Raw genomic sequence first — 71,720 nt, forward strand, 5'->3', positions numbered from 1 at the left:
TGACCCAAGAGACCTTGAGATCGCCGAGAATAAGAGCATGTCGGGGAGAAAGGGTGAACATGACGCAGGTCTGCGCTGCACATGAGCCAGACACCTGGATAACACAGTACAAGCGGTGCCTGTTGGATGGCCTTCTCCCGCTGGATCCGATAGAGGCCAGAAAGATAAAGAAGAACTCTAGCAAGTTCACAATGATTGATGGCGAGCTGTACAGGTTTGGGTTCACTCACCCACTCCTGGAATGTGTGCATGGCGAGAAATGTACGAGAATTATGGCAGAGCTCCATGAAAGGATATGCGGAAGTCATGTCGGGGGTCGAGCTCTGGCCGCAAGGACTCTCCGTGCAGGTTACTACTGGCCAACAATGAGAGAAGATTGCAAGAGGTATGCGCAGTGCTGCAAGCAATGCCAGCAGCACGCCGATTGGCACAAGGCGCCTCCCGAGGAGTTGAAGTCGATTTACAGCCCTTGGCCGTTTCATACATGGGGAATCGACATCCTGGGACCGTTTCCCCTAGCGATCAGGCAGATGAAGTACTTGGTGGTGGCGATTGAATATTTCACCAAGTGGATCGAAGCAGAACCAGTGGCCCAGATCACCGCACACAAGATCGAGGGTTTCGTGCGGAAGAACATTGTGTGCCGGTTTGGTGTGCCCAAGCGCCTGGTGTCGGACAATGGGACTCAGTTTGCAAGTCACCTGTTGAAGAAGCTGTGCGAAGGGGTGGGAATTCAACAAGTATTTGCATCCGCCGAGCACCCTCAGACGAATGGCCAAGTAGAGTCAGCCAATCGGGTGTTGCTAAGAGGTTTGAAGAGAAGGCTAGAGAAAGCCAAAGGAGGTTGGACTGAGGAGGTACCCCGTATAGTCTGGGCGTACCACACCACCGAGCAGTCAGGAACCCATGAGACCCCGTTCATCTTGGTCTATGGGTGCGATGCAATGATTCCAGTGGAGATCCAGGAGAGCTCGCCGAGATTCCAGAACTTCGTGGAGGAAGACTCGAATGAGGAGAGAAGGTTGAACCTGGACCTACTGGATGAGGTCAGGGAAGAGGCGAGATTGAAAGCTGAGGCGGTGAAGAGAAGGATTGAACGAAGATATAACTCGAAGGTGATGCCAAGACAGTTCAGAGAGGGCGACCTGGTGATGAGGAAAGCCCATCAGTACGAGATGGAGAATAAGCTGTCGCCTAAGTGGACGGGACCGTTCAGAATAACCGAGGCGCTCGGGAACGGCGCCTACCGCTTAGAAACATTGGAAGGAGGGGCGATTCCTCGCACTTGGAACGCCACGCACCTCAAGTTATATTACAGTTAAAAACTTTGTAAGTAAAGACAAACACGAGGTTATATTACAATGTTTCTGTTAAAACAGTTTGAAGGGGCACTCTTTTTTCCCTAAGGAGGGTTTTTAATGAGGCCACCCAATAAAGAAGAGTTTTCGAAGTTTAAAGTTGTTTTAGATTGCATGCTTGTTGTTTTCCGAAAGTTTTGAAGAAAGACCTTGTCACTTATATGTGATTTAAGGCAAGTTAAAGATATATTGCATGCTTTCTAAAAAGTTTCTAAGTCCCCATCGTCTTTCGGCGATTGGCGGCATCAGTTAAAGTTAAAGTCCTCATCGTCTTTCGGCGATCGGAGGCACCAGTTAAAGACCTCAACGCCCTCGCGCGTCCTGAGGCGAGATAAAGACCTCCTCGCCGTCGAGCGAGTGCAGGCGAGGAAGAGTAAAAAGTCCTCAGTGTTTCTGGGGGAGAAAAGATGTAACCCCTTGGGCAATGTAGAGACACCAGCAAAAAGTCCTCAGTGTTTCTGGGGGAGAGGAGATGTAACCCCTGGGGCAATGTAGAGGCACCAGCAAAAAGTCCTCAGTGTTTCTGGGGGAGAGAAGATGTAACCCCTGAGGTAATGTAGAGGCACGAGTTAAAGACCTTCTCGCCGATGAGCGAGTTCAGGCGAGTTAAAGACCTTCTCGCCGATGAGCAAGTTCAGGCAAGAGAAAAAAATCCTTCTCGTCTTGAACGAGTTCAGGTATGGTGTGAAGGGCGGAAGAAGTTTGGAGGGTGGATAAGGTAGGTTCGAAGAGAACGCCTAGCCACCCGATCTCTTGTTCTGAAGCTCAGGAAGGTAGAGAAGGATCCGAAAGGCGCCTCTACCCCCAGATAAAGGAACAATGGCCAAGTTGTGAAGCCAGGAGGAAGCTGATATCGCCAAGAGTCTTTGGCGACCAGGAGAAATTCAAGCAATGGCGAGAAAGTCAAAGACTCGTTTTGATGAAGCAGATCGGGTGAGCTGTGTCTTAAACCATTAGTTGAGTTGAAGTTCGTTATTTGAAGAGCGATTTTACGCTAAGGTTCGTTACCTTGAGGTTATAAGTTGTTAGAGTGTTATTGTTCGAAAGTCGGCGGTTCGAAGCAGTTAAGTATACATTTGCGCTTACGAAATTACTAAGTTAATTTCTGTGAAGTAAAATTATACCAGGGGAGATAAAGCAGACAGAGAAGTTATAAGAAGAAGTACAAAGGCTTTGTAATAAGGTGCGATCAGTTCAAGGTACATATACAGAAAAAGGGAAAGTCTATTACAATTATGTGTAAGGAGAAAGCATAAGAGTCGTGGATGGAGGGAAGCAATCAATCTTCAGAAGGAACAACCTTCCCGTCCACCACCTCATTGTTGAGAGACACCATGGTAAGATCCAAGTCGGGGTACAGGCAGGCGAACTGTTCCCGGGCGGCCTCGAATCCAGCAGCAAGAATCTGGGCAGAGCTCAGCTCAAGTTCTTCGATCTGTTTCTTTAGCCCCTCGTTCTGCTGCTTCAGCTCTTCAGCTTGTTTCTTGAGTTCTTCAATTGTTTCCCAAGCTTGAAGAAGGTCTTCAGTAACCTTCTTGGATTCCGCCTGCACCTGGGCCAGTTCTGCGGCGATCTTCCCGTTTCCTTCGTTGGCTTCGGCAAGCTTGGCCATGGTGTCGTCTCTCTCCTTTTCCACCTTCCCCAAGAAGACCTCCCGATCGGCTGACCTTTTTTCGAGCTTCTTTACCTTGGTGGTGTCTGCTTTGATCAACGCCTCCAGGTCAGCCACTTTGACGCGATAGGGTACCAGCTTGCTCTCCAGCTCAATCTTCTCTTGAACCAAGAGCTGCACCTTATGGCGTAGATCGGTGGCCTCCTTGCGTGCCACCCGGAGCTCTGTGCTCATAGCATCTTCCACTCGGGAGTGTTCGATCTCGGCGAGCGTTAGATTGCAAGATAACCTCTCCGCCTCAATCCTTATGGAGCGATTCTCAGCTCGGAGTGTGAAGATGTCATCCTGGAGCTTCTTGGTGGAACTCTCCACAACTTTAGATATGATGGAGGGGAAGTCCTTCGCCACCATCTTCAGTTTTGCTGAGAAGGGCTCCCACACCCTTTTGACCTCAAGAGAGAGGTTTGCTTGTGGAGGCACCGGAGGGGCTTGTTGTTGGTTCTCGCCGCCACCTTCTTGAGTTGGTTGTGGAATGAGCGCTTCTTGGCGTGGTGGCGACGTCGGGGATTCAGTGATGATGATAGGTGAATTGTGAGCACCTTCATCCCCGACTGGTGCAACATTTGCGGTTGAGGCGTTTGAAGGAGGACCCCCTCCAGCTGATACATAGGGCATGGAGGCGCTCGGGGGGTTCTCCATGAAGTTGGGCTCGGCGGCCTCAACCACAGGAAGTGCGGAAGCCAAAGGAACCGCTTGGACTGGCGAGGTGGGAGCTGGTGGAGGAAGCAATGTTGGAGGTGGAGCTGGTGTGGAAGGTGGTGTGGATGTTGGAGGAGGAGGTGGAGCAGATGGTGAAGAAGGCGCCACTCTCTTCCTCTTGGTGATGAGGCCATCTTCAGTCGCCTCATCGTCTTCTTCTTCTTCTTCCTCATGAACCACTTGAGGGGTTTTCCTCTTTGGTTTCCTGAGGATAAGCTTTTTGCGCTGATTGGCGGGCTGGGCCTCGGAAGGAGTTGGGCCTTTGGGTGGCGATCTGCCCTGTACAGCGGCGATCTCCACCACTGAGTTTGGCACAGTTTGGGATCCCGACGCCAACCCGTGGGCTCGGGCGAGCGCCCTCAGTTCAGCTAGTTTTCCCTGGCCCAACATACGATCTGCATAATGCAAAGATACATGGGTTAGCTCAGAGAGAAAGATAAATGCATAACTCAGTATGCAGCAAAAGCAGATAAGTGGTGTAGAAAATAAAACCAAAGTCTTGTGCACAACAGACAAGACGCCCAGAAACAGGTTGCAGAGGTAATGTCAAGGTAATGACTTAGACGTCGAGGTGAGTTCTAACCTATGCGGACTTCGAGTTGATCTTCGAAGAACTCGAAGGAGATGAGCGTAGTGGTGAGAAAAGTAATATTGGCGTCTGCCACGCTTTTCCAAAAGAAGCACAGATCCTTGTCCAAAGCACCCATGCTGTCAGGACTTCTTGGCCTCCTGAAGCTTCCCTTGGACTCTTTATTCCCCTTGTTTACACATTACAAGGGGAAGCCGTCGAGCAGTGAGGCGTCCTTGTCGTTTAGGCGCACCTGGACAAACTTGCCTTTCCAATCCTTGTAGGATTGCTGGAAGATAGAGAGGATTGACCTCCTAGCAATCCCGTTAAGACTCACCCACAGGCGATCTCCTGGGTGCTTAGCTTCAAAGAGGAAGAGAAAGACGTCCACTGACGCTGGCAGCCCCTGATGGTCGCACATGATCTGGAACGCCCGCACGAATGCCCAGCTGTTGGGATGGAGCTGGGCGGCGGCGATGTCGAGCTCGGTAAGTAGCTCCCTTTCAAAACGAGTGAAGAGAAACCTAAGTTTCACCTTCTTGAACAAAGTGGTGTATACGAAGCAGAACAACCCGTCGTTGTTCCCTTTGTCGTCGGCGCACACTGGCATGTCGGGAGGGCAAGGTAGCACCATCATCTTGTCGTCATGCTCCTTGTGGAACGACAGATGAGGCTCGTCCCCTTTCTTCAATCGAAGAACTGCCCCAGCAGAGTTTACTGAGGAGGTTTCCTTCAGCAAGGTCGGAGTGGCCCATGGGTATAATTTTTTGAAGTCTGGGGAAGGAACGGAGGCTCCTCCGGCGACAGATGGAGTAGCCTGAGCCAGGTTAGGGCGGGAGGTTGCAGGCCTCTCAGCCTGAGAAGAAGAAGCACCAAGTTCTCGCGGTGGGTTGTGTGCTTGAGATGAAGGGTTTCGTGACGAGGGAGGAGGATTTGGGGTGATCTTTGAGCGAGCCATTGCGGAAACTGCAGAGGAAAAAGAAAAGGTGATCAGGGTTTGCAGAGGCTGACTCGATCGTGAAAGAAGGGTGAAAAACGAACGAACGAAGGTTCGTTGTAACGAAGACGAAGCCCTAAGTTACGAGAAAGGAGAAACAGAAGAAACAGCCCACAACGTATGCACCAGACAGTTAATGGATGATGCGAATCGGTTAAAATGCAGGAAAAATCAGCAGAAGAAGTAAAGGGAGTACCTTTTTATGATCGGAAGAGCAATGAAGGAAGTTGAGGATTCAGGAGGGTGAAGAGTGTCGTGAGCTTTTGCAGAAGAAGCTTGAAGCGTTTGAGAAAGCAAGAAAGTGATGGAACAGTGGAGCGGAATGGGTTTAAGGGTTTTTCGAATGGGTTTGGGAAGCGCAAACGACAATTAAAGGTAACCGTTGATGAAGCCACGTGTTGAGCGATGGGAGGAGTGTTTGGTGGAGCGTCAGGAAAGCAGAAAGTACAACCGCTTGGAATTTTGCGCCAGCGCCACGTAGATCGGTATTGACGTGACTCCTTTAGTCTTTTCGCTGGACAAGTCTTCGCTTAAGACTGGGGGGCTTGTGTACCGCCCTGGTAGTCGGAAGTGATGACGTGACATCAAGCTATTGTATAGGCGTGTTGATGGGACGCCTGGCTAGCAGAAGAGAAGGAAGTCGGGGGGCTCGTGTAGTCGCCAGTTATTAAGTTGGCGTGCTCCGATCTCCAGCACACCAGAACCAGCGGTCACCGGGTTAAAGATGAAGTCGCCAGATGTAAACCCAGGCGACCAAGTGATTAGAGATCGCCGAAACAAGGACATCGCCGGAGATGAAGGCAGATAGACATTTCCCAGCTGGCCAGAGGACGAGGTCGGGGGACAGCTTGCTTGAGCATACACGGTGAAACAGGTGTTGCAGATCATGAAGGCGGCCGGCGAGACCACAGGGAAGGTGTGTACGAAGGCACCCCTAACTCGCCATCCAGAAGAGATCGCGCTCCAAGACAACTATGCACTGAGTAGTATCATGCATAGGTAACTTAGCCAAAGGAGAGTCAGAAGTAGCGCCCAAGTCAAGGAGGCTCCAGATGATGGCACGTGTACAGCTGGATGCGAGCCACGTGTCCAGATGTGTAACTGCCAGGAGAGAGAAAGTGTCCAGGTATATAAGAGTTTCTCAACGAACTTCTGAGGTACGCACGTTCAGATTGTCTTCTTTACGCTTGCGAGTTCTTGAGTACACTGTGAGAGAGAACATTGCACGGTTCCTTGAGAGTTCTTGAGTGTTACTCTTAGTAATTGGTGGTTCAGTCACTGACTTGGGCGTTGGAGTGCGATCGGCCGCAGCGGCGCCGTTTCGTCTTTTGCAGGTTCTTGAGGTGGATCGCGGCGAAGGACGGAGGCAAACACGGCGCATACGTCGATCCAAGTTTGACGAGGCAAAGCTCCAGCGTTTTGGTCAACAGGCAGGATCAGATACTTATAAGTGAAGTGTTTAATTCAAAAAAATATTTGTTGAATTTTTAAAAATTTTAGCACGGTTTTAACACAATTTTAAAAGGTATAAATACAATAATTTTCTAAAAACTCAAATTTATAGTATAAATTTTTATTATGATTATAAAAATAAGAACAAATTCTTTTGAACCAGTTATGAAAAATATCTTCCTACGCTCCCAAAAAATCTGGAACATACTTTTGCACATAAATATTTATTTTCAATTTATATAATTCAAAATTATATAATATATAGATCGGTGTCCCCCGTATCCTACATTTTAGAGATTATACGCATCTCCGTATCGATATCCGTGTCGTGTCGTGTCAGTGTCCGTATCCATATCTGTGCTACATAGGTACACACGACTTCGAATGAGATATACAAAATATTTATCATTTAAATTGAAGTATACTTAACACGACTTTCCCAATTATATAATTATTTTAAATTTAAAAAAAAACAGACCGCTTATATAAAACAAGTTCGCATCATCTCAAGAATGTTGAATGTTCCAGAATTTTATAGACGCATTTGCTCTTTGACATACAATTCCACAAACTTCACAAATATCAACTAATAATTTGAATAACGAGTATCTGTTTTTCTATTTTTATGCAACAAACCATCTCTCATATATTCCTATATGTCACAAATAAAATTGAAAAGAAAAATTCACATACACACAACTCACCCAATATTTTTGAATGAATTAAATTGAAATGAAATTCTGTATCTGGAAGTGGATATGTTTGGACGTAAAATTATTAAAAGAGAGAACTTTACTGTTAATATTTTTGTATTATTAATAAAGGAGCTCTAAAAAATTCCATCAAACTTTTACTAAAATAAGTTTAGTCTTTAACTGAACATGGTTAACTTCATAAAAGAGAAAAATGTCAGCAGGTACTAAAACCACTAAACAAAAAATTAATAATTTTTATTGACAAATATATATTTCAATTTAAATTTGTGTAAGAAAAGGCCATAAAACAAATATTGGTATTGTTTTGGGGAAAGAAGAGTGTGGGACCCGGATAAATAAGGGACAAAGTGGGAAAAGTCAACAACAGTTCATCTTCAAAACCGCTTCTTTCTTCAATTTCTCAGTTCGTCAATGGTGACTGCTCTCTTTATCAGCCAATCACAAAATTTAGAATTTTCAGTGTATTTTTAACTTTTATTGCCACTAATAGTATATAAATACTGTTGTACTATGTCTTCATTTATATATACACACAGAGAGACAGAAAAATAGAAAGAGAGAGAGAGAGAGTCTAACTAGAAAATTTTTCTTTTCTTTGAAAACCTAGTGAGACTCTGTGTCAGACTTTGTGAAGTGAACCCCATCAGAGTCCCAGAATCATGAAGAAAGGAAACTTGGGGCTTGGTCTCAAACTCTCAGTTCCTGTTTCTGATCAATCTAATTTTGCCAAGTTCCTGTGAGTCTCCCTTTCTATCCCTCTCTGCGTTGTGCGTGATTGTGAATGTGATTGGTTAATTATGGTTGGGTTTTGACCAAATGGAATTGTTGGTATGTGGGGGTGTTGTAGGACTGAAAGTGGGACTTTTAAGGATGGGGATCTGCTTGTCAACAGGGATGGAGTTCGAATTGTTTCTCAGAGTGATGTCGAAGCTGTAACATATTTCTCTCACCTTTTTCTTTTCCTAAAGAATATATCTTTTTGTGCATTCTTGCGTCTGCAGATTGTTTATTTCTTTGTCTCAGTAAATGGCCAATCCGATTGATGAATTGATTATTTTCTTAAAGAATATATCTTTTTGTGCATTCTTGCCTTTGCAGATTGTATATTTGTTTGTTTCAGTAAATGTCCATCCTATTGGTCAGTTGTTTCTTTTTGTAAAGAACATATCTTTTTTGTGTATTCTTGCCTTTGCAGATTGTTTATTTGTTTGTTTCAATATATATCCACTCCGATTGCTCAATTGTTTCTTTTCTTGAATTTGATCTTTTGGATCTGATGAAATGCATTGTAATAAGGGATTCCTGATTTTTCTGTACATTCATTGTTATCAGGTTTCAAACCCAAGTGGAGTATTGTATGTTTTGAAATGAATAAAAAAATTGCGAGGTGGATTATTTGCTGTTTTCCCTGGCCCTTATTTTCTTGTATATGTTGGTGGGTTGGTGGCGGTTGTAGTGGCGGTTGTAGTGGCGGTGATGGGGCTATCCTTTGCTACTGTTTTTCAAAGTGAAGCAAATTTGTTAACGATGTTCTACATTTTATATCTTATTGGTGTAGTGTCTTTAATCAAATGGAGAACAAGTTGCACGTTTATCAAGTGAAACTGAGCTCAGCACAAGTCATCCAATTCACGAGCCACTAAACAAATCGAGTCTTTAAATTCATTTCCCTGTAAAACAAAGTTTGTTGCACAAAATTGTTTGCATTGTCCTCTTCTTCCTTTATAATCAACACTTTCAGCAATTTCTGACGTATTAACTGTTAATCATGATAAAAAAACATCAATCTGACTAATTATAATGGAAAACTTCGTACCCTTACTCTTATATGGTCAATACATTGTAGAAAACAAAATGAGTTAGTAGTAGATACCCATGTTTTTATCAGTGACCAAGTTTAAATTTATTCCTGCTAAACTTCACATATCTATAGCTGTGCATTCCAACAGTGATTTATGGTATAAAAAGAGCAGCACTTGGGAGGCTTGAATGTTGGACTTTCTGCATTTTTTACCCCGTCAAAATATGCAATACATGTGCTGGTTGAATTTCTGACAATTTATTGTATATGGTTTTAAAATTCGTGATATGTTTTCAGGCACCTCCAATCAAGCCTACAGACGACCAGTTAACTTTGGCAGATGTAGATGTCATCAAAGTTGTTGGAAAGGGAAATGGAGGGGTTGTCCAATTGGTACAACACAAATGGACTAGTCAGTTTTTTGCATTGAAGGTACACTTGCTGCATGTTGCATACGGTGCTTTGAATTTGCATAGTCTGTTCTCTTATTTCTAGTTCATTTATCCTTGTATTGGCATTCCCTACCCTTTTACATACTTTCTGATGATGCCATTCCCCTCACCATTACATCCATTTCTTTGAGCTTTGAATTAGTGCTTAATGATTTAATTTCATTTGCAGTAGTTTATTTCATTCAAATAGAAATTTAGTTCACTGCAAATTTGTTGCTGGTGCTTTCCTTGTTATGTCAGAACACGATACAAACCAATAATAGGAATGGGAAAGAAAAGAAATGTTTTATTTAATAGGTGAAGAGAACCAGGGATAGGAGTTACATCTCTCCTCCAAGGGTCTTTCCTCCAAGGTTTTCCCGTTCACAAAGAGCCAGTGTTCTATTTACAAGTGACAACTTATTCCTGAATCCAGCTATCGTACCTCCTTCCCTATTTGTATCTAATTAGTCTCTCTGACTAACTAACCGATTAATATTCTAGATCCGAACTTTGCACCTCAGGACTGTGTTTAACATCTAAACTCCCCTTCTCCTTTCCTCTGATTTAAGGGGGTTCTCATCCCTAGGAACTTGTATATATTAATCAATCATCTTAAGGAGATGCTGAATCAGTTATAACGAAATAGGTAACTGTGGGAGGGAGCTGGTCCTTCTCTAGAGTTGGCTTTTCTTTAATGTCTCAGTCTTTTCTTTTGCAATCGGATAGTTATACAACATTTTTACTCTGTTTTTCTATTTTATTTTGATACCAACAAACTAATAAATTTCTTTTTGTTTATATAAAAACCTTAATATTTGTCACTTATATCTGCATTCTTCACAATTCAGGTCATTCAAATGAATATTGAAGAGTCTATGCGAAAGCAGATTGCACAAGAGCTGAAAATTAATCAACAGGCACAGTGTCCTTATGTTGTTGTCTGCTATCAATCATTTTATGAAAACGGTGTCATATCAATCATCTTAGAGTACATGGATGGGGGTTCCTTAGCTGATCTACTGAGGAAAGTTAAAACAATTCCAGAGCCTTTTCTTGCTGCCATCTGTAAGCAGGTAAGAAGAAAGGAATTTACGTTCAGTCTTGTACCCGCAATACTTTTCACTGAATCCCAAACAAGATCTGATCTCTTTCTCTTTTAATGATGTAGGTGCTGAAGGGTTTAGTTTACCTTCACCATGAAAAGCATATTATCCACAGAGACTTAAAACCCTCTAATTTGTTAATAAATCATATAGGAGAAGTAAAGATTACTGACTTTGGTGTGAGTGCAATTATGGAAAGTACATCTGGTCAAGCAAATACCTTCATTGGAACTTACAACTATATGTCTGTGAGTAATAGGTGCAACTATATTTATCAATTTACCTCCAGAATATACCAGTGTTGCCTAGAATATAACATTCACTGCCAATTTTACAGCCAGAGAGAATCAATGGAAACCTGCGAGGCTACAACTACAAAAGTGATATATGGAGTTTGGGGCTGATATTGCTTGAGTGTGCTTTGGGGCGATTTCCATATACACCAGAAGATCAAAGTGAAAGTTGGGAAAGCATTTTCGAGCTTATTGAAACCATTGTTGATAAACCTCCTCCTATTCCTCCATCTGAACAATTTTCTACAGAATTTTGCTCATTTATCTCAGCATGGTAAGTGTTAGGTATGATACTAGTTGTGTGCAGACAAGAATCTTTATCCATTAAAAGAAAATGAAACACAACCACACACATAAAGAACACTAACGTAACTTTAGCAGTTTCTTCAAGATCATCCTGACATTAGTGTGAATGTTTGAGGAGTTTTATTTTGCAGAAATGTAATGCACTTGCCATACCTACGAACCATTATTTTATTTAGAATTATATTTTTAAGGTGTCTTTCTTAATTTCTTTGAACAAACATGTGTTTGAGCATATAGACGTTAGCATTTCCGTTATTCTGATGGCTTTTATGCCAGAAACTCCGTTTTACTATGTGTCTGCTGATCTTCCTTATTCAATCTTCGTGTTGTTTAGTCTACAGAAAGACCCAAAGAATCGACTGTCAGCTCAGGAATTAATGGTATATGTAAATCTTGCTTATGTACACATACCACGGAGAATATTGTCTTTCTCATGCTAAATATCTGATTGAAATTTCAGGAACATCCTTTTGTCAACTTGTATGATGACTCGGAGGTGAATCTTTCATCTTACTTCTCCAATGCTGGATCTCCTCTTGCTACCTTGTAAAGGTTTGTATTCCAATCTTGGACTCTACTATAATTTATAAATTGAAGTAGAATGTTATTCTTTTGTTGTTTATTTAAGAATCTATCAGGTTTTCTTAAATGGAGATCCCTATATGAGTATAATGTAGATCATAGGCAAAAGTAGTTTTTCTTCTGTATTGAGGAATTTGTTTGTTTTGGAGCTCATTTTTTTTTAAGTTGACGAGATCCTTTGTTATGAAAGCTTGTCCTATTTGGTTATGATTCTTGAAATTCAGATATTGTTTCCTAAATCACAATGGTAGGATGTACTTTAATGCAACCATCCAGTTTCAGACACTAGTATTTCTGGATATTTAGTATTTCTAAACAGTGGATGTTGTTTGTAACCAGTTTTTCTTTTTCTGTTGTAGAACACTGCTTGCAAATATGAGGAGCGTTTGCAGATGGGTTGAAGAACCAGCTCCTAGAGTTACGTCAAAGATTATTCTGTACTTAGTTGTTGAGTGATTGAGTTCAAGGATTTGTTGAGAAACTTAGAGTTGCAAGGGTCAAGAAATTACAGCAAAATGTTTAAAGTTTTATGATTGCAACAGAATGTATCAATGGGATTTGCCTGAGTTGCTGATAATATGATCTGATGTACAAACCTTTATGAGATAAAGGTTTTGTCGGGCAGTCCCAAATGAACGTTAAATTTGAGTCACGCTAGCTGACAGTTTCTCAAGCTATATTTGAGACTTTGTATTTGGTTAAGTCTTGTCAAATTGCCTGATTGATGTTGGAGTTTTTATTGCGTGAAAATTACTAACAGTCAAATTTACGAGTGGCTCCAAGGTGCGTATGTAATAAACTATTTTCTGAACAATTGATTAACTAACACAATGTTGGCTCATAAATTTTTCAAAATAAAAAAAAAAATGTTATGCTTGGAAAGCTCCCACAGAGACTCGGTGAAATCTCATCCAAGCTGAATGTACCCTTGTACAGTGCGAATCTTAGCATATATAACTTAACCCTGGTGAAAAACTGAGGGGCTAAAATGTGCCAATGGCTCTAAAATACAATAAATAAATAGCTTAAAATGAAGATGTTCCAGAAGTGAAACACATCACTTTAAGGCTTTCTCTTAATTTTTCTTTGAGCCTTTAAGTCTATCACAATTACAGAGATGTTATCTTGGCTTCCCCTGTGAATGGCAAGCTTTGTTAGATACTCTGCAGCAGACTGTGCTGCCGGATCAGCTCCTTCGCCAAGTCCTGTTGCTCCGTTTTCACCAAACTTTTTGTGCCAAACAAGGATTCTCTTCCTAGCAACCTCGCAGGCTTCTTCATTTGTCATTACATCCCATAAACCATCACTTGCTAGAATGAGACACTGATCATTTTTCTCTCTACGCACAATATTGACTTCAGGTTCTGGAATTATCCATGGCTTGAGGTATCTATCACCTGTAGTTGAATAAGAAGAAAATTTAGTCTAAAGAGATTATATTTATGTAGCAAAAAAGGTGCACACCGAAATGATGATGAAGGAAACGTACTAAAGCCACTTTCTGTTCCAAAGATTAACTTTTTAATGTCTTTGGACATGAAATATTGTTACATGGTACAATTTATCGTGTTTCCAGATAATTTTATTTGAGTTGTAACTCATAACGTAATTGAAAATCCGAGTTACTTGGATGTAAGAATTTATTGTGATAATGGACAATGATTGTTTCAGATAATTTCTCCCTTCCACATTGAATAAAAGAAACTAACAACAATGTAATAACCCTTTAAAGTTTATTCACCAAAATCAAGGAAATGATTTTCTATTTTTAATGCATTTTTAAGTGCATTACCTATTATATTCGTTTTAGTTTTCTCTTTTTTATATGCATTTTCTCTCTATGTTATCATAACTAATCTTTTTCTATTCATATTGATTAATTAAGAGTATAATTGAAAAAAAAATATTACTTTAAAATAATAAATAAAAATAAACAACTTTTTTTTATCAAAAACTGACAACTAAGAAGAAACAATAGACTACCAATAAAAAAAAACACTTGTTGCAAAAACAAGTTACCGTGAAACTTCCAAAAGTTAAAACAAAACACATCAATGACATGAATAAAACAGTGTTTGCATTCAACTGCATGATATAAAGTTGCAAGAAAACCAATGATGTTCTAGAGATGATGCAACAGATTCATACCTATGGACCTTGACATTGCCAAGACACCAAGAACTCGATATCCTTTCCAATGTATGACTCTTCCTCCTGCAGCTTCTATCCTTGCCCGCTCGTCCTCTCTATTTGGCTGCAAAACAGGAAGTTAAGTTACCTCTATCCGCCAACTTCAGCTTCTAATATAAATTCATCAAAATACTATGAAACTAGAATGAAATGCCTTACTTTGTGGTCAGAAGACAGTGGCATGGCTTCTTTTCCACGGTATAAGACAGTTCTTGAATCTCCACAATTTGCAACTATTATGAGGGTTTCACTTAAAATAGCGACCACTGCAGTGGAACCAGCAGTCTCAGCAGCAACGGGTTCAATATGAGACTCAGATCCACCACTGTTGTTTCCATTATTACTTGCACCAGTTCCTCCAACCTCATCATCTACTCTCTGAAAACAATTCATGAATGCTTTCTTCCAATGGTCCTGCCAATCATCCCTCCCATTTGTTTCAGCCAAACTTGATTGTGCAGCCTCTATCTCCTCAATCAATACTGAATGAAGACGTTCCTGGCAGTAGTTAGCAACCTATCACAACAGCACCCCATCAGTGAAACATTAATTTCAACAATACAATTTGTATGATTTGGCAGTATTTCTAAGGCATACCTGAAGGCCCCCATGTCCATCGTAGACGGCGAAAAAGTGGGCTAGTGACTGTTTTTCGTTCTCATTTACGTGGTCATTCATCAGCATCTGTGAAGGAACTTGAAAAAGTTGAGGCTTAACAGAAATAACATCTTCCATCTCCTGTCTCATTCCGCAAATTGATGAATAACCCCACAGAGGGCCACTATTCGATTCCAAAGCATTTTTGTTGCTTGTTGTCCATGTTTTATTCTCCCCACGCAACTGGTCAAGAAGCACAGCAGATAATTTAGGATCAGACTCATCAGATCCACTTTGATCCTCACTAGTAATGTCCATTGCAACAGAAACTGTGTTTTCCACTGGCTTCATTGATGGACACGGCTCGTTTGCTCCAGACATGCCATGAACATCATCATTAACATTCATGGTGATTGGTGATTCTGTTTCAGAATAACTAGCCTTCAAAGGCACAGCTTCCTCCCTACAAGAATCACTTTGGCCATTAGCCACAGAGCTTGAATTATGTAGACAGTGAAAATCCACAGCTACCATTACTTCATCTTCCTTTCTAGCCTTGTGATGGGTTTCATTCAAAACCCAATTACTCTCACATTCAATAATCATTTCTGAGAGAAGGGCATCTCCAACTTGATTCTCCTTTACCTCCGCAGATACCGTAATCTGGTGCTGCAGACTAACATCTGCATGGCTTTCACTTCCAACAGAATATGACTGACAACACTCCACTGCAGGATTTAACATCAAAGCAGCCGCTGCAGTATTTGCCATAAGCTTCAGCCCTGTTATCTCCATGTGAGTTGTCACAGCAGACTCTTTTTGAATCAAATTTCCAACACCAAGTGTAAAAGGTACTGCAACACTCGAAGATATTTCCTCCATTTACTTTGCCTTGTAGCAATAGTCTTCTTATCCTTCAGTATCCAATAAGTTGCTATCCCTTTAACCACTTTTTCCACCCTTTTCCCTCAAGCCTCCTTTCTATTGTATAATTCCAATCGGCATCAAAACACCAACAAGGCTCCTACCGCAAGAAATTTAAGAGGTTGAAAACCAACCCCCTAAGAAATCAGTCAAATAATACAGTGCAATAAAACTCAATCCTAAGGTTCTATTATTCGCTTAGGGCATCAAAGACTAGAACAAAATAAACGATCCACAAGATCCTTTCTGAAATCACCTGTTTTAGATTTTATAAGCCAAGAGCACACAATTGATGACCCAAAACCTTTTATTCCTTCCTCTGTACGAGAACCCTGGAAAACCAGACAACAAATTGTATAAGAAACCAGCAGCAGCAAATATTTGACAACGTCAATGCCTTGTCTCTCTCTAGCAAAGGGAGACAAGGGAAATGGGGTCACTGGAAGCGAAAAAATAGCTAAGAAATAATAGAGGTTTCCTAGATCTGAGGCAAGTCACCCCAGCCACTGAAATTTCCTTTCCCTGGTTTCACCTCTTCTGTACCTTTCATGCAAGCCTTCACCACCACCCACCCTCCAAATGAATAATCATATCAAACCAAAGGCAAATAATTTCGGTCACGTCAACTCATACCCACTCTGTGCCTTCACCATCTATGCTCAAACTATGCCTAGATTCCATCTCTAAAGTGTACTCAGTTTAATTAACATCTACAAATAAGAAAAGGGACATAACATTAATTGAGCAACACGAGTCCTGAGTTATTTACCTTCACAAACAGTGATGAAAAGTGAGAGAAGGGAAGGAGGAACAGAAACCTTAACAAACTATATGCAGTAGGAACACAGTAATTCATTCATCAGTTTTCATTTCAGACAAATAAAATAGAGAGAGAGAAAGAGAGAGAGAAGAGTTTCAGCTTTTGAAAAATAAATTATTACGCAACAGATGACTATGTTTTATTTTTTTATTTAATTTTATAATTTTCTTTGGAAACAAAAAGAAAATGCAGAAACAAAAAGTAAATGAATTATGAGCAGGCTTTGGATTTCTTCCTCTGAGGGTCGACACGTAGCCCTTTGTTTTTGTGAAAAATAATATAAAAAAAGGGTTGAGTTTTGTTACATCGTTTCCCAAGGAAAGGAACCTTTTTTATATTTTTGTTGTTGAATCCACCAATACAAGATTAAGACGTGGAAGTCATTCCAATCTCAGTCTCTCTCATCCATTATGGACTTTACTATCTTTTCCAAATCTGCTGTCTTTTTATACTCTTATTCATTCTTCATCAAACCTTGAATCAACCACAACATTATTTTTCCCATTTTAATTGGAAAAACCACGCACGGAAACTAGAGGGCCAGTACGAGGAAGCCACGTCGGCGTCTCAATCGAGAACCTAAGTTCCTAGGTAGATTACATGTACGAAACAACTTCTAACATAATAATACCAAAATAGACTGTAATAAAGCATTTTTTGTTATTATTTTTACTTTATCGAGCTATTTTACTATTTTTTGGCTGTCTGTTTTTTCTTTTTGTTTATGTTACTTGAAAAAATCTATTTTGATTTGCCACTATTCATTTTTTAACATAATCACCTTTAAATAAATAAATATTTCCATTTTTATAAATGTATGCAGTTTTTTTAAATAAGAAAAAATCTAAAAGAATATTGTACCGTTCTAGATTTGATCAGACATATACCTATTAAAGACAAGTCGGATATATTTCATTTCGGCTTTGATGAATGTTCGCACACATGTGTTCATCAAAGTTTTGGTTTGATTTTAACTTGACCTTTTTTACTTAAAAACTCATACTACTCTTTAAGATAAATGTATCGAACGGTTGGACTTAGTTACAAATATTTTTTACAAACCTTTTCACGTCTCTCACTCGACTCAAGGCTAGGGGGGTTGTGTAGCGTCCTGGATTTGATTAGACATATACCGATCAAAGCCCAAGTTGGACTTATTCCATTTCGGCCTAAAACATGAGAAAGTCCATGACGAAATAAAATTAACCATGATTTTTTAGACTATAATTATAAACTCCCACATTATGGTAGTGTAATAATATTAATTTAGATAAATATATTATGGGAATTAATCTTATTAAAGTACACTTAACGTGATTTTAATGCACAATATTTTGAATGCTCTGATTTACCTGCACAATGTCCCTGGTTATATTGAATAAATGTTTTGATTTACTTATGTAATAGTGTCACATTAATATGCCACATTAAAATCAGGAGAAATAGTGTCAAAGATACAAGCCCGTTAAGACTTATAAATAGATGACCACTCACAGATATTATCTCAACTCGAATTTTAGCACTATATTTAATATATACACAAAACAAAATTTGATGCTCTTTTTGACTTGAGCGTTGTAGTATTTTCTACAAGTGGAGTTTCCCTCATTCATTGGAGGCTAAATCATTGGAGCTTGAAGGGAGATCAAAGGGAGACCACTCGGACCCCATCCAGATTCCGACCGATCTTGTTTTGACGAGAACATTTGACACCAACGGTTCCTACTACCATCACTCACTTAGAATACATTATTTTAATATTAATTTTACTTTTAATAAGATATATTTTTTATCACAATTTTAACTATTGATTTTGAAAAAAAAAATGAGAGCTGCAATTATCAATGAAGAATGTTTAATTTTTATTTTATATCAATGAAAATCATTTTTTAATATAAAATAAATAATTCAATAAAGTATATACTTAAACAATGGTAATGGTGAAGTGATTCATTTTAGTACAATCTTGAAAGTTTATGAGGTTATAATAAATACAAACATGGAGAAATAGTGTCGAAGATATGACCACTCAGAGGGAGTATCTCAACTCGAATTTTAGCACTATATTCACTATATACACAGAATTTGACGCTTTTACTGACTTGAACATCAGAATATTTTCTGCAGGTGGAGTCTCCCTCATTCCGTGGAGGCTAAATCACTGAAACTTGAAGGGAGACAACTTGAAATCCATCCAAATTTCGACCGGTTTTATTTTGGCAGAACAAGTATCAGATCTAATTAAAATACAGTTTTGAAAATTTTCTCACATTATTTGTCGATTCTTTTAAAAGATTGTATCTATAATCAAATATAAGTTAGATTCTTTTAAGTGGAGTGAACATATTTTTTACGTTTTAATAGTATTTGAAGTTATTTCTATTCTCATTTTTTTTCTAATAATTATGATATATGTTTACATCCTTATTCTTTTACTTCATTTAAGTTGAAAAGTTACAAAATAAAATAAGTGAAATTATTGTTTTTGTTGTAAAAAAATAAAACTTATAAGCGAATTCCTATAATTTGTTTCTATTAGTACATTTGTTATTCGTTTATAAGTTTACTCTTTAATATGGTATCATCATAATCTTTTAAAGTCTCTCCTAACGAAAGTTTGTTGGGTTTATTAGATCACCTGCTATCGGGTTGTTATCGGACCACTCAAAAATATATAGTATCACACACGAGTTGGTAGCCTTGACGCGATGTGATGTTGGAGATCCCTCATCGACTAAAGATTAGAGCATTTCATAATATATAACCTCACCTTATAAATCGATTTTATAAGGTTGAATTAAGTTTAAAGTCTACTTCTTATATGGTATCAAAGTTATTTAGAGCCTATCTTAGCAAGAATTTGTTGTTATCGGATCACCCATTATATAATCTCACGTACAATTTCTTAAAAATATTAATTACAAAAATAATTAGAAAATGTACTAAAAATAAGAACAAATGGTAACTTATTTTTTTTCCAAAATATGTCATCATAGTTCAAATTACAATTAAAATAAACTTTGGAAATACAATCATACTGAATTTACAATCAAAATAAAGTAAAATAAGATAACAAGTTCTATATATATTCTAAAAGAGAAAATCATGGTTGCACTTGTAACATTTGGTTTCGTGCGGAAGTTGGTATCAAATGCATTGAAGATAAACTTAAATTAAGGTACATCCCTCAAATGTTTAGGAGGTTTGTGTCAATTTGGTAACTTAAACTAAATCATCCACAATTTCAACATGTGAATAGAGATGTGTAGCAACTTAATGCAGCACATGTGCAATTACCTCTCTAACTTCCTTTTTCTTCTTTAAAATTGGATGTGGACATCAATCATGTTTTCGTGTCATTTAGTTGGATTTTATGAGACCAATCTTTAGTATTAAACACCAATGTACTTTTTCTTTAATTTTTGTTTACAATCATATTTTCATCTACATCTTTTAATGTTGGATAATATTTAAGGTTTTTATTGTTCATTTCTTAACCAAAGAGGTGAACATTAAAGACAGTCGTTAACATAAGTGAAGTATAACAACTCAAATATCATTGGTAAATTTTTAATGACCAATTAAACAACATTCATGTCAATAAGATACACCATGTTGATCATGTCAAGAACATGACTAATATATCCCTTTTAGAATCTTTAAATAATATTACTTGATTATTTCATGTAAAAAGTATTTATTTTTTTAATCCTACATAAAATAGGCCATGTTTTCTTTAATTATATTCCAATTAAATAAGGTTATTATGAAGAATAAAAGTATTTTTATTTTCAAATCTTATAATAAAATTGTTCTAATTAAAAAATATGATAAAAGTAGAAGAATGATGTGAATAAAATAATTTGATTGAGATGAGATGAGATGAAGTGGAAAGAGGTGAGAGAAGAAAAAAATAGTAAAGGGTGTGTGTGTTTCTCTTTGTATTATTAAATTGTATTGGAATTGGAAAGAAAGAAAGGCATGACAGAGAGACAACACAACACCTTCCCTTTGTCTCCACGTGTTCTCCATCTTCGCTGCTGACCAACCGACCATATCATTTTCATTTCCTTCTCTCTCTCTCAAGCTATGCCTGTCTTCTTCCAAGCCTAAAAAGGAAAATAAAGTTACCAAAATATTATTTATTAGCCAAATTCATAAAAAAATTCAAAACTAAAAGGATTAATTTTAGATTTAAAAAACAAATAGCAAATTATTCTGATACGGCACTATTTAATAGAACAAAAAAAAGTGAAGCATTGATTATCATAAATTACTTCAACGGATAAGAAAATATTTTCATAAATTGACAGTCTAAATATTCTTTTAATCATATTTATTAGAACTATTTCAATACTATTATATAAAAAGTCCGCGAAATTCATTTCTTCGTGTTAATACTACCAGTATCATATTCATGTAGATAGATAAATACACAATTTATTTCCCGTGATTTTATAACAAAAGATGTTTAATTTGTTTTCTTCCACCTACTCTATTTCTTTATATAATTTATATATATTGAACAATAATGTTATCTTTTAATTATCTAATCTATAATGATTTTTTTGTGAAAGTCAAACTATAGGAGTGAATTCAGCATACGTAACTTCAAGCCACTTTATTACATCCATGAAGACCAATACGATTCATGTATGTAAACTGTTGAGCAGAATAGTTTGAAAACTAATATACAGATATCAGCAGGCATCCGTAGAGGATTGAAACGAACTTCACAACTATAATGTTATGTGCATGTCTGTTCTAGATTAATCCCGATTTACGAGCTTGTTCAACAGAATTTTACTCTCACAAAGTTTTTCCGTTGAATGTAGTCTTATATTAAATCCAATTATGTGTCTTTGTTTTGTAGCACTATTCTTAATTTTGAAGCAGATAGCCATGTAAGGCATGTAATAATTAAAAACTAAATCGTTGACTTGTTTATGGGGTTAAAACTGTGCATTCAAGACATAGATAAAAATGGACACCGAGTCCCAATATAAAGGAAAACCCTGGCTTCAGCAACATATAATATATAGAGGACGTCAGGCTTAAGGAGGAAGATATTCCATGAGTGCCACATGCTACTAATCAATGGATAGTAACCAAATTACTACTAGCGCGTTTGATGTCACACTGCAATTTTACTACAATAACAATAGCATAGTCTCTTCAACAATATACTCAACAAAATTTAAATAGAAAGCTGGAGGTTAGGAAGGTCGGAAAGGATTCAGAGGTTACCTCTCAGCATACAAGGAACTGCAGCTCAATTTCATCAGTGAAGAAAATTCCCTTGCATGTTGGTTAATTTGTCACAAAGGTGAATCCTATCAAGAATATTAGAAATACTCCAGAAGATCCCCCTTCAATCTTCAAAGGTTGGAATTCATCCATCTACAGAATCTCAGAAGTCAAAATCAACTAGAATGGCTTACTGTAATATCAGGCAAAACGTTTAGTCCCTACTTTACTTCCACACTCAACTGGAGACGAGAGAATGAGCGATGATATTCCTAGAATCTGCCCCATATACCCAAAGTAACACAGGAACTGGATTATCTGGTGCAACGTAGACAACAATCAGTTTATCACATTAGCTTCAGTATCAGTTTTTCCAAGAAAATCTAGTACAATAATGTGGATAATACCTGGATGAAGCTAGGGCTGCAAACTGCTCGTACATCACATTGAATATGTATCTGCAAAAAGCAAAATGCCAAAAGAAAACCAAAGCAAGGGGGAGAGGGAAGAGAGACCGTGACAGTGGCCAGCCAGGTGTAACTTCAGCAAATGAAAAGCTGATTTTATTAGAAATATTAAATGTATGTACAAGAGGTCTTGTTCTCTGATTTGTAAGAGCTACAACCAGGAAGTGTTGGCTAAGATATAATTACCAGGAATGCTAACTTGTTGTACCTTAGAACAAAAAGATCTTTACAGTGGAAGTCATGAACTTTAACACGAGCAAAATCCGAAACAGCTGGAAAGGTCACTCAAAAACAACTTGGAGGGGATAGTCTACCAAAGAATCTATATAACCTAATTGTGGACGGGATTAGCCATAAGACCATCCTATGTAACTAGTCATTTCTTGAACGTACTGTTTGCTTTTGTTATTGGTATACTGAACAGGACTATACAAAAAAGGCAGCTTCAAACTATCATATTCAAGTCCGAGAGATCGTCCATTGGAATTTCAAGGCCACCCATAAAGTCATCATGATCTTGTAATCCATCATCATCAATATTCAACCATGAACCAAGATCCTGACCTTGGTCATCACCAACACCGAGTACATCCATTCCAGGTAGCTGCAGATTGGACAAATCAATAGGCTCGTGATCATCCAATCCACCCAAGCCGAACTCATCCTTTTCCTTTGTATTGCTAGTTGCAGGCATTTCATTAGACTTTGGAGCAGAAGATAATGCTGGTTTTGGTTGCTCTGATAACTTCCCAAGGAGGCCATTCACAGAAACTGAATTCTGAGTTGCTTTCTGCTTAGGCTTTGTTTTGGATTTTCTATCACCCTTAGCACTGGATGATGCTGGCCTGCCAACTTTTGTAGTTCCATTTCTGGATAGTACCTCCCTGCTGTGCCCCTTTCCATCTCTATCTCTCTCGCTCCTCTTTCCTTTGGCACTGCTTGTCACAGAACTTCCAATGCCTGGAGCACTAGAAATACCAGGAGTACCACCAACATCATCAAGGGACAATTCCCTCTTCTTCACTCTGTTTGACCAGAGGTCTTCCTTCCCACTAGTTAGCTCAGATGAATGATTTAAAGCAGGAAGCATATCTGATGAATGGAGGTCATGATTATCCATATTCTGACTAAACTGAGATGGACTCTGTTGTGAACCCATGGAAGCTGCAGAAAGTAAAACAAATAAATTAAAACATAAAAATTCAGAGTTTGTCGAGATGGGCTAGAAGATAAACAAGATAAGTTGACATAGCATCTTAGATATAGATGGTAAATAGAGTCTCAAAGTTACTAGAATGTAAGCTAAAATAGTGATGCTGAACACAGTTGTGTTAGAAGAAAGAAGAGTAGATCAAAGCATTTATTCCAAGAAAGTAACGAAAAAGACACCTACCTGTTCTTGCTTCCACGGAAAGGGAAGAAACATGAGGTTTTAAAGATTCAGCAAGGAACATATCCTTGAATAAAGGATCACTGAAGCAGCTCTTGCCAGTTTCTTCAAATTGATGGCATCGCTCCAATGTTCGTTTGACAAATCCCAATGCAGCTTGCTTGGCCATTTTGTTGCTTGTATTTTTCCCACCAGAGGGACTAGGACCCCAACTAGCCTGTCAATCAACTGTTTGTCAGCTTACTCACCCATCTGACCTAGTTATACAATAGTAAAAGCAAAGCATTTTGTGGCGAGTTTTACAAAACAGTAAGGGTAAGGGTTTTAGTTGCAGAGTCTCTTTTCTTGCAAGTAATTACACGAATATCCTATCCTCCTTAACCGCCATAACTGACATTTGGAAGCCCAGTGCATGGGCCAACCTTTTATTCACATCTGACTCTACAAGTAAATGAAAGGCTTGATATTTTCTTCTAAAACAAGATAATGAGGCATTTAGACAAAGTGTGAATTTTGGTTTTACTGCTAAAGACCAAAAATATGTAAAATATACCACGTCAGAGTTAAAATAATAGGCCAAAGATTTCTTGAGAATACACTTTTCAACAGGTGCATAACTAAAATAGCATGCAGAAATTTCATTCAAAAAATGAAAGCATATTATATACACAAATAGTATTGAATGTTAAGAAGATTACCATGTACTTCTCATAAGCCATCACAACAAGTTTATCTAGAGCACGTTGCTCAAAATCCCTGTTAAACAGAAGTTTATATTTCCGGTCAGAAGAATGAAGGCAAAATAAGTTAGTATAAGCAAATAATTAGGCTATCAGTGACGATGCAACTACTTTTCTTGAAGTTCTTTATCCGCTGAGGCAGCTCTGAACAATCCATCTAGCAAGCTTTTCTTCTTTGAAATCTGTGAAATACAAGAAAATAGAAATAAAAATGAATTACATCGATTAAAAAATGAAGGGCGTCAAACCTTGAATATAATCTATAAATTGAAGGTTTCCATCTCTTTGACTGATCCATATACTTATATAATATATAAAATCAAACATTGTAAAATATCACAACATAACAAATAATAGTTACGGGGTAAAAGGATTTCAATAAATAATGAAGTATAACTTGACTGTAGCATCAATCAGTACCTGTCCTTGGTAAAGCTCCTCCAACCTAGTAATATCTTCCAATATTCCTTCATTGTCTGATTGCAACATATCAGGCTTGAAAAACAAATTTAAAATCAGTACCAGAGTAACATAGATTCAACAACAAAGGCCAAAGTATCTATTGGTTGCAAAAATAACAAAGAACAATATAGTTTCAATCTTCTGGATTGGACATTTAGACTCACCACAGGTACCGGGGCAATTCCAATGCTTTTAAGCTCCAAGAGAATCTTATCATTTATATCCAAACTATCATATTGCATTTCTGAACAGGTGAAGCTAGACATTGATGCTTTATCGTGGATAAAACCATTTACAGATTTACCAAATCTTGAATTCAACCCAGTTGGAGGAATACTGACTATATCACTTTCAGTTACATCATGTTCTGGCTTGTCTATAATCCTATAACCATTAGAAGCAGAATGACAAGCAAACTGAAAATTTGTTCCTGACTGGTAATCCAAATCACTCAATTCTGATTGCCCATCAGGGTCAAATTCAGGATCAAATGCATCAAACTTGAATTGTTCACTTCCACCACTACACTCCTCCTCCGAGATTAAAGCAGCTATAAGCCTATGACACAGAGGAATCATATTATGATCTCCCTTAGATAGTTGCAACTGTTCTGTAATAATTCCAGCATTCCATTGAGCATCAGATCCAGAATCTCTTTCACAGGCTGTCAACCCATATCCATTAACAATGGTTTCACAACCATCTAAACGAATGGGAGTTGGCATCAGCACGCTTGATTCCAGATTTACCTGAAGGCAAGTAAATTATCAATAAATGTTTAAATAATCTATTCCTATTCCAGGTATGTCAAATTTTCAAAACAATTTCTTTTTTCTTTAACCATCAATAAAAAATATAGTTTATAAAACAATATTGCAATTTAAAAAATCTATATACATCAAAATAAAACTGAATTGATACACAAAACAATCATAACACAACCAAACATAATTAGCATTTGTAGTTTAAAACAAAAGTTCTAAAGCTGAAAGAAACCTGTTGCTTGAAATCATGGTTATCAGATAAATATTTGAATCATGAATCTCCAATCTAACTTTAAATATATCATATAGAAGATATATAGTATTTACGAAAAAAATTTAAACTAGAAGTATATAAAACAACTTAACTACGAGATATACAAAACAAAATCATTAGATACACCTAAGCTATTAAATAACTAGGAGATATCCGTCAACTTCTTTTCACTTGACAATTTAAACTAGGATGACTTTTCATATATTCATGAGAATTGGTAAAAGAAAAGTAAAAATAAAAGAAAAAATTGCAAACCATTGTATCATGTTATTCATATTGAAGATCTGAAATTGCACATATTCATTCATGCATTGTAAGATAAAGTCATTTATTTAATATTATTCTTACGATACAAATTGGCAAGTAGCCAATTTATAAGATTCTGGTAACTATGCTAGAAGTTACCATAGTAAAAAAAAGTTGTATTCATTGGTCTTTGGATAAACATCTCCACAAAGACAAGGTAATACAAAATGAGTTTCCTTCAAAAGCTAAAATCAACCTGCACACTTATAGAAACTCTTATCTTATCCAAGAGCTAAGACGTATAAGTTGATATTTAGCTTATGGAAAAGCTCGATGCTTTTTACCTTCTTTTTTTTGACAAGTGGTAATGGAAATATTTATTCAAATAACATTTATAGATGTGGAAAAATTAAAAACAATCCTCCCATGGTACTCAACTATGAGCCGAATCAGCAAATTACAGTAAGCATTTTCAGATTCTGGCTTGGCTTAACCTAAACAACAAAACAGTAATTGCAGCTAGCGAATATAGTTATTATTGGAAAGTCTGAAATCGCCTGCCTCAATTCTTAGAGTGTGGCTTATATATCTGTTGGACAACTTGGCTTTAGTGTCAATTGGTTTTAAAATAAAATTTGGCATGGTATCAAGGTCTATAGCTAATCTTGGTAAATTGCTTATTCTAATAGGATCGCATGTTCCTGCAGGCACCTGTGAAGGGGAGTATTGGGAAGTTCCACATCGTCTGCCTTAATTCTTGAAGTGCGACTTATATATTTATTGGATAACTTCACTTATTGTCAATTGGTTTTAAGATGAAATATGACAGTTATGAAATGACCTCAGATGCATACGGAACTGATCAGTGTCAACATTTGATATTTCTCAGTAATAATACTGATGAATTCTATAGGCATCATTGCCTACAATAGAACTAATAAAAAGATCTAACAAAATAAAATAAACCTGCAAGTCTTCACCAATAGCACACAGGTATGGTCTCGTGATTAATAAGTACTATTGCTGAAAATGTACTCTTTTCTGAAATTTTAAGCTAAAAGAGTTAGCATTACCACAAATCCAACACAGAAGAAAAGGTTTAAATTAAAAAACTTGGTCCCTACAATCTGAATCATTTTTTGTTTTCATCCCTACATGAATAATCTTCACATATTGATCACTACATTAAAAATTTCCCAAAATGTGTCTAATGTAAGGACCAAAATATAGTTATTTTTTATATGTTAAGACCAAAATGAACTAAGGAATTTTAAAATTTCATGTTCTAACTAAACCAGAAACATTGTCAACTGACAAGCATAGGAACCAAATCTAACACCGATTTATCAACAATAGTGATGTCTACAAAATTTTGAATGTTGATCACTGTTAATAATGTCCATTAAATGTGTGTCTAGTGTAAGGGGAAAATATAGCTTTCTTTCATTTCATTTAAAGACAAAATGAACTAATGAAGAGTAAAATGTCTCGTGTATGAACTAAAACAGAAAACATTGTCAGCTGAGAAATATAGGGACCAACTCTAACACCGTTGTAGCATCAATGAAAAATAAGAACTGATACACATGCAATGATTTCATGTAAGGACAGAAATATAGAGTTTTTTCATGTGGGAGTTAAACAAAAAAGGTGTCACTAGGAACCAACTACTTAATTTCACACAAAAAAACTCATTGTAATCGTTGAGAAGGTAAACATTACCTTTTGCTTCCAGTAAGCAACATCCTCCTCGGTTATCAAACTGAAGAAAGGTTCCATCTGCCTCCAGAAGGGGCTGGAAAAAGTATGAGCTGCAGTAATAAGAAAATATAAAAAAACTCCATCAGGGAGAAATTTTTAGGCTGCAAATATATAGATAGTATTCAGTAAGATTCATACCAGAGTTGATAAGACCCTTTACAGCAGCCAGGAGCTCTTCATGTCCATCTTCTGACCCAACTAAACAAAATAAACAAAAAGTGAATAACAATATACTTGTACTGCAGTTAAAAATTTAGTTCATTAATCTTTTCTAGAAGAATGAACTAGTACCAAAAAAATCTGCGGCTGCATTAATAGCAGGCTTTTGACGTGCATAGGCCTTGCGATCAGAAAGTTTCCTGGATGGTGGCCGACCTGCCTTGCTGCAAGGATTTCATCAAGTCAGACTTTAATCCATCTGCCCAAACAAATTGTCAAACAACTTAAACAAAGTGCTTAGATAGAAGGATGTGAACCTTTCATTCTTATCAGATCCCAGTCTTGCACTTCTAAGTTGTTTTGCAGTTCCAATATTCCCAAGCTTCTCAGATGTCATTGGCATCAGTGACCTTGTGGCAGTAAGACTGCGTCCGGTCCTCCCTTGCCTCCTAACACCATCTCCATGTTCTTCGGAAACAAGCTTATTCTTTCTTGTTGGTAATACCAAGTTAGACACCTTTTGAACGTTTTGTCCAGATTTCTGATCTATCTCTTCCGGCTTCCTACCCTTTTCTTTTGGTTTAGTGTCAGCCACCCCTGACTCTTCACTTTCAGATAAGGCAGCTGAAGTTGAAGGATCAGCTTTTAATTTAATTTGCTGGGAAGAACTGCCAGCCAAGCGTCTGGAAAATCCTAACCCCAGATCATTACCAGCCACATCAGATGCAGTATCCAAAGCTGGAGCTTCATCATTATTTGAAACAATAGACATGAAATTTGTTCTTCTAGCAGTGCGAGAGCTCTTTTGAGGCCTCTGCCAGGGTACAACAGGTGGGGAAGATGATCGTGCTGAAGCCACACGCTTACGATTGTTACCAGCAGCAGGTGGCTTTGTAGCACAGTGAGAGAGTTCCCAATCGTTAGGAACAGCTGCTCTATGAACAACTGGTGACAACTTGGGGGCAACTCCAGAACCAGACCGTGGAGCCCGAACAGCAGTGTTCATTTTTGCACTAGTAGTAGGACTGGCTGAATTAAACTCATCACGTGCAGTTGCCCTGGGCATCCATATAACATAATACTGTATCAATCATCAATTACATAAAAAATATCACACAGACGAAGAGACATTTGAACTATGATGAGTTCAACAACCACACCAAACCAAAAGAAATAAGTAGACAATGAGAAAGCAACATGCACTAAAATTGTCCAATTCTTTTTCCTAAAAGCAAAAAAGCATATAAAGAAGTATGGGATCCACGGCTTGTGTTTACTTGTTTACAGCTCTGAAATTCACTCTTTCCTTGTCCGAACCAACAGGGCGACCTCGCCTATCATTGACAGGGGAATTGTTATCTTGGTTGTTTCTGGGGGTAGAGGCTCGTATGCCCAACCCAGTTTGTTGAGAGATACCATCTGACTTTCCAGCCCCAACAGTTCCATTAGAAACTCCTGGCCTGTAAGAAATAGTGAAATTATTATATTTATAGACTAGGTTTAAGCACTATAATCAGTTGGAATTGGCTAGAGAAATAAATTAATTATAAACATAAATTGCTATATGTTATCTTCCATCAGAGATTTTAAAGCCACGATCCTTAAATCAATAAAATCCTTCACAACTGTATTCTCTTTCTTAGACAAAAATCATTTCACCATTAATATTCTGAGGAGAGAACTCCAAAACAGTTATTGTCTATAATTTATTTTCATTCTCCATTTAAAGCATATAGCAGCAAACAGGAGGCTGCAATTCATGGAACTGGGCAATTTATACCATTATCATGTAGTTGGTTAAAGAGGAAATAGAATCATTAAATTTTCTAAGAACGTCTCAACATCGTTGTTTATATAGATTCTCTATTTGGATATAACATTTTTTTATATTTTCACTCTCTTTTCCTCCTTTTTAAAGGAGGTTTTCATTATCCTCAATCCTCCCACATCCTGTGCCAACTTTACCTTTTTTCCATTAAAACATCTTTTTAATATTATGATATATTATAATTAAAATTAAATATGATAACACAACAAATTCATACCTGAAAGAATGAGAATCATTACTCAATTTCGACCGAGAATCAGTAACAAGTCTTTGTTGCATTCCCTGTTTAGTTTCTTGGAAGGTGTTAACAGGTTTAGTCAATGTTGTACTTGGAGAACCATCTAGTTTGATGCAGGAACGCTTCTTCTTCATTTTTGACTTTTCCCAACCATCACCAACAATAGGTAAGGTTCGTTCTTCACTCTGAACTACACCATTGTTGGTAATCCGTGACTTTTCCTTGTCTCTGTCAACTGTGCCCGATGGCCTGACAAGAGAATTAGTCCGCACATCCATCTGAAATTTATCAAAACAAGTCAGTCTTGCTCAAAAGGTTTTTTTTAGTGCCATACTAATCTGAAAGGTTACTCTATATAAAAGAAAGAACAAAATTTCAAATCTGAGCGTACAACAGTTTTGTCTCACAATAACCTAAAAACTGAAAAAGTAAAATATTCTATATTTCACTCATTTTAAAGAAAAAAAAATGAGAAGGCATAAGCAAACATAAGCTGTCGGAAACCTAGTTACAAACTTCAGGCAGAACACAAAATGTACACAGTAAATCTGTATATATTTTATTTAAAACAACATAATTCTAGACATAAAGTGATATCCACAAAAATGTCACTGGAGAAATGTTCTGGCAGGCATATTTAAACAAAAGCGGTTTCAAAGTAAATCACAGTTAAGAAAAAATGCAACAAAATAAAAAATATACAATCTGGGACATGTATAACATTATTTGTGACTGCATTATTTATTTTAAATTTCCAAACAGTAAGAAAATGATTATGCGAATATAGGAAGAATTAAAAGAAGAGTGAAATTGAGCATGTTAACATTTGCAAACTAGCATGGGAAAATCACCGAAGACACATACCCTTACATCAACCATAGAAGTTCGAGTGCGCTTGTTTGGAACAACATTTTTGGTTCGTTCTTCTGACTTTTGCTGCTCAAGTTCAAATCCACCTGTCACAGAATGACCTTGAACACCACCCTTACCCATACCTGACCCCAAGACAGGCCGATCACTTGACATGGCATTAGAACGGTCATTAGAGAAACTTTCAGCGCGAGATCTTTTCTTTAAAGTTATAGTCGGGAAAACTTCATGAAATACTGATAAAGCCTCGCTAAACATTTTCACACGTTCCCTGTTGAATAATGCATATAATGCAATGTTATAAGCTTAATTACACACATCTAACTTCAATGCAAGCAACAAAACCTACAAAGAACTACCTTGCCCTCATTGCATTTGCACCCAAAACATCCTTGAGCCGTTTCATGTCTTCTGGTACTGGTGATGGCAGTAGCTTGCCTTTTGAAGAACTGGATGGAGATTCATCGGGTGAAATTCCAAGAGCAGCATTAACATGTCGCTTATATTCCACTTGACGATTAGACTTATGTTCTAGTGTTAACAACTTTGGATCAAAATGCACATAATTGAAGAAGTTCTCCACATCCCCATGTGTTGCTGGAGAACTACTTCTTAACATGTTAGGAAGAGAAGACAGAATTGGATTTTCCATGCTTTCCCGAAAGCTACCTGATCTATCTAATGAAGCAGCTATGTGGGATCCACGTTGCCCAGGGTACAATGGTCTATCTGGGCTACTGGAAGATGGATCAAACTTGCTAGATGTTGCCATTGCCCTAGTTCCCATACATCCTTTGAGTCAAAAATACAGAACAGAGAGTGGTGCATGACAAAGATGCAGCACAATGGCACATAAAGGGCAAATCTAAATAACAAGAGAACAATTGGCCAAAGCACCTGAAAGGTCAAAATAATCACAGAAAAGTTAAATTCTTCTTTGGTGGAGATATGTGACATTTATGTACACCCCAATTCATCAGAGGTATTTGGAATAGCAAATAAGCACTCATACTCAAGAACAACACAAACACGTATGACCAAAAGAAAATCAACACAAATGTCAAAAATTGATATACATAAAAAAACTACCAGTGCCAGCACTCTAATGAAAAGCTACTTTAAATGGATACTCTAAAAAAATCATTGCTACCAATCTACTAGACAAATCTCATAGAAAGAGGATTAAATTGCATCGTATATTTGACAGAATCTACTCTTTATAAGACTGGGTCCTCATCCTTATATCACTAATTAATCATTTCTCCATACAGCATGCTATTTCAACAAATAAAAACAAATTAGAAAGCATGTTTATTGGTGGATTCATTAAAGAAAAATATTTAAAAAAATATAATATTTCTATGCTTTTGAAAAGAAAAAAAATAAGTCGTTTTAGTGATTTCTTTAGGAGAAATAATTACTTCAGGGAAAAAAACACTTAAAAAACTATGGTATAGAATCACTTTATTTAGGCATAAACAAACACATCATAAATCTCAAAAATAAAATCTCCCTTTATTTTAATAATATACATACACCACAACAACATGTTCTAGCAGTGCTTGAATCTTCTAAATAAATTTAACTCTCAAAGTTACAGTAGGAGCAAGACTACAGGTTAAAAAATTGAGTAAAAAAAGGTTTGTACAGTCAGGTGTCTTCTGATGCTGCAAATTATTGAACAAAGAAATCTTACTATGAAGTGTATGTTTGTCTTTCGGTTCAGTTGACCTGAACATGGATCCAACACACTACCTCATTCTCAGTTTACGTATCAGAAAGTGGGAAACTATTTCCGTTCAACTTAGTTGTAGCGGATTTCCAAACAAACCCTGACACACTCCCATTCAATAATGGGGTAAAATTATCCATATGTGCAAGTGTAAGAATTTTTCCAACTCCACAACAGTCAACATTGATTCTGACCATAGAACATACTACCAAGCTCTAAATATGCTAGTCAGACTGCACGTACTTTACCGAGCATCATGATCATATTAAAAAATATTTAACTTTATAGAAATAAATGTTTAATTGGCATCATGGTGAATCTATAATGTTACAATAAATGCTATGAAGATTTGTTAACAATACCCTACACGCGTAAACCACTAGCCACAACAATTTATGCTGACTAGACTTCAAACACCAATCTAAGCAATTAATTAGACTGTTTTTATCCTACTCACAAGACAAGACAGAATGTCAATCTTTACAAATAATCGACATAGTTTCCGAATAAAACAGTTTCAAGTCCCACCCTCCGAATGTGCCAAGCAGAAGCAAAGATGAGACAAACACTTTAGTTTACAATTTTCCTTCCTATACTCTTGCCCATCTTCTCTCGCTCTTAAGTATACTTCCCCAGTTCAATGCACTACCTATCTATAAGCAATGGCGGCGCATTAAAATTTACCATGTTACTTTTGAATATATGACAAAAACACAATGCAATAAAAAAGGCAATTTTGGCCAATTAATATCCCCAGTGGTATACTGTTTCAAAATAGAAAACAACAGACAAAAAAAATATGCATGAATCAACAAGATAACTCGCGTTGCCTATGCTGGAGCAAGTCCATTCAAGCAGATACCCCTTCTGTAGTTTTCCCGTGTTGCCTCCATCTAAATTTGGTCGAGAGCACGATTTTAATTTCAATTATCTTTTCAAGCAAGATGACGAAACCCTAGGGTTGAATTAACGGAAAACGACAAAAGGAGAATAACGAACTACCTTGGTTTTGCAGTAAAAGCATTACGAATTGCACAAAAGGAAAACCCTAGAAGTTGAATCAGGAGAATTGAAAAGAAGAAGAAAAAAAATAGAGCGAAATTCAAATTTGAAGACCTTGAATGTGGCAACGAGGAGAGAGTGGAATTGGCGATTGAAGGAATCGAAGAGAGGTTGGAATTAGGAGGATTTGAGTTGCCCGACGCTGAGTTGGAGCTCCAAATTCGTACGAGGCGAAGCCATGGAGTCCGGTGTTTTGATCATGATCGCCAACAATTGGACCGACATCAAATTACCCTTTTCCCCATCTTTTCTCCTTTTCCCAAACTAGGATCTTCGTTAAATTAAGGGCATTTTTGGAATACCACTCTTTAACACCGTATAACTGGCAATGTGTTACAATACATGTGCCATGATTATTATGGCATCATGTAAATTATTGTAATCAGCCAAGCCATATTACAATTAGTTAAGATTCACCTCTTTTTTATTCCAAAACAAAATCACCTCTTTTTCTGCCCACAATAATAATAAATTAAAATATTAAAAGTGGATATGATAATACATTGCCTAATACTCTTCAAAATTATCTTTTTATATATTCTTTGTTTTTATGTATTTTTTTTCTAAATTATTACAAGTATAGAAGTAATAAATCAAATATATAATTATTATTAAATGTTTTATAATAAGAAATATGAGTATATATATATAGTAATGTCTTCATATCTGATTATATTATATTGTTTCGAGATTTTCTTGTTATTTATTGAAATACTTTTTTAAATTTTGTAATTTGTATTGATTATTTGCAGACCAAAAGATAGTTGACTGTTTTTTTCATGAATGATGAATATTATGCATGGTCTTTTTATACCTTTAAAAGTACATTGAAGAGTTTAATTTTAAAAATTAAAACTTTTCTACTGCTATTTTCTCTCCATTTATTAACTAACTAAAGATAATTTGAACAAAAATTATAATTACAAACAAATTTAATGTTACTAATTAAGTAGTCGTTTTTTAAGAAGTGTGATTCAATTAAGTGTCTTATATTTAAGAAGGGATAAGTATATACATGTTATTTCTTAATCTAACTAATTTCGCAATATAGGATTATATATTAGACTAATGTGATAAGATAAACACTCAAATAAAGTGATCGTATATTTTTTTATTAATAAAATAAGTCTATTTGTGTGATATTGTTTAAATTTTAGTAATGATTTAAAATGTTAGTCCTGAATATGTAATTGTAGATCATTTTTGAGGAAGAAATGAAAAGAAATTAAAGTAGAATAAAAACATCATACGTAAATTTCCGTCACATCAAGGATTTAACTCTTCTAGAAGGGGACACTAAAAAAACAGAGGGCAATGATAGTGGACGATTGTAATAATGATTAGTTTTATATTTTGCTAAATATGCATTTAATCTTACAATAATTTTGAACTGCATATTTCATAATTAATTACTATTATTGCATTTTTGTATCTTTCGCTGAGTTTTACAATTTAATAAAGTCATTATCAATCTCCTTTCTTAAAGTTTCTTAGTTTAATCTTTAAATTGTATTGTTGGGTTGGTCTTCTTTTGCACACTTCTTTAAAAAAAATTACTTTGTATCATAATTTTATCTCACAGGTTAAATACAAGGTCAATTTTGTTTATATACATTGAACAATTTTGACATGACGAGGGTTTTTTAAATTCTACTAAAATAATTGTATTCACTCCATAAGTTAATTTATATTGGTGTTTTTTTGAGTTTTTTTATTATATAATACATTTATATGTTTAGAATACTTCAGATAATTCTTTAAACTAATTGTCTTTTAACAGTTATCAATCTTTTCTCTAGTTTTAAAATATGACTTTCTTTATTGTTTCGATTTAATTATTGTATGAGAGTCTATCGAGTCGGTAACATGTCAAATGTCGAGACCTTGGTAAAATATAGAAAGTTTATTTTCAATAAAAAATTGTCATTATTTATTATAATTGAATAAGGAAGTTCATACTAATAAATGATGTTTATCCATACGAGCTTTTGAGTAATTATTTTGATAAGGGGTTTAGCTTCAAACAATTTTGTAAAGTAATACCACATTGAGAAAAAATTGACTTTACTATTGAGAAAAAAATGACTTTACTTTTTAGCTAGTAGAAATGGTTCAATGATATTGACCCTCCACATTACGAAGGTTTATGTTGATACAATGCAACTTTTTGAGTGTCAAATGCACGATATTAGTTTTTTTTAACAATTTAAACACTTATTGACAAAATTGGCGTAATCTTTTTTTGCAAAGTTAGCAAACAATATTTGTCTTTGAGCACTTGAGAAGTCATTATTGGTCATCCAGAATGTAGATTTCTTATCTCCTCGTGTAAAATTCCAAAATATATTCAAATTGTTAAGGAATTATGCACTTAGGTAACGGTACCAAATACATCATTTTTAGAGTTTATTCTCAACAAAAACAAACACATGGAATTTTCTTCTTAAAGACTTTCTCAACTTTTAAGCCATCAATAAGGGTGTCTCATGAGATGCACACATGATAAGGTTTGCGAAACTAGGTTCATTGTTTATTATTGAACCTTCTTATATTTTAAGTGCGAGAGATGGTAGTGTTTTTTGGATTAATGTTCAATTTTGTCCCTTTTTATTGGTGCTGGCAAGTTTAGTTAAGAGATCGGTTTAAGCATTCTTTTAATTGCAATGTTGATCATCCAATGGTAGTATTTTATTAGTAATGGGTATTGGACTTATATTCTCCCATTCAAATGTCTCATTGTTAGTTAGGAGTCATTTGACATAATTGTTTTGTCATACCAATATCATTTGCTTAAAGGAGGTCATTGATAGGTGTCTTATGCTAGGGCTAATTGTTAAACATTTGGATAATTCTTAGTGAGAGTGTGAGAAACATTTATATTCTTTATTTAGTGAAGTGATTTTTTTATGAAGTTATTTTATATTCTTTCATAGAGATTTAACTTTCTTAGAACAGTATCCCTTGTTTTGTAGTTAATAGATGATAAAATTGGATTTCTTAATCTATGAGGAAAATTGAGAAAGTAATAATCAAATTTTTACTTGATAAAACATTTAAGTATTAACTTAAAAGTATTAATTCAAGAGAAAACTAAATCTAGTTAAAGCTTTATGTAATGAACTTGTAAATTTTTATTTTGAGTTTTCTCTATAATTATTTTTTTCTTTCATTTTTATTTAATTTTCTTGTTTGTCCATTTTATATTTGGAATGATGCATCCATTTTTGTTCCTATTTTGTGTTTTGTATGATATTTATTAATTTAGTTCTTAGCATACGTTGTCCTAGATAACATGCCAGGTGTCTTTCTTTAACAATAGAGTTTATATATATATATATATATATATATATATATATATATAATTATTTTTATTTATAATTAAAATATGTGTTTTTTAAATATTGTCCTAAGTTTAAAACTTGTTTGATAATTAAAATTTAAACTTTTCAGATCTATAGATATTAAATATTTGTTTAGTTCATGGTTAAACATCACATGGAACTTTTATTTTGTAATAATAATTTTAAATGTATAATATAATAATTAAACAAAATTTAATATATATATATAATGATTATTTCTGATGAGTTTAAAAATTGATAATTAAAATGTTAAATTTTTATAAAATAATAATTTGAAATTATTTTAAAAATAATAATTAAACTGTTAAATTTTATAAAATAATAATTTCAGATACTTTTAAATAATAATTAAATCATTTTTACTATATATATATATAAGACTGATCATTAAAATTGTAAATCTATATACAAATAAAATACCTGGTGATTTATTTTGTTTGATATTTTATAAAGAAATTTAGTATTTGATATTTTTATGTATTAATTTTATCAATTTATCAATTCCTATATTGAGTTTCATATTCACTTCACTAAAAAATATTATATCGTGTGTGGTTATGATTGATATTAAACATATACCAAAATCCAATCTTTTGAAAATAAAATAAAAATATTTAGAAAACCAGTAAAATGATTTATACCTCAAAAATTATATGACCCTAATTTTTTTTACCTAATGCATTTCTTATAATTAAACAAAAATTTAATTTCAACGACATATTTTAGTTTTTTTTTTAATTTTCTTAATGAACTAGATTAGTCTTCTACTTTATTTAAATGGTTTTTTCTATGCCATTATTATTTGGTTACGACCTAAACTTACACGGACATTGATACGACACGGACACGGACACAAAAATATGTATAATATATAAAATGTAGGACACGAAGACACGAATCTATATATTAAATAGTTATGAATTATATAAATTGACAATAAAGATTTATGTGTACAAGTATGTTTCACTTTTTTTTAAAGCAGAGAAATATTTGTCATCACTAGTTCAAAAAGATTTGTTCCTTATTTTTGTAATCATACTAAAATTTCATACAATAAGTTTGAGTTTTTAGAAAATTAATGTGTTTCTACTTTTTAAAATTATATTAGAATCATGTTAGAATTGTCAGAAATTCAACAAATATTTGTTGAGTTTGACATTTTACCGATACATGTCTTACAAGTGTTTTTCGAGTGTTGTCTCCGATACATGTGTCTGACACGGATACGCCATTTAGAAAAAGTGTTCAAGTCTCGTAGCTTGCGATGGATATTATGCACTTTGTAATTATTTTTGGTTTTATTTCTAATTAGACATAGCATAATAATTAATTTAATTTAATAAATATAAAAATTAAAATTAAATATAGCGTAATAATTAGTTTAATTTAATAAAAGACAACAATGTCAATAACACATTTACATTCAAAATATTTACATACAATAATATGATTTTTTTTTTTGTTTTAAAAAATTAGAATAAATTTTAATTTTTAAGATTTTTTTTTAAGTTACCTGTTCAAACCAGTTACCTGTTTTTTCTCTTCATAAAATTGTAAAGTTTTTTAAATTAATAAAAAATCTATCCTATCACTCTCTTTCTATGTGCGTGTGTATATATATATATATATATATATATATATATAAAACTCCACTAATTACTGTTTTACAAGAAAAATTGAAAAAGCTTTTAATGTCAATAGTTAATAATTGATTTATTACGACTCTATTTTAAAATATCTTATCATTATTTCAATTTACTAAAATTTATGTTTTTTTTATATTAAAAGAGATAGTTGTAAAGAAAATAAATAAAGAGAAAGTAGGTAAGATGTGAAATTGTTGGGATTAAAAGAAAGAAAAGGTAAAAAGTTGATAGATGTGAATGATATAATATAATAATTTTTCTGTATATGTTTAAAAATTAGTTTGTGAAATAATTTTAAAAAATAATTTGATAAAAGAATAAAATTTAAAATATAAATTAGAGTGAATATAAATTTTAAATTAAAATAAAAAACAATTATCAAATGTTAGTAAATAGAAAATTTATATTTTAAAATATAAATATATTAAAATAAATTAATTTATAAAATATAAGTATAAATTAATTCTTTATTATTTTAATTAATTATTATATTATTTTATGTTAATATATATTAATAAAAGAAAAAAAATGATCTTATTTTAATTTATTTATTATTTTAATTGTTATTTTTTTAAGTAAAAAATATGAATTAATAAAATATTGAATTAATTTAATGATTTATTTATTATAATATAAACAAATGATGAAAATATAATACATGAATACAGAAATAACAAACTTAATGAATTATGTGAAAACTGATGCAAATTGCAAATCACCTTTTACAACAAGAATTTTTTTTCATTCAAAACAATTTCGTTTTCTGCATTTATATTTTTGTTTTGTTTTTTTCACCTTTCTTCATTTAATATATTTATCTGCGTAATCAGTTGATATAAGAGTTAAAAATAATCAGAATTATCATGTCAATGTCAATTTCAATTTTTTTTTACATTTTTAATTTAATTTAATTTACCATTTTCAGTAATATCTTTATAAAATATATACAAATTACAAGGACAATAAACTCCTACAACATTTTGTCCTCCTGTACTCTGCAACTTCTTCCAATGTAGTTTATTTTTATTTTTTTCCACTGATAAAAAGTATCTCAGAATCATTTAGTATTATTGAGAAAAGTAGCTGAAAATTAAAAAGTTAATTGAAACCTAATAATTAGAAGTTGAAAATTACTAACTTGGTTTATTTATTTTATCTGTTTAATATAAAATAATGAAAATATTAATTAATATTTGAATTTACTATAATTTATTTGATAAAATACATTTTAAGATACTATGACTAATAATTTATTTTTTAAAATCCTGTAGTTTTTATTTGAGAAATATTTTAGCAAAATGAACTCACTCATTGGTTATGCACTTAGGCAATAGAATCTAGGACACAATCCTAAATTTAGAAAAGTGAAACCAAAGCAGTCACAATGAGTCAAACCACACATGTTGCATGTCGTTGACATTTTGTTATCACTAACAACTCCCTATGTTCAATCACTGTAAATGATATTAAGAAAGGTTTTAATATTTCATTTTCATGGAAGTTTTGTGTAAGGGAGAAAATGGATATAAAGAAAAATGTATAATACAAATAAAAATAAAAATATTTTCAGTATATAATTTAATTAGTAAATTAATTACTTATCTTCTAAATGGCTTGAGATTGTGTGAGGAAATATTGTTTCACCTAATAACATATAATTGAATATGCCTATATGTCATTTTATAATTTGTTATTAGTATTTATATTAAAACACCAATCCCTTTCACGTGAGTTATTGAAAAATAAAGATAAAAAATTGTGTTTATAAATCTATTTTTAACATTATTTAAATCTAATCACAAAATTCTACAAGCTCTGCATATTATGGTTTTATTAAAAGATGTTAATTTTTTTCTTTAAATCTAATTTCAATTATTACAAATTTTGTAATAAACTCTTACCTTTATAAATTTCGAAGCCAAAAAACATTTCAACTTCATTTTAAAAATATTATTTATATCTATATTTGAATTTTAAAAAATATTTTATTTTCCATTTTTTCATTTCATACATTAATTATTTCATGATTAATTATTTTTTAAAACTAATTTATACTATTTTTTCTTAATTTATTTATTAATTATATATACTATAAAATTTTCACTTTTTTTAATATTTTTTTACTAACTTTTTTTCTAAAAAAAGGCTTAACTTTCTATTTTTTTTCCAATCCAAAGTAAAAGATGAGTGTAAGATTTGCCATGTTCATGTGTGATGACATTTTTCTTTGCTCACTTGATCACTAAATGTACGGTAATGATTACTTGATCATAAACAACTTTACAAACATTTATCATAAAAACTTCCACACACATATATATATATATAATTGTTTGTTTTCTAAAAGTTTTGGATTTTAATGGTTGTCAATTATAGGAAGTTAGTGAAATTAATCTTTATTTCTTAGATGATAATAAAAGTTATTTTCATATTGAAAAATTATAATAAACATAATAAATTGTAATAATCATAAATTGTCAAAGTGAAAGTTCGTGATGACTAATTTTATATTCACCCAGGTCCACATTACATTATTCTGAAATGTGGATTTTAATTTAAAAAAATGGAGAAAAAGCTCATGAATGATTTTATATTTAAGTTTAACACTTAAAAAACAGGTTATAACGTGTGTTAGTTTTGCAGATCGACAGCATGTGATGATGAGAAGATTTAGTAATTAGTAATTGATTAGGAAAAAAGATATTGACTAAGCTTCCTGTGAGTTCAGTGACATAATTCTATAACTATTATGCCTAGTTTTGGATAATTAAGGGAGACAAAAAGCACAGAAAGATGCTGTATAGTATAAATAAATTATGCCAATAAAAATTCTCTTTTTACCAAAATTTCAAATATTTTTAGTAGAGCTATTAATGAGGTAGAATCTGTTACTAACTTAATGTGAATAAGTTATAGAAAAAAAAATGAAAAATGACTTCAATAGTAATAAAAAAGAACACAAATTTAATAGAGGTCCACTTATAGGTTTGACTTTCATAAGAAAATGAATTGATGTCAGTACTTATGTTTCAAATGTTTTATTATCCTTATTTTTATATTAAATGATGTAATCATATTTATGTCTTATATTAATGTAGTAGTTAAATAATACAATAGATATATTAATGGATAATGAATTGTTAGGTAATATATAAGTGATGTTGGCTTTAGGTTTTATCTTTTTCTCATACGTTGACTTCTTATTTATCAGTATAAGAAATATAAGAAAGTGAGAGGCATAAAGAGAGATAATGTGTGACAACAAAAAATAAGTGTATGAATATTATTAAAATCATACAATAAAACAACCTTGTTCCTTTTGATACGGCAATAAGTAGATCCGATGGAAAAAGAAAAGACATATCCAAAAGATTAAAGAACATAGAAACCAGAGGGGAAAATTTTTCAATGTTTGGCTACAACTTCTCTATGATTCTCCGTATCCAAAAAGTCTCTCTTTTTCTCCTCCCAACAAACAAAAGAGAGGTATTCCACTTCCCTAAGACTGGGTTGACGCAAACATGTGACAGAAAAAATGTTTTATGATTTGAAAACCGGAACATGTGAAGGAAACATCTTAAGTCTTCAATGTGAAAAGAGTGAAAGTGGTTGTGGGTTGGATTGCAGGGGCGTGAAGCAGAGAAGAGGAAAAGAATTATAAGGCTTAAACAGACAAATTAACTACCCAACTGCCACCATTTTATAGGAGTTAGTGACGGTTAAAATTCCACTGAGACACCAGCAGCGTTAAAGTTACAGAAGAAAAAACATAAACAAAATATTCTGTAACTAGAAGCTTGGGAGCTAGACACGTGGACCTTTGTCCTACACGTGTTTTTTTTTTTCCAGAGTGATTAATAGAGAACAAAAAACGCGATACTCTTCTCCGAGTACGAACGATACGACCGCGTAGATAGAAGTCAAAACTGACAAAACAGAAGCACACTAATCATATTTGTAGGTTTCAGAGATAATATTTTAGGGTCAAACTTTGTGGGACAAGATGAACAAAATTAAATTACATCACTGTCCAGAGAGTCACAGCCCAGTATCTCGTACTTCCACCTCACAATTATTTATGGGCAAATTCTCCTCGAACATGCTAATTTGAATTTGTATTTGATTTATTTTTAATAAAATATTTATATAAAATGATAAAAAGAATCTTAAATAAAAGATGATGCAAATAAATGATGTTTATAGAATTTTTTCCATAATATATTTTTAGATTTTGATTTTCGAAATATATTTTTAAATTTTGAAAAATATTTTTTGAGATGCTTTTCCATATTTTTTTAAATATATTTTTTATATTTCGAATTTATTTTTTCAAAATTGAATTTTTGATTTTTGAATGATATTTTTTAAATTTCAGATTTTATATCTGAAATAAAAGATAATTTTAAATTTTTTGAAAAGTGTCAGGTCTAAATTGGTATGGTGCACATAAGAATTTGCTGGATGCAAAATATTATTGTTTTATTTTGTAATTTAAACAAATTATTAAAATTTAGTATGTGTGGTTAGAATCAAGAGAATTATTCTCTCCTTTTTTTGGTTGGTCTATTTTATTTTTTTTGGAATGGTCTTAGTTTTTCATTCTCTTATTTCTTTGTTTTTTTGAATTCCAAGTTCCGATGATACTTACAAAATGCACTCCAATGCTTAAGTGAAATTTCGGTGTTTGACATTAATGTCATTAATACTGAATGATGTATCTTATTCTTGAAATTTGCTTATGAACTCTTTATTATTGAACCAGATTAAGATTTTAGATAATGATTAATGATCATTAGCTTATTAGTTGTAGCTCTTTTTAAGTATAATGAATTCACAACTGAGACTTCTAGCTGTTGTACGTTGTACGGATCTACCATTACAAGTGCTAAGTTTCTATTATTTTAAATTTTAATTTTCTGGATTTGTATCTCTTCTCTTAACCTCTTTTCTCTGCTGATCTATTGGTAGTTTCTCTTTTTCTTTCTTTATCTATTATTATTTGTATTTTTTATGTGGGTTTGGGTTTGTTTGTTGGCTGTGTGTAATTTTCCAGTTGAAGGGGTTTTATTGTGTTTCCCGTAGTGGTGGTGCGGTATGTGATTGGTGGGAGACTGGTGTTGTGGTGAGGTGTTCTGAGTTTGGGTTTTTGTGCTCTCCCAATGCACTGTATTTCGTTTAAAGAAAGGATAAAGAATATAAATCCTAAGTTAACATTTAGTAAAATCAAATAAGAAAAGAAAAAAAGTTTTTTTAATGTAGAACTAGAAACATAATAAAAAGAAGCCGCGGTTTCAGAGTGACGTTAATTTGAGGAGTTTTAAAAATCTGTACTACTAAGAAACTCGAGTCCCAGCCCGTTGTTTCAACCAGAAGCCATCAAATAAGAACAAGAAAATCAAAATAAATTTCATTCCTTTTTCAACTGGGCAAAAGATATCTATCTATACAACAATCTTATTATAATTATTGGCTAATAATGATTAAGGAAAATATAGCCAAAAGAATGCTTGACAAAATGAGAAAACAAGTATAAGACATGATTATGAGAGCCATGGGTGAGATTTGATCCATGTCTAAAAAAAGTTGGTGCCGGCGCGGCCATGGTGCAACAAATAATGCGCTATCTGATCCCTGGCCTTCTCTGCAGCATTAGAGCGAATGCCGTTCTCCGCCACCATTTCATCATCAAAGATCTCAAATTTCCAGTCGGGATCAATTTCCTCATTCCTCATCTCACAGATATTATGCAGAACACAGCAAGCACCAAGAAGCACGGGCAAGTCCTCCAGCTTCACTTCGGTTCTCTTCTGCAAGCAAGACCACCTCCCTTTCAGTCTCGCAAATGCCTCCTTGGCAATTCCCTGAATCTCTCCCACCTTCTGATTAAACGCGTGCTGAGTCCAAGTAAGGTTCTGGTGCGTGTAGGGTACCAAAACACCCTCCATCAAAGGGTGCCCCGAATTTCCCACCACCCACACGTCCTTCAAGCTTCCCCTACTCGCTCTCTGGTACAACGCGCTCTTCTCCAAGACCTGATCGTCCGAGAGAGAACCGGGCCACCCGATGCACACGTCGTTGAAAACCCCTTTAGGATCAACCACGCCTTGAACCGTTATCGAGTAACACGTCTTCTGGTTCCGCTCGGTGTGGCGCTTGTTGAAGTAAGCGTTCACGTTCGACTTGGGTGCAATGATGGGAATGTGAGTGGTGTACATTGACCCTCCCACGTGCGGGATTCCGGAGAGAGACTCAAACTCTTCTTTTACGCCTTTCATCTCGGATTCGTTCGGCCAGTGAAGGAACTTCGGCATCAGGACGGTTTTGATGGCGGCGCAGACCTCCAGGACGAGCTTGTGGCAAGTGGAGATTCCCAGACCGAAGCGCTTGGACACCTCGCGGAGCGGGTCGCCGGTGGCCAGCCGCCAGATGCACACCGCCACGCGCTGCCGCACCGGGATGGCGTCGCGGAGCATGGTGTTCTTTTTGGTGACGGCGGAGTCCAGATGCTGGCAGATGACGTCGAAGGTGGCCTTGCTCATTCGGAAGCACCGCCTGAATTCGTTCTCCGGGAAGTCCGGGCTGTTGCAGCGCTCCCACCAGTCCTTGGACCTGTCCTTGACCCACAGGCGGCGCTGCTGCGGCGGCGTGGAAGAGGTGGCAGTGTCGATATCTTCTGGACCACGGCGAGGTCTTTTAGTCGGAGACGAGTCGAAGTCTAATTGGAATTGTTTAGAATCCATAAGGGGTTGTTGATGTTGTTTGTTGTTGTTGTGAACGAGGGAATTGAAGAGGTCGTTGAATGCAGTGTCGTTTAAGTCGTATTGGGAACGCTTCCTGGGGTTGGCGGTGAAATTGGGAATGAGGGTGGAATTGGGATCCATGTTGGTTGTGTCGGAGAGGAAGAAGGAAGAATAGTCTTCGAGGGTAAGGAATGAAGGGGAACCAATTTCCATGTGAAATGAAGAAAGGTATGAAAAGAGTGTGTGAACGGTGAAGAATTTGGGAAAGAGAGAGAAGAGTTGTGGGTTTTATAGTTGGTGGAATGAAGGAAGGGAAAGAGAAAGAAGCGTAGGCGTGTGCACAAATGGGAACGCGCTACCTTTGACCCTGACCATCACTAATCACTGCTGTACTATATTGTTTTTTTGTTTTCGTGAAGTCAAGGGAAAACGTGAGGATTTTGTTCAACGCGCTCCCAGATGAAAAACGTTCCAATTATGTGGAAATTTGCCAGAAGTTTCCTTCAACATTCCTATGCTCGAATCTTGTTTGGGATTAGACAAGGTTTAAGCCGAAAACCGAATAGGGAAAATTCACATCTTTCTCGCCCCATTTTTACTCTCACGCTAGTTTTTCTCTGCCCCTTTCAATCTTACCAATTAAGAAAAATACATTAAATAAAATACAAAACTTTTAAACAAAGTACACAAATTTATAGTAATCACCACTGCTTTATAACCTTTTCCGTAACTTGTTTCGAGGTCCCACCAATAAAGCCAATTATTAGTGTACTATTTAATAAGGAACTTAATTAATACGCTTGAATTAAAACTTGTACAAAATATCTAAAAGAAATTGAATACTTTTTTAATTTCTTTGAATATAAGTCAAAGTATTCGTGATTTAGCATAGTATTAAATGATAATGTTCATAGTGTATGTTTCAATACTTAAGTTAATAACTACACAAACGACGAAATGAGAAAGAAAACGAAAATCAATAATAGGAATGTGACTGTCTCAGAACTCACACGGTTTGGTTGGTAACCGTCCATTAGCTTTCACGTACACCAATTACTACTAAATCCTTATTATATCTTTATGTTTTTAATGCATCAAATTTAAATATGAACAATTTATAATAATTGTTCACGTATTATAAATTTTTTTTTATGTAAATTAAACAACAACAAAATACAATATGACAGGAGAAAATTTATTTTTACGATGAAGCAAGAAATTTTATTGATAGAGCATTTATATTTGGACTCCATATTTCAACTATTCTCAAATTTTGTTTAAACTGAAAATATTTTTAAATTCGAGAATAAAAAAATAATTTAATTTTTATGTTTAAAAAAAAAAACATTATGATATCAATTATTCATAAACGTTACAATTAAAACTTTTAATACAGCTATTATCTTAAATAGTTTGTTGGTGATTGTGGAAATTGATTTTCGACTTGGTTCTTATGGTAAAAAAATTATTGAAATGACTTTTGACAGTTGTGATATTTTTTTTTAATGTGGACTAAAATGTTGTAATATTATTAAAAGGTTTTAATGTGGACTAAAATGTTAAAATAATCATAATTGACTTTAAAATTTCGTTTGTTAAAAAAAAATTGACAGTGACTCATTAATATTTTTCTTATTATAAATACTTAAAAAGTCTAAAATTTATATTAGAAATAAAAATCAATTTTACGTTATAATATAAGAACGAAAAATATATTTAAAAATTCATCAAAACTACTAAATATAAGAATATGTGGTTGTATGTAAATCTTTGTAAGATTAATGTATTAAATTTGAACAACAATACACTGTCCACTTGAAAACATACAACAGTGAAGTATTTTTATTTTATTTTTTTCTAACAAATATTTAGAAAAAAAACGGAGAAACTTGAAAAGTTAATAAAAAATTCGAATGTATGTGTTTTTGGGAGTGTATTTACGTCGAGTAATGATAAAGATAAATGTATATATTTGATTGTCGTAAGAAATGATAATTATATTTACATTAACTTATAAATTATATTTGAATGATTATTATTTTTTAAAATATATTAGTTGTATTACCCGTTGGTCGGGAGGCAACCCATTAGTCTTTTATGTATAGTTAAATCCAAATCATGAGACCCTAAAATATTATTAGTCAGTAACATGTTATATTATCTGCAAAAACATGATTAAACTGTAATTGAGCTCCTTTTGGGCCTATGACCCATGACAACAAGGATCCAACAAAAAAATATAAATAGGAAAGACTTTCAAGAGACGCAAGTAACTTTTTAACTCTTGCACTGAGACTGACTTGAGCATCGGAATATCTTTGCAGGTTTCTCTCTTCATCCATTGGTAGAAACGGAAGAACTGAAAGACGGAATGATTATAACACCTAAAAACACAGAAGACTAAATGTAAAGGAGAGGAAGACATATATGACTTTGTAAAAACAGTAGTGATAGAAAATATGGTTAAGATAAAAGAAGTAAAAGTATAATTAAATGGTAAAATGTATTCAAAGGAGAAAGAAAGGTGACCACTCATAAATGTGTAGGCTAACAAATTACAAGTTATTTACCAACAAAATCTTAATTATTTTTTTAATTAAGATATATTCATTTCATTAAAAAATAAAGAGCGAATATAAGAAGGCACATTATAAAAAATATAGAGACTAAGATAAATAGAAATAACTTTAATTAACTAATGAATAACTTCATTATTGACATTTATCATTGAGAACATCGAATTTGTAAGTTTTAATCTTTTATGTCATTAACATAAACACATTAGATATATAAATATAAAATTTAAGTTCATATTTTTTAGATAAAATACTGAAAGAGAGGATAAAACAAGATTTTGCTTATTAATTATATTCTCGTTGTTTATTATATTCTTATTGTTTGTTTGTTTTTTTGCTTGTGAGTGTTTGTGTATTGTCTTTCAATATACTAATTGTTCCTGCTAGGGAGATGGGATTTAGAGAACTATTGAAGTCTTCTTCTCCTTCCTTCGGTCGGGCAGGTGACTGGGTGATGAACTGTTATTCTTCTCGTCTTCTTCCTTATCCTTCGGTACTCGGCGCTCGGTCGTCGGGCGAATCACCGGATGGTGGGGGTATCTGCGAAGGCACTCCGACGCTCAAGTCAGTAAAGCGGGTGGTCAGCTCTCAGGTAGGTAAACAGTAATAAATGACATACCTTGCTTCTTGGGATGCGCGTTATTTATATTATTGTAATGGGTCTACCTTGTTGGGCCCGTTTATCGAGGTGGATACTGCTTAGGGTTGCATTACCTAATTCTTGATGATGGATTAGCTTCATTGATCTCGGTTTGAGCGTTAACTGTGATAGGTGTCGGCCATCGGCGAAGTCATCTTGACATGGGTCGGCCATCGGCCAAATTCCAGTAGTTTCGATCGTCTCGGCCAAATCTTCTAAGGTCTCGGCCAGGTGGACCTCGTCACCCGACCAAATCTCTTAAGTCCCAGTCAGGTTCTCCTGGCCTCGGTCAAACGGACTCGGCCTCGGGCAGCTAGGTGGACCTCGGCCTCGCCCATGCCGGTACACTAATATATTTCACCAACTAAGTAAGGTAAAATGATGTGTTTGTCTATATTTAATTGATAGACTATATGTAACTTTGCACAACAAATTGATGTAGGGTAAAGAAAGTACATTTTTTTTTTTGCTTAACATGCAACTTTTAATGATCTTGGGTCAAACTTTTTTTTTTTTGCAAACAAACTCTTTCATTGTAAATGTTAAAAACACTAAATAAGAAACTTTGAGGAATAAAATTAAATATAATTTATATTCATGAAACTTCATTTAGATTATGTATCATATACTAATTAAACCTTAGACAATATATAGTTTAAGTTGTAAATAGTGCTTCGTTTAATCGAATTGTATACGATATTTATTTAAATATTATAGTATATTGTCTAATTGAATATTTAAAAAATTATGATATCTTAAAATATATTTTTTTATAAAAGTAACCATTGAATTATAAAAAATACATTGCATTGGTTATTCATTAAAAAATATTGTAAAAGGTTATCAATAATAAAAGTAATCGAATGAAACCTATTTAATAAGTTTTGAAAGTACATATTGTAAAAATATCAAATAATTATAAGTTCACATGGAATTTTATATAAATAAGTGTTGTTATATGGATCAGGAAGGTCTTGTTTACATTTTAGTGGTACATCTGAGTCTTTTTAGTGTTGGTTTCAAATAGATTTTAAAAATTCCAGATTTCGATCAGAGTGTAATAGGTATTTATAAAAGATCATACGACCCTCAAGTTAGTATTCGATATTTGATGATGGAAAGTAATAAATACTATTAAATGTGTACATTGACGTGACATTGTCAACATATTTATATAGATGTGTTGGACTCTCCACTAGGGCCCAAATTAATATGGATACCTCTTAATTTTTGTCTTAGTATGACATTGATAAGTGTTATAATTTAGTGAGATCTTAGGAAAAAGAAAGTTAGACACTTATGGATTTTAATTGTTGATAAAATTATAATTCAACCTTAATTTGAGAAATTTGAATATAATAATATATTTTGAAGTTATGAGATTAATGAAATTATTTAATCCCAAATTTGTGCTATTTTCAGGGATTTAAGGAAAGATAAAGCAAATGATTAGGGGTTGCTCCAGAGAATAGGGATTTTCTATTTTTATTCATCGCTTGAGCGAGATGTCACTTAGTCTAAGTCCAATTAGATTAAATAAGGGCATAAGACAAAGAGAAAGGTGTGACCCGGGAAAGGGAAACCATATGAAGGAAATTCTAAAGGAGGCAACCGTCAAGGCGTTTTGGATCTTTTTCTTTTGCTTTCAATACAATGACCATCATGAGTGACTAATTTCATTTCCTTGGGATTGAGAGTAATCTGTTCAAATTCTGATGTATTTTGGTGGTAATTATATATGAATTTTTGTTCCTCTTTAATATTGGTATTGTCATTTTATACTTAAAGCTTGAATTTTTAATTCATGAACTTGATTACTGAATCTTGTATTATGTGCTTAGAGTTTGAATTTTTATATTCATGAATTTGATTATTGGATCTTTAATTTTGTGCTTAAAGCTTGATTTTTTATATTTATGAAATGGATTATTGATTTTTTAGTTTGTACTTAAAGCTTGAATTTTTATTCAAGGATTTGACTGGAAAGTACTTATGAGAATTTGACCTAAATGAGAATATTTGATATGTTTTGATGCTAGGAATAAATTTGAATGTATCAATTACTATGTAACATCTCTTCTTAATGATAAGAATGTTTTATAAAGATGTGAGAAATCAATGTTTAGGAGATAATCTTTAATAATTTTATATGTGAGGAATTAATATGAATGACTTTTACATGTGCATCAATATCAATTAGGTTAGGATATTGTATGTTTTTATTTAAAGGATCAATCTCAATCCCAAATTTATGAGTTGAAATCTTTTACTCATTTAATTTGTATGCAAACTTATGTCAATATATTTCAAATCAAATTATTGTACATATTTTTATACTTAATAGATGCTATAATTAGAATTTTGAATAACTCTTCCTTGTAGGTTCAACATCCATCTTTTGAAACAAATGATTACTTATGACTCAGTATACTTGCCAAAAAAAGTCAATAGACATTGAGTTTGGATTCTGTACAAAATCCATGCTTAAAGATCTTCACTTTAGGTTATTGAGATGTTCTCGATTTTGATCGTTAAGATACTATACGGTTGTATGTCCTAAAATGTCTCAACCATGTACTATAATGTTTTAAACTGACTTGAAGATATGTATGTTTTAGATCATCTCAACTATATATATATATATAGTATAACAATCTATAAATTTTTTATATTAAAAGTGTCTTAAGAATATTCAATCGAAAATGATTAAATAACATACAAGAGATTGTAAAGTGTGGTGCATGTCATGTCATTTTTATTTAAATGGATTTAAAAAAAATGAAAACTCCTTCTATAAATGTGAGTTATTTGGTTTAATCAAGTTTCACAACACTTGTTATTTGCGCGTAGAGAGGTCAATCGAAGTGCTGGTTAAACTTTGAATGTTATTCTAAAAAATAGTTTGAACTTCGAATTGTTTTTAATGGTCAAACACTCATATGACATGAATTACCACTTTCCCACCACATAGTTGTGAAAACATTTGACTTTCACAAAAATAAAAAACATTCTTTGGGTTATTCATAAATCATGTTTAACTTTCAAAAGCTATTTTTGTTTGACATCATATTAGGAATCAAATCAAGTTAACTTACGAAAAAAAAAAATACTTGGCCAGCAACTGAACAGGACGCGTAACACGTGATAATATATGATTATACTACAAAAAAACCGTACGTATAATAATTATTAATTCTTCCTCACTTGAAATATATTAAAAATAAGTCAAACCATTGTTCAAATTAATTTGATTTTTAAGGATATTCTTAGAGTCACATGCGTATTTTTGGTGTGCTTGTCATTGGGGTGGTTGACCATATATCTATTAACGGCTCCAAAACTAACTTTTGGTTACTTATGTCCATGTTTAAATATATTATTTTTATTCTTTATACATATTTTTAGTTTATGTAGAAATATGTGTTAGTTTACAATACCTAATATTTTATAATCGTTTTTTATATGGTTAATTGTGATTAGTTTGATATTAAAAATAAAAAATATTAATTAATATAATTAAGATAATAAGAATATTTCAAATTAAGATATTTATATGTAAGAAAAAGTAGCAAATATTTTCTGCAATTTCACTTTGTTTATTGTTTTAAAAATAAGAATTTAAAAAATAATGGCGAGTGTTAAGATGTTAGAATGGAAGCTTAATTTAATCTCATGAAACTAGTTTTATAATGTGAAATTTGCATCTATTTACATACTTGATCATACTTTTATTTGATATGAGATCCCAGTGATCTAAAGTGATATAAAAGTTCAATAGATAAATAAAAACATACCCTCTTTGAAAATTTCATTAACTTTTAACAACATACTATATTTTTTAAACTTATTATTTGAAAATAGGTATATTCTTTGATGAAAATCATTGTTAGATTAGTGTGGACTAAATCCAAGATATGTTGTCTTCTATGTGAAGATAAGTGTGAAAAGAAACACTATGTTGCTTACAAATAAGATAATAAAAACAAGTTTCAAATATGTACCTCTAATAGAAAACAACCTTTTATCTTCAAAGAGTAGTAAGATTCTTCTCACTCAAGTGACCAACCCGTTTATGCCATAGTTTTTTAGAAAATCTTTAATGCATTTACTTGAGTTGCAAACAACCTTGTTGATGTCCAGTAAAAAGTATTTTGCTTTTCTCCTTTTTCTACCACCATTTTTCCTTTAATGCACTTCCATTTGTCATCACCAAAATAATTATGATAACCATTTTCATCAAGCACCTATATAGAGACCAAGTTAAGACGTATATAAGGAATATGTCTAATGTTCTTTGAATATAACTGTGAAATCGATATTAGTCTCTAACTAGAATTTTCTAATGTTGAAAACCTTGCTTACCTAGCTGAGATGTATATAAGGGATATGTCTAATGTTCTTCGAATATAACTTGCACAATCGATATTAGTCTTTAACTTATTTTTTCAATGCTAACAACCTTGCTTACACTAGTGGAGAAAAACCCATTTACAACACCAAATACACATCGTATTTTACTGTCAAACGTTGTCCATCAAAACATAATGACATTTTCGAAATTAAAATGAGTCTAAAATGGCGATTGTGGGTGAAATCGCCGTTTTAGACCTAATCGCTTTGTTCTAAAATGACAGTTTTACCTAGAACCGTCGTTTTAGACTTGTTTTATTACCCTAATTCGAAGCGTGCCACTTACGCTTTCGTTTTTTGTTTTGTCTTTGCACTGGTTCTTACTCTCTTACTCTCTAGTTCTTCGTCTCCATTGCGACATTCTCCATATTGTAAGTTCTTCCTCCTTCACATTCACTCAATGCATTCTCCATTGCTTATTATTTTGTATTTCTCTTATTGGTTTCATTGGTGAAGTTTTTTGCCGCTGCCACCACTGTTTATTGGTGAACTTGCTCCTTTGTTTTGTGTAAAGTTTCTCTGCTACCACCATTGTTTCGTTGTCACTGCCCTTCGTCGTTGTTGCCCTTCACGGTTTCGTCCTTCACGCACAAGGTTGGTGGTGTTTTTAATTTTTTAATATTTTTTTAGTATTATTAATTTGTATATTTAATATTTATTATAGTTTCTATTTATTATTAATTTATATTATGTTAATTGTTAGGTTATAATAGAATTATTAATTTTGTTGCATTGTAATTAGGTTAGAATAGAATTATATTTAGTATTTATAATTAATTTAATGATTTTTAATTAGATTATAAATAATTTATTTATTTTTAATTGATATTATTTATTATATATAATTGTATGTATGATTAAATTTGTTAATTTCATATCGCATGTATATTTATAATTCTTGGGCACGCGTTGGTATTGAGTCTGGGGGTGTTCGATCCTCGACAATTGTTTCCTACATGAGAGACCCTTAATTTCTCGTTTTGGACCATTAAAAAATATAATGGATCGAGATTGGATTAAATTCGTTCGCATAAGTGATGAGTACGAAAGAGGAGTAGAAGAATTTATACAATTTGTGCAAGGTAACGCCAACAATAGTGGTCATGATGGAGTAAAGTTTAGGTGTTCGTGCATTAATATTTTAAACAGAAGGAGATTGGATGTTAACAAAATCACGGAGCACCTTCTATGTGACGGGTTTCTACGATCTTATACAACATGGACATGACATGGTGAATTATTAAATTTACCAAGTGTTTCTGTATCTGAAGAATATGTTCAATCCTTCACGGATGATACAGTACATGGTGAAGTAGATGATGATTGATTGAAAGACATGATTTGTGATGTTGGAGCTAAGTCTTTTGCAGAAGCGCATGGATATGCAAGTATGTCAAGCGATGCAGAGACTCCATTGTATCCTATATTAACTAACTTCACACGGTTGTTGGTGGTGTTAAGATTGATGAAGCAATAAATGGATGGACTAATAAAAGCTTCACGCAATTGCTTCAGTTGTTGAAAGATATGCTTCCAAAGGAAAATACTCTACCTAATCGTAATTATGAGGCCAAAAAGATTCTTTTTCCGATGGGTATGAAGTATAAAAAGATACATGAATGTTCTAATGATTGTATATTATACAAATTGAATTGTTGAAAAATTTTCCGAGGTGTGGGTTATCACATTATAAGTTTAAACAAAAAGACGATGATGTTATTGAAGATATGGAAAAGCATGGACCCTCAATGAAGGTTGTGTGGTATCTTCCCATCATCCCAAGGATGAAGCATTTGTTTGCAAACCCAAATGATGCTAAGAATCTTAGATGACATGCGTATGAGAGGAAATATGATGGCATGTACCGACATCCAGCTAATTTTATTCAATGAAAGAAATTTGAGGACGAGTTTCCTGAGTTTGGTAAAAAGTCAACAAATATTCGACTTGGTTTAGCTACAGACAGAATGAATTTGTTTGGTAATATGAGTACGAATCACAGTTCATGGTCTATTTCACTAGTTTTTTACAACTTACCTCCCGGATTGTGCATGAAGCAAAAATACATGTTGTTATCTATGATGATATTCAGTCCAAGACAACTAGAAAATGACATAGATGCTTATCTAAGTTCCCTAATTGAAGATTTAATGGTAATGTGAGATTAGGGTGTTGAAGTATTTGACGAATTTGGTAATGAAACTTTCAAGATGCATGCCATGCTATTTTGCACCCTTAATGAATTTTCGGCATATGGTAACTTATCAGGGTATAATGTTAAGGGTCATAAAGCATGTCCAATATGCGAAGAAGACACTGCTTCTCAACAATTGAAACATGGAAGGAAGACAATATATCTTCGGTGTCAGAGGTTTCTTACAAGTCATCATCCTTACCAGAGGTTGAAAAAAGCCTTTAATGGACATCAAGAGACTGACAGTCCATCAACTGGTGTTGAGGTTTACAAAAAGGTAAATAACATAAACTACACCTTCGATAAGTCGAAAAAGAAGTCATTTGTGACAAACATACGAAAGAAAAAATCAATCTTCTTTGATCTTTCGTACTGGTCGAGGTTAGAAGTGAGACATTGTATATATGTAATGCATGTTGAAAAGAATATGTGTGATAGTTTAATTGGTACTTCTTAACATTTACGGGAAGACGAAGGATGGTCTAAATGCTCGTTTAGATTTGATTGAGATGAACATACAAGGCGAGTTGGCACCAATACAAATGGGTAAACGTACATATTTGTCCCCATCCCGTTACACCATGTCAAAAGATGAAAAAAAAGTTTTTGTCAATGTCTAAAGGGTGTGAAAGTGTCACAAGGACATTCCTCAAATGTGAAGAGTCTAGTATCAATGCAAGATTTGAAGCTAATTGGGTTAAAGTCTCATGATTTTCACATCTTGATGCAACAGTTGCTGCCAGTAACTATTTGCGGGATCTTACCAAAAAATGTTAGCCATACCATAACCTGTTTGTGCTAATTCTTCTCTTCCTTTTGTTGTAAAGTCATTGATCCAGTGAAGTTAGATGACCTTGAAGATGATTTTTTTTTTTATCTTGTGTAAATTGGAGATGTTTTTTCCTCCATCCTTTTTGACATCATGGTTCATCTAGTTGTGCATATGGTAAGAGATGTTAGATTGTGTGGACCAATGTACATAAAATAAATGTATCCTATTGAGCGGTATATGAATTTTTTGAAAGGTATGTAAAAAATAATTATCGTCCAAAAGCTTCAATGATTGAAAGGTACATAGCAGAAAAAAGTATTGAATTTTGTTCAGAGTACATGTCAAAAGAAAATCTAATTGGTCTTCCTGCCAATTCATGACATCATAAATGTTCTATAAGTAAATGTTTATGTGGTGTACATGTGGTAAGCAAATCTCGATCAGAAGTCTTGCAAGCACATTTGTATATATTAAATAAAACAGATGAGGTTATACCTTACATAGATGCTCATAAAGGATTTGTGAAGGCAAATAACCCGATGCAACCAGAGAAATGGCTCTTGATGGAACATAGTAAAACTTTCATGCCTTGGTTTAAAGATTAGGTGTTAAAGGATTCAACGACATTGGAGACCTTGGCCTGGTTGGCTACTGGATTAAGTTTGATGTCATTTCTTGTATAGGTTACGAAGTGAACAATTGTATATTTTAGATGAAGTATATGGATGAAAAGAGTACAATTCAAAATTATGGTGTTACTTTTGAAGCTGAGTCAATGTAATTTTCCACTTCAAAAGATACAAATCTTGTAGTTGGATCAATGACATACTATGATATTATAGAAGAGATATAGGAGGTTGACTATACTAGGTTTTTTGTTCTAGTTTTCAAGTGTAAATGGGTTGACAAAAAAAGTGGGGTTAAAATTGATGAATCAGAATTCATAGTAGTCACTACAAGAAATTCGCTCATTACCCGCGGATAATTACATACAGATAGAAATCCGTATGTAATACATGAAATACATACGGATTTTACATACGGATATAATTCTGTATGTAAAGTTCTGTTACATATGTAATGGTGGCGCGCAAAAAAGGGATATTTTTTAAGATGGATCCGTATGTAAGGAGATGTGTATCCGCATGTAAATAACAATGTGTATTACATACGAAACTAATATACGGATGTTTTAAGTTTTAAATAAAAAATAAAAAAATAAAAATGGTAATGTATGTGTGGTTTTGTATATGCACGAGAGTTCTCACTGCTATCAGTCTTATGTGAACCCGAATGCATGCTTTCCTAAGGTGAAAGCTAAGTTTCCCCAACCTAACTTTCAATTTTCAAGCTAACATGATTTGAGCTTGAATCTCCAATTTCGTAACACCCCCAATTTTCGCAAACCATCCGTTTCAAAAACCCTAGGTTGCTTAATATGAGGCGATTTGCGGTTTGAATGCTTTGAATTTGGTAACATTTTGCTTCATTTGTATTTTCCCTTTCTTAATGGCAGCTCTTGTTTATACTGGTGTGCTCATATGCTTTGAAATTCGTAGGTTGTTGTTCCTCCTTTTTGCTCGTGGGTTCAATTTCTTCATTCGTGGTTGGTTTATTATTGTATTTCTTGTTTCCTCCTAGCATTTAAGGTTGAATTTATCCTTTCACCGATTTGTTGTTGTGCACAGAGTTTGGAACCTTGGAAGGGCTTGGTCGTGACATGAGGTAGTGAAGGGGAGAAAAGCTTCGAATCTTGCAAGGGCTTGGAAGCTCGAACCTGGTTTTCTTTTTATTTTGAGGTTCTATTCTACACCAGAACCTAGTTTATATTTTAGGGTTTGTTCTGCACCTGCATTCTTTCTTTTAATTGATGTGGATGTTTGGTTTTGCTTGTTTTAATTGATGTGGATGTTTGATTTTGCTTGTTTGAATTGATGTGGATGTTTGATTTTGCTTGTTTGAATTTATGTACTTTTTACAGTCAGTGCTTTGTGGTATTATAATATAAAACAATGATGAATATCCATTGGCATTTGGAGGATGTCGCCTAAATGCTGGTGGGAAGGGTAACAACAGGTTTAGTACGGTGAATGCATGTTTGTCTTAGTTCACATACACTGGTAGTTTGGTTGGTGCTGTTGCAAGATCTGATAAGGATGATTTGGATTGGAAGAAGGAAATGCTGGTTGGTGCTTGGTTGGTAGAATCAGATAGATTACTCAGTGCTTAGATGAGTAGGTTGCTGGAATTAAATCGGAAGAAGAAAGGTGCAGGCTTGGGGGTGTTTTAGTGGACTTTCGAAGGATAGGTTATCGAGATGAGCCATTTATAATGGTTCAACAAGCATCTAAGGTTTTCTACATTAAAGATCCTACGTCAGAACATTGATATGTCATTTTACACGGGAAAAAAACAAGGGGATGATATTGATGATATTGAAAATGGTGACCTTCGTTCGTTCACACCAATGATAATGAATAAAGATGATGATGTACATGCAACCCATAAAGACCACAATGAGGGAATTTACATATGAACATTCAACCCACTATGTACAAATTTAGAAATATTTTTGATAATACGAATTTAGAATTTTATGTATTTGTTTTATATGATTTTCTTTCAATGTAATTTAACCAATGTTTATTACCTAATTTTTTAACATATATATGGCTGGCGATCAGACTCCAATTTCTTCTACCCCCCTTTTTGGAAGATCCACTAGAGGACCTACTAGACTGAGGCATCTCTCATTGAGACATGTTAGTGGTGAGAAGACACAACTCGACATTGACGTCAATATCGGAGTGACTTCTGGTCCTAATTTTGACACTTTTAGTAGCTATCTTGGAGTCTATGCACGTGAGAGGGTTTTCATATTGACAAATTCATGGGATGATATGATTGAAGTCAACCAGAACATGCTTTGGGAGGATGCGCTGGTAATGTATACATTATTATTGTTATCATATATTGCTTGTTAATGTTAATTGAACAATTTTAATTTCATGATATTTTTTTTGTAGACGCATTTTGATATCCCTAATGTGGAACCACTGAGATCGAATGTTATATATAATATCATCATTAAATTTTGTTAGATTAAGTCATCGCTAACGACGAATTATGGTTTTGGACGTTCTAAAGGCCAAACTCATTGTTTAAAGTATTCCAATATTGATGAGGAGACATGACGTCTTTTTTGTTTAAAGTCGTGAGTCTGAAGAGCAGTCGGTAAGTGAAATTACTTAATTATTTTATTTATGGATCATAACATTCCTTATTTAATATTATTTGATTCACTTTGTGATGGGCATATATTTATTCACACACAATAGCCTTAATCATAGATTATTGGACTATAATAATAAATAAATCCATTGTTTTAATTAATATTCATATAATTGGGTTTATTTGGGCCTTAACTATTATCTTTGGTAATTTTGTGTTTTTAGGGTAAATTATCTGAAGCATCTACCTTTGTGAATGAGCAAAACATGCAAAAGTCCAAGTTGCTTCTTTGAATCAAAACAGAAAACAAATTATGAGGAGAAGAAAGAGAAAATAAAAGCTACAAGATTCCAGAAACATAATTGGAAGCAAATCTTCTGCAAAATAAAAAGAATTATGGAAAGTGGAAACGGTTTACAAAATCTAAACTGCAATATTTTCCCAAGATCCTTGGAGCAGAAAAGCCCTATAAAAGGACACAAGCATCAAGGAGAAAAGGGAGAGCTTTATAGGGTTTTCTTAGTTTATTTTCTTCTTTGTAATTCTTTTGTTTTGTCTCCGCATGGAAGGCTAAACCTTTTTGGTTGATTCTTTTGTAATTCCCCATTGAGTTATGAGGTTTTGTTCAATAAAAGTTTCGATTTTTAATTCTCTATAGCAGTTGTTTTTATTGTCTAATCTCTTGGAAAACTAGTTTTTGTGAGAGGTTGTACTTGAACGCATGATTGAGAGTCTTTCTTATCTTAAACTTTGGTTTCTTAGTTAGTTCGCATTGTTCTAATTAATTTCTTGGGCGCATGATTCAAGAGAGAGGAGGTAAGCATTCCCATGAAGTATACGCATGGAACAAAATGGGTATGGATTAAACCAGTAGACACATACTTTACTGGTGAGTTTCAATTGAATCAGATCGGCGCATGTTCAATCTGGTTTAGCTCTGTTGGAGGATTGAGAAAAGATTATTCTTTAGAGAACCTGTGAAGAATTCAATGGTGGAAGAACTTGGGATTAACCGCTTTTTATTTGCTATTTTAATCTCTTTTATATTTTCTGCACAACTATCTCAAACCCCTTTTTTATCTTTATTGTTATTGCTAACTTTTATTGCTTGCAGATAGATTTTAAACCCTGATCAACTGATTTTACTATTGGATTCGTTGGGAGACGACTTGGGGACATTTGTCCACAAATATACTATCATCTCTCTAGTGTTAGACAAGTCTAGGCTAGAATCATATTAATTTGACAGCAAAATGACAACTATCACTTTGTTTATTTTATTTATGACAAGATCGTCGTAAGAAAGCTCAAGACATAACATTAAAGGATGTGACCTCGCACCTGATGTCTCGTTCGGGTTATCGTAAGCTTGAAAGATCATTGATGCTTGAAAAAAAACAATCGAGACAAGGGACAACTTCTAAAATTGATACAGGGGTCAATGAACCTCCGTCACCACCTATCCGCCACCAAAAATGGAAGATGATCCGAATTAAAAAATTGGGTACATATAATTCTGAGTAATCACGAATAGTCTCAGAAAAAAATTGTAAGTTGTTTGTATCTTCTTTTGCATTTATTTTAAAGCATTAATTATATTAAAAACTTATATGATTTTGGTCTCTTGCAGGATTCTTTGGTTGAGCAAAGCTCACAAGATAATTTTGTACCTTAAGATCGTCAAGATATCCTGATTGAAGTTATTGGACGACCTGAGCACCCTGGTCATGTACATGCAGTTGGAAAAGGGGTTGAAATTAAACATTATTTTGGAGCTGCACCACGACATTCATCCTCCAACCCGACCTTAGAGAGCAAATCAGAAATGATGACTAAGATACGACAAGAATTAATGGAGGAGATGAAAAAAGAGATTGAGCTCGTGCGACTAGAGTTTGAGGAGAAGAATCGTCTGTTGTGATAGGAAATTTTATGGCAACAACTTTGTGCTGAGCCGCTTGAGCGCTTGTTAGTCCCGCTCCCAATAGCACAAAGGAGAGTTGTGCAACTCCTACAACGTCGGAGAAGGATGTCATTGGCCAGATAAGCCAATGTGAGTTACTGATAGAGGGAGACATCTTTTCTCAAATGGTGGTCATTGGAAAAGTCTTTCAAGAGGTACCTTATATAACGTTTCTCTCTCCCTTGATATGGTGAAGGTAACGGTGAAAAAAGTACAAGTAGCTGATGCTCATGTTCCACTACCTACAGATGAGGTAACCATTGTGGTCGAGACATTTCAGACATTCATAGTCTGACCTAGACACCTCGTTTGAATTAAACTAGAACCCCCGGTAATAATTTCATTATATTAATTTATTTTTATGTATTACATCTAATTTAATACAAATGTTCTTTATTTTGTAGAAACCTTGTCGAAAACCAAGTCCAAAAAAGAAGTTTGAGGTTCTCTTTGACGATCCTATAACTTTTTTAACAACAACGACTAAAGATCTTGGTCAAGACCCTATCGAGGTTTCATGGGATGATACCTTTTTTTGTAAGAAACACTGACATGCCCCTGTACATATACATGTCAGATTTGTTAGAATTTGCAGTTGGAAACCAATAACTCAATATAACTATAATTCAATTTTTTATGATGTAAGTATCTTTACCTATATTTCAATTTATTTTATGTGAAATTATTATTTATTATGCTTTAACTAATAACTTATAGGTATTTGTCTGGAGTTTCTATTAATGAAGGGAATCAAGGTATCTATGGATTCTTGGATCCCTATTTGATTAATCCAATTAGAGCAAAGAAAGTCGAAACCCAATCATTCATCACTAACACTCTGGGTTTAGAGGGAAAACAAATTTATTCTTGCCCTTATATTAATGAGTAAGTTCAATTATAAGTCGTCAATTATTACTATTTCATGTTTTAAATATCTACTAACTCTTTTCATGGATGATATAGGGGTCATTGGCAGTTACTTGTGTTATCCATGGTGATAACATTGCCTTCATTGCTGAATTGCTTTCTTGAATTTTTTATGAACTTGGGCAGAAGCTTGATGGAACTAATGGACAAGGATGACTCCAATGGAACTAGGTTTCCTTGAAGATGCATGAATAGCAGGGAGAGTGATTGGTTGAGCCATATCACTTGAAAAGGTGAAGAAGAAGATCAAGGTGTCTATCCTAAAGAGGTCTTGACAAGGGAGTGAGAAAACTTGCAAACTTGACAACAATTCACTCATATATTTGATCTTTTGAAAAAATGAGAGCCAAGCACTTCATTATATAGTGAGAGGTTTGACCATTTGATTACAAGTGGGAAAATTCAAACCAATTAAGTTTGAATTAGGTGCCTAAATGAGATCACAAGGCAAACATGACTAAGTGCTTCATGTGACTCATTTAGGTCTAAATGACCATCCTAGGTTAATTAGGAGTGTTATAGAAATCCTAATTTAACCTAGGTTGATTTTTAGATGCCTAAATTCAACCCTAATTCAAAATAAGAAAATTTACAAGTAAAATTCTTATTCTAAATTTAGCAAAAAATTAAATTCTACTATAGAAATTCTACAATAGGTTATGACCTTTTTGAACATGTATAAAAGGGTGTCTCTGCCATTTGTAGCAGAGTCCCAGTCTTCTTGAATCTTTCTTTCCATTGACCTAGTGGTTGGTCCTGAGCTTGGACTTCTTCCATCACACGGTTGTTAAGATTGTTATGTGGTTTCGTTCACTGCACAAGAAGTCATTTACACATCTGAAGCAAATAATTGATGTGTAATTACATTAGAAACTTAACTCCGTATGCTACTTAAACGTCTACTAACGCGACTTTTTGTATTAATCAGGGCATGGCGTGGATATACCAAACTCAAAGGTCGACTCAGTGCAAATTATCAAAAGCTGACATGGTTGAACCTAAAGGTTTGTAATTTTTGTCTTCCTCTTTTCATGTTTATCAATATTAACTTTTAATTTCTATTGAATTATAGTGTAATAGACAACCCGGATGCTATAAGTGTGGCTATTACGTTTGCAATGGATGGTTACCATTGTAAGACTAGACATTAAAACAAATTGGGAGTAGGTAATAATATTTAAATTATTCTTTATAATTCTTTAATGTATATGTATCTTAACACTAATTAATGTAAATCTTATTTTGTAATGAAGTTATGTACGGATGAGCAACCACGGCCTTTGGCCGCCATAGATTATGTGAGACATGCTTGAACCACATATTTCCTTAATTTCTATAACTTTAGGATAGCTAATCAATAGTATAAGAATTATATAGATAGATAGGAATATGTATTAGTGTTTGTAATAATTTTTTATCAATATATAATTTGATTATCTGAATTTATCTATTTAGCTGGCTAGGTTTAACTGAACAGGTTAATTTAGATGGGAAAGCGCATAAAACATAATGAACTAAAAAAATTCTCTTAATTCACAGTGGTTATGACCATAACGCCGTTTATACCTTTTGGGGAAGGTCTAAAACGGCGGTTATGGTCATAATCGTTGTTTTATACCTCCATCTTTGTTGAGTCAGGGGAAGGGTTAAAATGACAGTTAGGACCATAACCGCTCTTTTATACCTCTTGCATGTATAATGTTTGGTAATGCAAGGAAGGGTCTAAAATGGAGATTATGATAATAACCATCGTTAATGTATGAGATAAACACGACGATTCAAGAACATGTGTCACTACAAAAAAACGTGTATAATGCGACGGTTATTTTTGCAAAAACTGGCGTTTTTAACCGCCGCATTATACGTTTGTGGCGGTATCGCGTACCGCCAGAATTCTTGCCGCCACAAAGTTTAATGTGGCGGTCATTTGAGAACCGTTGTAGCAGACGCCATATTATGCATTGTATAAAGTGGCGGTTTTAAGCATGTAATTGACGTCAGTTATAAATGTCGTAATTTTAAAACTGTGTAAACCAATTCTAACGTAAATAGTGACAGTTTTAACCGCCACTTTATACAGTATTGTATGACATTTATACTATACTTTATAACTGTCATAATTCGAATATTAAATATTTAATTTTATTTTTAATATTTATAATAATTTATTTAATTCTATTTTATAATTTGATTTCATAATATTATTTAATTTCATATTATAATTAAATTTCATAATATAATTAAATTGTAACATAAACTAATTTCATAATATAATTAAAATTGCTAAACATAATAATCAAAAGATGACTTCATTTATTCATTGATAACAAAGTTAATAATGTCAAACTAATCCAAACGACAAGTAAATTACATTGTCAAAATATAAATTCTTTCACTTTCAATCCTAATTTGTCTTATTGCCTCCACTTGATCCCATAATATTCTGACTTGATGATGCATCACCACTTCCAACATCCGGTGCCTGGACTAAATTAAAATATGCTTAGAGTTAATTGATAATTTTTGAAAAATAAATGAAAGCAATATTATATTATGAAATTCAAGGTATAATATGAGCGAGAGAAATTATATGAAGGCAATAAAATTGAATTAAGGCAGCTAATAAAAATCAACAATTATAAATCAATTATAATTTTAGGATTTACCTTTAGATTCATGAGAACTGCAACTGTCTAAATAATAAAATAATAACCAAATTAATATCTTAATAATATAGATATTTAAATAGAAAGAGTTTGAACATCAAAGGTCAATAGGGATGATATATACCATGTACATCACACCACTATGCTTCCCTTCCCTAGACCGTACAAAGGGCCAATATCAAATAAAGAGACTTAAGATCATGACTATGGTTGGATGTGTAAATTATATTTAATAGAGAAATAGAAGCATTAGATGCTGGACCATGTCATTTAAAATTCATAATCCAGTAATAAAAATGGAAACTCAAAAATTACTAATGGTTGCAAAATTAATCTAATTGTATTCCATGGAAGAAACCATTAATGTTATTCTAATGGTTGCAAAAATTACTAAATCTTGTATGCCATGGAAGAAACAATTAATGTATCAAATCATGATTCAACTCCTAAAATACTTTATGAATAATAAATTGTAATATTCACCAATGACATAAAATTAGCAATATTAATAGTTTTAGAGTAGAATTAAAAAAGAAGCTAAAAAGAGGAAACATGTGAAAGGCAAGGGCTGTTGCAGGACCACATATACCAGCTCCCATAATCACAATATCCGCATCAACATTTTTATCCATCTTCTCCCATTTCCTTCCTATTTAAGATATTTAATTAAGCCTAACATTTAAAATACTTAAAATATTGTTCATAAAGTATAACATTATAATTTTTTTAGAAATGAATTATCAAAAAAGAAATTGTTTAGCCACATAATTTTGGCTCCAGCTCACTTCCAACCTAAACCATGCAGCAAAGGAAACAACCAAAAAATGAAAATAAACTAAGAATTGACCATCACTGATCTCCAACAAAAGTTCTCATTTCCAAAAAATTCTAAAGCAACAGATATGGAAGAAGTAATAAAATAAAGGTTTTTCTAATAAGTGTCATAGGAGTACTAAGGTTTTATGGCACTCCTTAGCAAACCAAACCCCATAAAATGAATAAGGTATTCTATCTAGAATTTGGAAAGTAAAAGCCTAGACATTTAGCAAACCACATTGATTTGAGCTTAGGAGAGAAGATACTTCAATGGGCAAACCAAGGTTATCAAACCCTAGGGTTAACTCGTAAACCCTTGCGAGTTTAAGGGTCAGCTGAGGGTTGACGAGTCGACTCGGGAGTAAACTCGTTTTTGAGTAAACTCGGAGTTGACTTGGTCAAACTCGCGAGTTTAAGACCGAGTCATCGAGTTGCGAAAAAATGACCCAAAACAGTGTGTTCCATTGTGATTAGGGTTTCTTTCTCGCTCATGGTGTCATCTTCCTCACTGCCGTCAAGCCTCCTCGTCGCAGCGCACCGTGCCGCCGTCGCAGTGCACCGCGCCGCTCGTTGCACCTCGCTGCGCATCGTCGTCGCACCTCCCGCTGCTCTTCGCAACTCACTGCGCATGTGCTGTGGTAGATTTTTAGGGTTAGGACAGATTGGGGTTAGGGTTGTTTAAATTATGTTTGGGCTTTTTAAATTGGGTTGGGATTTTTCAAATTGGGTTTGTGCAGATTGGATTTTTTTAAAATTTTGGCTAATTGATTTTTTTTTTTAGATTTTTGGTACATTGTAAGATGTTTGGAAATTCAGTATTTCCACTACCACCTAGAAGTTAGAATGCTGCAGGAAATATAATAGATATTGAATGGAAGCATGAAACTGATGCTTCATGAAATTGTATCATGAATTTTTTGTTTTTGTTAAATTTTTTGTGTGAAATAGACTCTTACGAGTCTACGAGTCGGGTTTACGAGTCGAGTTTACTGGACTCCCACGAGTCTAAGTAGACTCTCGAGTCTGATAACCTTGGGGCAAACATTGGATGGTTGATCGATCATGACATCCTCTGGCTCTGTCATATCCTCAGGCTATCCTTTCCACTTCTTGTAAATGCTAAGGGCCTCAACCATGCCTCCCTGAACATCACACAAAGTTAACTTATGTGCAAATTTTATCATTGCATACCAAATCAATCTCACGTGTAAAACTAAAACTCCCAATATATAGCAAATTAAACCATCAAACATATACACATTTAGTTTAGATTATATATATGATATATCTCAAGATATATGAATGCAAGAGATTAATATTTTTTTACCACCAAAATCTAGAAATGGAAACTTAATCACAAACTTAAAATATATATACACAGAAACACAACACGTTGCATGCACACTCTATGAAAAACTTGATAAAGATTAGGATTAATTTTTCACATACCTTTCAATGCACAAGAAGCAAAGCATCTCCTTCCCCATCTTTTTGAATCAATTGTACCTTTGTGCCATAAATTCCACAACCATCAACCCTGAAAACAACCCCCTCCATTCACCATATGTGGCCCCCTCCTAACCCTTAGCACCGTTTGAGAAGATAAACAGTAGAGTTTGCTAATCACAGGCATCATGCTCATCTTCCAACTCTGGTGGACTCAACAATGATATTAGCTTCGTTCTCATTCCCATGGGATCTCCTCAGGGTTCCTTGGGATTAACAAAAGATTTAATGACATTGTTCATGAAGAAACGAACACTTACAACATAAATATGCAGGACAAAACAATGGAACACATGAAAAGGGTGAAAAATATACCTATGTCAAAAAAAGTGTAAATCATGATGCTCAGAGTCCTTGTTGGTGACATCGTGATGCTTACAATGTCCCTATTTCTCATTAGAACACCACAAATAATAAAGAGATGGCAGAAGCAAAAACGAAATATGAAACCAAAAACATCAAAACGTTTCCTTCGTGGAATATCCTTACCATACAAACCACACAACTTCAGAGAAAAAAAAATGCCAATGGGTTCTTACCTTAAGAGCGAGGTGCTTATTGCCAAAGGTTGTGATGATGAGATTAAATATATAGGGTTTGGAAATGAAGAACAAAAGAATTGATGGTGAGGGTTTCGAAATTAGGAACTTCAAAATTATATTCAGAAGAAAATACACACAAAAACATAACTTTGCTAGAAAAAATGATCGTTCCACGTACCTGTTGCAACAACGAACCAAGGATTGCGGCGATAATGGCGGCCAAACATTGTGAGAAGAGTGAGAAGGGTGATATGGTTTGCGGTGAGACTGAGAACAGTGAGAGTGAGAACGTTAGCAGTGAGATTGAGAAAAAAGGTTTCAGTGAGAATGAGAAGAGGGTTTGCGGTGAGATTAAGAAGAAGGGTTTTAGTGAGAATGAGAAGAGGGTTTGCGGTGAGAATGTGAAGGGTTTTCGGTGAGAGTGAGAAGAGAAGGGTTGCGGTGATAAGAGAAGGAGAATAGAACGAGAATGAGAACGGTTAGGGTTAGCTGAGAGAGGGGAATACGAAAGAGGGGAAGTTTCAGTGAGAGGGGTTGCGTTGCGGTGAGAAGGGGGTTCAGTGAGGACAAGGTTCGAAGAGGGAAATGTGAGGGGGGAATACGAAAAAAAAGAGTAAAGTTGTATATTTTCGAAGAGGGAAATACGAAAAAGATATTGGGAAAGAGGAAGGTCAAGAAGGAGGGAACGAATTATGGGAGAGCGTTTATTTCAAAGGATAATTATGGCGGTTCTACACGCCACATTTCGAAGGAAGATTATGGCGGTTAAGAAGCTGTCGTATTATACAGTTAATTGTGGCGGTTTTTAATAACCGCCATATTATAACCGCCACCACATACAAGTTTTTTTGTAGTGTGTGTTTATATACAACGATTTCACGACTGTTGTCTTATTGCTAAAAGAATCGTTATTTGACCCTTTTCTGCACCAGTGTTATCCCTTTCCATCTTCACATACCCAAAATTCAAAATACATTATGTGAAATAATAACAACATGGTGTAACGTGAAATGAGACAATAGAGTCAATAATCCATTCATACTCTTGCGAAGTAAAATTAACACAGTCATTTTTGTACATAATCGCAATAATGATTTTGTCTTATCCTTTCTTCTATTGTTATTGTTTCCCTATCCTTTTATCTTTCTTCTTAAGGATCCTATACTATTTCATCATGTGTTCCACTTTATTACAATATGTTTTTCCATATCCTGAAATTCTCTTTTGACTTGCTAATGATCATTAAACCTGAGAATTTCTATACATATTTCTTCTCCCTTACTCAATAATCAATTATTTTCTGTGTAAATGCTTCGAAAATAATATCAAGAAACAAACAATAATAATAGACAAAACAATGGGATACAAAACCTAATCTAATTCTCTTGAAGCATCAAAGTATCAAGAAAAAATATTATTTTCACCAATAAGGTGGATAACAAGACAAAAAAACTCCAATAAGTATCTAGCTAAACAATAGAAAGAATCAAATACATTAGACAATGGATATAAAAATTATTATTCTTAACATATGTACTCACATTTTTTTTTGACTTACAATCCCCATAAAATTTGGAAAGAATGTATTTATAAAATTACATAATACGTAGCTCATAATTTTTTTGTTTCTTTTAATTAATAGTGTAATAAATGGGTGACCCATTTAACAGTGACTTAAAAATAAACTACTTGTTTTAAAGCTTCTGTTAATACATGTTTGCTCTTTTTTAGTAGTAGTAGTAAAATTTAAAAAAAAATGTGAAATGATTTTAACGGGCGTATAATCCAAAAGGTCTAAGAAAAAAAAAGATAAATGGACTATGATCTAAACAAATGATTATTAAAAGTAATACTATATATTTTAGCACTATTTAATTAAAAATACAATTTAGAGTATTTAAAAGTACCTTTTAATGTTATTAAACTGAATAGACAAAACAATTTATTGCAACAAAAGATGAAGAAGTAGTGTGTTGCCATTTTTTTAGAGACAGATATGTAATTTATTTGATATGATTTCATATTTTGATATAATAATAATAATTATTATTATAAAATTAAATTTGTAATGATTCTATATAAATCACTATTACTATTACACACAATGCATATAGTATAAAATATATCCATTACAAAAAGAATTCTTTATTAATACAAAAATTTATTTTGTGATATAAAATTATATAAATGTGTATTGTTCAATTATCCTACATGTCAAAACATATGTTTACCTATAAATTAATACAATCCTAATACACTAAACATACACAAATATAGGGTAACTAATTATTCAAACATAATAATTTTACCACATAAACATCTATTCAAACATCAATAAATAATTATCATTAGTTCACATTTATTTCATTATAAACAAAAAAATCTATACTTGAAAGTTAGAATTATCATACCTATCACATTATGATAGGTTATTGTGTTGGTACTCTCTGTCACAATAATAACCTAACCACCTTATTAGAACTAATATCGACCATATTCTATATAATCTATCTCATTAAAGTCTAAGAACATGTTTTCATTATTTTCTATTGGATCCTTAACACATGATATTTTAGTGGTTATTAGTGAAACCTATAATCTCATTAAATATGTTCTAATAGTTAACCTTTTTATTGATAAATTTGTAATTAAATTAACAAAATATTTAAATTTCATATAATTTAAAAAATTCTTAAACAAATTTAACTAGATCCTTGCACTTATTATTACTATTTATCTCGTCATCTTTTTTAAATATTTAATGTAATTATAAATCGAAATTTAAAATTATTAATTAAATCGTGATTAATTCACGCGCTTATATTTATGTTAACATTTAAACTTATGACATACCAAATTCCTTCCCACTAATCTGTATTAAATATTATGTGATTGAATTTTGTTTAATATTAAACTTCCAAAATAATACTTCGTTATTACTAATAATTATGTTTTTTAAATAGTGAAATCCTCACATTTTATTCACCAAATAAATTTGTACTATGTATATAGTGTAGTAAGAAGAAGTAGAAGAAGAAGAAGAAGAAAAAACTGGAAATCAGTAGTTTTGCAAATTGTGAACATTCTCCATATTGTATCTTATTTACAGAAGGGTCCCCATTATGTTGGGATTTTACAGTAATGCTCCAAACCCAAATTAGTGGTCAGTGTTCAGTGTCTACCCTGAAATTGGTGGAGCTGCTGAAGGTTGGAAGGGTACCGTGTCCACTCATTACCCTGTATATTCATATGAGGTTCCCAAATTATATGTCAAATTAGAAGACACCCCAGATGATGAATTGTTGCTCTGCAATGGCGTCCCTTCTGAAAGCACCTTCCTTTCTCTCCCCTCTGAACCAAAAGGTGATTTCAGAATTCATCATCTTCAGGAATCTCATCTCTTCTGTAAAAGGGGCTTTTCTGTTTTGCTTGCAAGATGTAAAGTTTGATTGCAAAATCCATGATTTCTAACTCTGCTCATGTTGGGAAGAGAAAACTTAGTTGCAATAACTTAAGTTTCGTTCTTATGGTTTTTCAATCAGAATTGAAATTTCGTTTTAATCATCGGCATAATATTTTAATCTAATCTTATTACGACTGAGATAAAACTCAAATTCTGATAGGAGAATAACACAAAAATACTTAAGGTATTTTATCTAAGTTTCGTCCTTTTAATAATACCATGGCTTACTGGGAATTTGAAATGGTAGGAAACAAGTTATTATGATATCAGTTGTGTCTGATACCACCTTTATCTCCATACTCACTGTGGCTCCATGGATGGACGTTATGTACTGAAGGGTTATGAGGGAGAAAACTGGATTTTCCTGGGCACTTGATACCTTTTTAGATTGGGAATAAATCATCACTGATTAGGATATGGTAGCATCCGACTCCCCCTCACTACTGATTGTTTGACATGTTTCAGTTTCTTAGGTGTTTTTCCCTTATTGGAGGTAACATTGTCATTGGAATCT

At 33.8% G+C, this 71,720-nt stretch overlaps 5 protein-coding genes and 3 long non-coding RNA genes across 9 annotated transcripts in view; 2 read left to right on the forward strand and 6 right to left on the reverse strand.

Annotated features, from left to right (window-relative positions):
• Positions 1 to 7,763: 7,763 nt before the first annotated feature.
• LOC137807203 (mitogen-activated protein kinase kinase SIPKK-like) lies at positions 7,764 to 12,683 on the forward strand. The gene is made up of 9 exons (XM_068607701.1): positions 7,764 to 8,198; positions 8,310 to 8,394; positions 9,561 to 9,695; positions 10,546 to 10,770; positions 10,866 to 11,048; positions 11,138 to 11,367; positions 11,734 to 11,779; positions 11,860 to 11,951; positions 12,341 to 12,683. Exons 1-8 carry the CDS (start codon positions 8,122 to 8,124, stop codon positions 11,947 to 11,949), a joined length of 1,071 nt encoding a protein of 356 aa, XP_068463802.1. The 5' UTR covers positions 7,764 to 8,121; the 3' UTR covers positions 11,950 to 11,951; positions 12,341 to 12,683.
• A 116-nt stretch (positions 12,684 to 12,799) lies between these two features.
• Positions 12,800 to 16,931, reverse strand: LOC137807202 (protein phosphatase 2C 50-like). 2 transcript variants are annotated; one of them, XM_068607700.1, is made up of 7 exons: positions 16,511 to 16,931; positions 16,236 to 16,402; positions 15,949 to 16,024; positions 14,769 to 15,792; positions 14,331 to 14,687; positions 14,130 to 14,235; positions 12,800 to 13,378 (listed from the first exon to the last, which is right to left on the reverse strand). In XM_068607700.1, exons 4-7 carry the CDS (start codon positions 15,648 to 15,650, stop codon positions 13,044 to 13,046), a joined length of 1,680 nt encoding a protein of 559 aa, XP_068463801.1. In that variant the 5' UTR covers positions 15,651 to 15,792; positions 15,949 to 16,024; positions 16,236 to 16,402; positions 16,511 to 16,931; the 3' UTR covers positions 12,800 to 13,043. The 2 variants fall into 2 exon arrangements, with proteins under 2 accessions (XP_068463801.1, XP_068463800.1); XM_068607699.1 differs by lacking the exon at positions 16,236 to 16,402 and having other exon boundaries at positions 16,462 to 16,827.
• Positions 16,932 to 20,410: 3,479 nt separating this feature from the next.
• Positions 20,411 to 21,962, reverse strand: LOC137807205 (uncharacterized). Its single transcript, XR_011080486.1, has 2 exons — positions 21,760 to 21,962; positions 20,411 to 20,621 (listed from the first exon to the last, which is right to left on the reverse strand). It is a non-coding gene; the product is annotated as an uncharacterized lncRNA (long non-coding RNA).
• Positions 21,963 to 22,296: 334 nt separating this feature from the next.
• Positions 22,297 to 33,987, reverse strand: LOC137807204 (uncharacterized). The gene is made up of 15 exons (XM_068607703.1): positions 33,807 to 33,987; positions 31,318 to 31,855; positions 30,953 to 31,229; positions 30,068 to 30,366; positions 29,300 to 29,482; positions 28,340 to 29,080; positions 28,155 to 28,246; positions 28,002 to 28,061; positions 27,825 to 27,913; positions 24,983 to 25,567; positions 24,777 to 24,851; positions 24,468 to 24,538; positions 24,315 to 24,372; positions 23,620 to 23,833; positions 22,297 to 23,390 (listed from the first exon to the last, which is right to left on the reverse strand). Exons 2-15 carry the CDS (start codon positions 31,743 to 31,745, stop codon positions 22,672 to 22,674), a joined length of 3,891 nt encoding a protein of 1,296 aa, XP_068463804.1. The 5' UTR covers positions 31,746 to 31,855; positions 33,807 to 33,987; the 3' UTR covers positions 22,297 to 22,671.
• A 10,154-nt stretch (positions 33,988 to 44,141) lies between these two features.
• On the reverse strand, positions 44,142 to 45,791 carry LOC137807208 (protein ALP1-like). The gene has a single exon (XM_068607707.1). The coding sequence runs from the start codon at positions 45,711 to 45,713 to the stop codon at positions 44,334 to 44,336; it is 1,380 nt and encodes a 459-aa protein (XP_068463808.1). The 5' UTR covers positions 45,714 to 45,791; the 3' UTR covers positions 44,142 to 44,333.
• Positions 45,792 to 64,506: 18,715 nt separating this feature from the next.
• On the reverse strand, positions 64,507 to 65,646 carry LOC137805878 (uncharacterized). Its single transcript, XR_011080265.1, has 3 exons — positions 65,004 to 65,646; positions 64,880 to 64,906; positions 64,507 to 64,700 (listed from the first exon to the last, which is right to left on the reverse strand). It is a non-coding gene; the product is annotated as an uncharacterized lncRNA (long non-coding RNA).
• Positions 65,647 to 66,729: 1,083 nt separating this feature from the next.
• LOC137805879 (uncharacterized) lies at positions 66,730 to 67,711 on the reverse strand. Its single transcript, XR_011080266.1, has 3 exons — positions 67,517 to 67,711; positions 67,145 to 67,407; positions 66,730 to 66,837 (listed from the first exon to the last, which is right to left on the reverse strand). It is a non-coding gene; the product is annotated as an uncharacterized lncRNA (long non-coding RNA).
• Positions 67,712 to 70,865: 3,154 nt separating this feature from the next.
• The window catches only part of LOC137807207 (glyoxylase I 4), a 2,756-nt gene continuing 1,901 nt past the window's right edge, over positions 70,866 to 71,720 (forward strand). Inside the window, exon 1 of the mRNA XM_068607706.1 lies at positions 70,866 to 71,106. Coding sequence (XP_068463807.1) covers positions 71,035 to 71,106 — 72 coding nt within the window. The 5' untranslated portion in view covers positions 70,866 to 71,034. The remainder of the gene's footprint in view (positions 71,107 to 71,720) is intronic.

Source organism: Phaseolus vulgaris, chromosome 3 (genome assembly GCF_000499845.2).
Source record: "Phaseolus vulgaris cultivar G19833 chromosome 3, P. vulgaris v2.0, whole genome shotgun sequence".
Lineage (NCBI taxonomy): Eukaryota > Viridiplantae > Streptophyta > Magnoliopsida > Fabales > Fabaceae > Phaseolus > Phaseolus vulgaris.

What these genes read in the sequence shown, in the direction of transcription:
- LOC137807203 (XM_068607701.1), top strand. Translation starts at nt 8,122, where the DNA reads ATGAAGAAAGGAAACTTGGGGCTTGGTCTCAAACTCTCAGTTCCTGTT. An exon ending in TTGCTGCCATCTGTAAGCAG is followed by an intron (nt 10,771 to 10,865) that starts GTAAGAAGAAAG and finishes TTAATGATGTAG; the next exon opens with GTGCTGAAGGGTTTAGTTTA. An exon ending in TGCTCATTTATCTCAGCATG is followed by an intron (nt 11,368 to 11,733) that starts GTAAGTGTTAGG and finishes CGTGTTGTTTAG; the next exon opens with TCTACAGAAAGACCCAAAGA.
- LOC137807202 (XM_068607700.1), bottom strand. Translation starts at nt 15,650, where the DNA reads ATGGAGGAAATATCTTCGAGTGTTGCAGTACCTTTTACACTTGGTGTT. An exon ending in ATGGACATGGGGGCCTTCAG is followed by an intron (nt 14,688 to 14,768) that starts GTATGCCTTAGA and finishes CTGTTGTGATAG; the next exon opens with GTTGCTAACTACTGCCAGGA. An exon ending in GGCAATGTCAAGGTCCATAG is followed by an intron (nt 13,379 to 14,129) that starts GTATGAATCTGT and finishes ATTCAACTACAG; the next exon opens with GTGATAGATACCTCAAGCCA.
- LOC137807204 (XM_068607703.1), bottom strand. Translation starts at nt 31,745, where the DNA reads ATGGGAACTAGGGCAATGGCAACATCTAGCAAGTTTGATCCATCTTCC. An exon ending in TTGCTTACTGGAAGCAAAAG is followed by an intron (nt 25,568 to 27,824) that starts GTAATGTTTACC and finishes ACTTGCCTTCAG; the next exon opens with GTAAATCTGGAATCAAGCGT. An exon ending in TTCCGTGGAAGCAAGAACAG is followed by an intron (nt 23,391 to 23,619) that starts GTAGGTGTCTTT and finishes TACTTTCTGCAG; the next exon opens with CTTCCATGGGTTCACAACAG.
- LOC137807208 (XM_068607707.1), bottom strand. Translation starts at nt 45,713, where the DNA reads ATGGAAATTGGTTCCCCTTCATTCCTTACCCTCGAAGACTATTCTTCC.